The following is a 72,089-nucleotide window of genomic DNA, read 5'->3' as shown; positions in this document are numbered from 1 at the left end:
ATGGCACCCACGGAATTGAGGGAGTTGAAAACTCAGTTGCAAGAGTTACTTGATAAGGGGTTTATACGCCCCAGTGTGTCACCATGGGGAGCTCCAGTGCTGTTTGTAAAGAAAAAGGATGGGACTTTGAGGCTATGTATCGATTACCAGCAGTTGAATAAAGTGACTGTGAAGAACAAATATTCGTTGCCTAGAATTGATGATCTGTTTGATCAGTTGAAGGGAGGAGGAGTATTTTCTAAGATTGATCTCAGATCAGGGTATCATCAGTTGAGGGTGAAGGATGTAGATGTGCCAAAGACTACATTCAGGACCCGGTATGGGCATTATGAGTTTCTGGTGATGCCCTTTGGCCTAAAAAATGCACCAGCGGCATTTTGGACCTTATGAACCGTATCTTCCATCCATACCTAGATCGGTTCGTAATGGTCTTTATTGATGATATTCTGGTGTATTCTAAGACCAGGGAAGAACATGATGAGCATTTGAGGATTATTTTGCAAACCCTGAGAGAAAAGAAGCTGTATGCTAAGTTGTCCAAGTGTGACTTCTGATTGAATGAGATTGCATTCTTTGGACACATAGTGTCAGCTGATGGGATTAGGGTGGATCCCAAGAAAATAGAAGCAGTGATGGAATGGAAGCCTCCCAGAAATACAACTGAGGTCAGAAGCTTCTTAGGGCTAGCTGGGTATTAAAGGAGATTTGTGAAGGGATTTTCCTTAATAGCTGCTCCAATGACCAAGTTGTTACACAAGAATGTCAGATTTGACTGGAATGATAAGTGTCAGACCAGTTTTGAGAAGTTGAAGGCTATGTTGACAGAGGCACCGTGTGCACTGACCGGTGTCAGGAAAGGACTTTGTGGTCTACAGTGATGCCTCTCATAATGGGTTAGGGTGTGTATTGATGCAAGAGAGGAAGGTGGTCGCTTATGCTTCCAGGCAACTAAGGCCACATGAACAAAATTACCCTACCCATGATCTAGAGCTTGCAGCAATTATCTTTCGCACTGAAGATATGGAGGCATTACTTGTATGGTGAAAAGTGTTACATTTACACGGACCACAAAAGCCTAAAATACTTGCCAACCCAAAAGGAGCTCAACCTTAGACAGAGACGATGGATTGAGTTCCTGAAGGATTATGATTGTGTAATTGACTACCATCCTGGGAAGGCAAATGTAGTTGCTGATGCTTTGAGCAGAAAATCCATGACATCTTTGAGATCATTGAATGCCCGTCTATCTTCGGTTCGAGATGGAGCTATTTTGGCTGAGTTGCAAGTGAGGCCAAACCTGTTACAGCAGATTTTAGATGTGCAGAAAGTAGATGAGAAGCTAATGGCTATTATGAGCAAAATCTCTGAGGGAAAAGCAACTGACTATGAGGTGAAAGCAGATGGGTGTCTCTACTACAAAGGAAGAGTATGTGTACCAGATAATGGGGAATTGAAAGCCAGTATTCTGAAAGAGGCACATACCAGTGTTTATGCTATGCACCCAGGAAGTACAAAAAAGTATCATGATCTGAAACTTCAGTATTGGTGGCCTGGTATGAAGAAGGACATAGCTGACTATGTGACTAAATGCTTGACATGTCAGCAAGTCAAGGCAGAGCATCAAGTTCCATCGGGTTTGCTACAGCCTATACGCATACCTGAATGGAAATGGGATCGGGTCACCACGGATTTTGTAAGTAGCCTACCTCTCACCCAGAAGAAACATGATGCAGTGTGGGTGATAGTAGATAGATTGACGAAGTCAGCACACTTTCTGCTAGTTAGGACTGACTACTCACTAGAGAAGTTAGCAGAATTGTATATCAGTGAGATAGTTAGACTGCATGGAATTCCACTTTCCATCATATCTGATCGAGACCCAAGGTTTACATCGAGATTTTGGAAGAAGTTGCATGAGTCCTGGGGCACACAACTCCACTTCAGCACAGCTTTCCATCCTCAGACGGATGGGCAATCAGAAAGAGTAATCTAGGTAAACAATTGAAACCAATTAAACTAATACACATATTGAACTAAAATGATAATAATAACATGAGATATATGTCAGGTCCTTGAGGATATGCTGAGGAGTTGTGTCATTGAGTTTGAGGGAAGTTGGGATAAATACCTCCCACTGGCAGAATTTGCATACAACAATAGCTACCAAGCTAGCATCCAAATTGCCCCATATGAAGCACTGTATGGGAGAAAATGTAGAACTCCAGTGTGCTGGACTGAATTGGGCGAAGAAAAACTGGTAGGCCCAGACTTGGTGAAACAGACTGAAGAGAAAGTGAAACTAATCAAAGCCAATCTGAAGGTTGCCTCAGACAGACAGAAATCTTATGCCGACCTGTAGAGAAAAGAAATAGAATATGTGGTTGGCGACAAAGTGTTCCTCAAGGTGTCACCGTGGAAGAAGGTATTGAGATTTGGAAGAAAAGGTAAGTTGAGCCCTAGGTTCATTGGCCAATATGAAGTCATTGAACGTGTGGGTCCAGTGGCCTATAGGCTAGTTTTACCACCAGAGCTGGACAAGATCCACAATGTGTTCCATGTGTCTATGCTAAGAAGATACCACTCAGATCCTTCAGATGTTATCTCCATGGAAGAAATTGAAGTACAACCGAATTTGACATATGAAGAAGAACCCATACGGATTCTGGCTCGGGAAGTGAAAGAATTGAGGAATAAGCGGATTCCATTGGTGAAAGTGCTTTGGAGGCACCACAACACCGAGGAGGCAACTTGGGAAAGTGAAGAGACGATGAGGCAACAGTTCCCTCAACTGTTTGCATCAGGTAAATTTCGAGGACGAAATTTAAATTAGAGGGGAAGAGTTGTAACACCCTTCCAGTAGCAACTCTGTACATTCTACTGTTTCGGTGACCGGTGTCAGTCCGGACAGCTAGAACGTTCGAAAAAATATTTAAACTAAAGTGAGGAACCATAATTAACTCAAATATTAATAAGAAAAATTTAGTAAAAATTTTAGAAATAAAATACAACCAAGTTAAATGAGCTGGTGCCCAAGCGATGGGTAACCCAGAGGGAAGTTGCGGTTCTCGCAACTAGGAGCCCTAGACCCAAGGAAAAATTCATAAAATAATTTTTGAGACTCCAGAGAAGGGTCATAGAGGTTCCTATAGCATTAGAATTCCAAGAAAATATTTAGAAAAATTTTTCAATCGGTACAGACAATTTTGACCCGTTAAGCCAAACGGAGGGCATTTTGGTCATTTCGCCTTCAGAGACGATTTTTGGCCGACTTGTCTAGTTGAGTAAATAATTATTATGACATAAAATATGAATTAATGTTGATAAAAAATTAATTTAAAGTTAGTAGAAAAGAAAAGAAAAGAAAAATAAGGGAAATTAGGGATAATGACATCACATGATGTCATTTACTTACTCCCAACTAATCAAAATTTAACAAGCCTTCTTAAATCACTTAAAAGAGTCAAAATGGCCCAAAAAAATTCTTGTCTTCTTCTTCTTCTTCAGCCAGCCGAAAATCCCCTCCCTTTTCCTCCATAGCTCTTATTCTCTTATACCTTAAAACCTTTGATTTCTCACCCCAAAATCTATAAAGTCATTCACTAAAATTTGTCACTCAACCTTGCTAGAGTGTTTGGCAGCCTAGAAAAAGAAAGAAAGTGAAGTTCAAGCTTGGGAAAATTCTTCCCTACTAAGGTTAGTGCCTATTTGTACATATATCTCTCTTATTCCATGTTAGAGACTTAAAATGAGTAAGAATTTGTAAATTAAATGAATAAAATTTATGTGTATGTACACCATGCATTTCGGCAGCCCTAAGGAAGGGATGAGATTGATTGTTTTTGATGGACTTAGAGTGGACTACAGATCATGTTTAAAGTTTATATATGGGGATAATGAATTAGTGAGTTAACTAAGGTATCTTGTGAAAATTTGAAATGGGAATTAGGGTTTTGGGAGAGAAACTTGGACTTTGCTTATTTAATGGTAAATGAACATTTTAATGGTCAATTAGTGACCATTTGAGGGAAGTTGACCACAACTTGAAGTGAATTATGGCATTGCAAACTGATTTGGTATGCTGCCTAGTGTAACCAGCAGGGTGGCTGTGAGTCTAGCCTGCTTGGACAGCCATAACTTTGGCTGTGTAGGTTCAATTGATGTTTGGCCAATTGGACATGAAACTAGACACATAATGGCACAATTTTGGTGAAGAAACTATGCCCAAAAGACCAAAGCAAGTGGACGAAAACTGGCCCCAATCCGGATGTCCTGCAACCAGATTCTGCAGAATGACCAAATGAACAGTAATTGTTCATTTGGCCATAACTCATTGTAGAATGACCCAATTGACTTGAAATGTTTACAGCAACAAGTTAAGATATAGACAAACAACTTTCATGAAGAAAACTACCCCAAATTATGACCAGAACCTATCCAACAAGGCAATTGTAGTCACTGTTCACTGCACTGTAGATATGGTCAGTTCTGCAATTTTTCAATCCGGCCAGCTGTGGTTTTTGGACCATAACTGGAGCTACAAAACTCCAAATGAAGTGATTCAAAAAAAGAAATTCAACTAGACAAAATAAGGAACAACTTTCATGTTTATCACTTTCTCAAATTCTCATTGCAACAGTAACTAATGGAACAGTAAAATTAGGGTACAAAAACTCAAAATTCTGCCCCCTTAGTTTTAAGCTTAAGAATGGTATTGGTGATTAATTCCAACAAGTTTTGAATGCAAAATGTGGTACATTGGGAGTGTTAAAACCAATGTACCTATTTTCTATGCAAAAGTCAAAATTTTTGTTGACTAGTGAAGTGAATAGTGACACCAAAACTTGAAATTCAAAAATTGAAGAATTCAAAAGTATCAAATGCCCTAGTATACCTAACAAGATTGGTTTGGATAGTTTGGCATGCCAATAGGGTTCAGTTAGCAGTACTGCACATGGCATTATGCCATTCTGTGATTTCATGGCTTTTAGCCATTCTGACATTGTGTTGATATTTGGCCTTGTGCCTATTGTCATTACAGTTTATTAGCTGTTCTGTTGCACACCGGGAGATGCATATGTGACCGATGGTGTGACGGCCCGAGGTACTAGATACCCAGTGCCAGTTTACCCGTTTATCCAGTCCAGTATAGGTTACTTGGGCAACCAAAAATGAAAGTGGATAAATTTAATGAAATAATGAATATAACAAGTACAAAACATGTAAGACATCGATACATTCAATACATATTTATTTTATGTTATTTCCTTTTATTTTATTATTGCACCACTAAGCATTATTGCTTAGCGCGTTGCTTTTACCACGCGTAGGTTTTGGAGATACTGACCGAGAGCCCAGTAGACCGCAGACTGGGTGAGACCTCCTGCAGCTTTGCATAGTGTCCGTGTCACCTCACCATCTACAGTGCATTGGTAGGACACTAGGTTTCATTTTGGTATTTTATAACTAACTTTTATTTTCTCATATGTAATTGAATTTATGTAATGTATTTTGATGTTCATGTATATAATGAAAAATTGTGGTTATGAATGGAAAATTCGAGTATTTATTTATTGTTTATATATGAGTACCATGAGAAATGAATGTTTGAGTAATGGAAAGGTTGTTGAAAATCATATTGAGACTTTGTTGATGAAATGGAGTTGGAATTGTTTGGAAATGATTTTGGAAGTGTTTTTCACAGTTAGAAGAACTATTTTCTCCATTTTTAGTAGGTACTCTGGATTTTCTATAAAATTTTCGGAACCTCAAATAAATTATAATTTCAATAAATGACTTAAATGAATTATATTTCACAAGTTATATTCAAAACTATGATAAAAATTAATTAAGATAAAATAGAGTGTTCCGGTACACCGTGTGACATAACTTGCTCGGATATACTGTAGACGGGTAAGGGGTGTCACAAGCCTCCTGGCCCGAATGATGGTTCCACAACACTTTTACCAATTGTATCTACTTGTTCCATAGCTGCTTCACCTCATAAGCCAGAATCTTTATGGGTTCTTCTTCATATGTGAGGTCTGGATTCACTTCAATTTCTTTTAGTGGTAGTACATGAGATGGGTCTGATCGATACCTCCTCAACATCGACACATGGAAGACATTATGTATCTTCTCCAACTCTGGAGGTAGTGCCAACCGATATGCCAAGGGACCCACTCTTTCCAGAACCTCATATGGCCCAATGAAACAAGGACTCAGTTTCCCCTTTCTGCCGAATCTCATAATTCTCTTCCAAGGATAAACTTTGAGGAAAACTTTCTCACCCACTGCATACTCAATATCCCTTCTTTTTAAATCAATATAGGACTTCTGATGGTCTGATGCAGTCTTAAGTCGATCTCTAATTACCCTGATCTTCTCCTCAGTTTGCTGAACAATTTCGGGTCCAATCATCTTTCTTTCGCCCATGTCATCCCAACACAACGGGGTTCTACATTTTCTGCCATACAAAGCTTCATATGGAGGCATCCCAATGCTTGATTGGTAGCTGTTGTTGTAAGCAAACTAAATTAAAGGCAAGTGTGTATCCCAACAACCCTCAAACTCAATCACACAAGCCCGTAGCATGTCCTCCAAGATCTAAATTACCCTCTCAGACTGGCCATCTGTCTGTGGGTAGAATGTAGTACTGAAGTTCAATCTAGTTCCTAGGGCTCTCTGAAAACTACCCCAGAATCTAGAAGTGAACCTAGGATCTGCATCGTCACGATGAATCTTGGCACTCCATGAAGTCTCACCGTGATGCCCCTTGCAGTGTCTGATACCCAGAGTAAGCAATGTCACACGATTGTCTGCACACTCTAATATACCTTAATTAATTTTTATCATACTTTTGAATATAACTTGTGAAATATAATATATTTGAGCCATTTATCGAAATTATAATTTATTTGAGGTTCCGAAAATTTTGTAGAAAATCTGGCAGATTACCGGCTAAAAATGGAGAAAACAGTTCTTCGGAACCTGTGAAAAACACTTCCAATATTCATACTCAATCATTTCTCAAACTCCAATATCATCACGAACTCAATATTTTTCAACAACATTTCTCAAACAATCATTTCTCGGGGTACTCATGTATAAGCAATGAATAAATACTCAAATTTTTCCATACATAACTACAAATCTTCATTATTTACATGAAGCTCAAAATACATTACATAAGTTTCATTTACACAAAGGAAAAATAGAAATTGGTTACAAAATACCAAAATGAAGCCTAGTGTCCTACCAATGCACTGTGGAAGGTGAGGTGACACGGACACTTTGCAGAGCTGCAGAATAGACTCACCCAGTCTGCGGTCTACTGGGCTCTCGATCTGTATCTCCAGAACCTACGCGTGGCAAAAGCAACGCGCTAAGCAATGATGCTTAGTGGTGCAATAATAAAATGAAAGAAATAGCAAGAAAATAAATATGTAGTGAATGTATATGTTTTATTTGTTTTGAATTTATATATCATTAACTTTGTCCACTTTTATTCATTTGGTTGCCCCAAGTAACCTACACTAGACGACTGGACTGGATAAACGGGTAAACTGGCACTGGGTATCTAGTACCTCGGGCCGTCACACCATCGGTCACATATGCATCTCCCGGTGTGCAACAGAACAGCTAACTAGCTGTAAATACATCAGGCACAAGGCCAAATTTCAATACAAGGTCAGAATGGCATATTTCCATGTGCAGTACTGCTAACTGAACCCTATTGGCATGCCAAACTATCCAAACCAATCTTGTTAGGTATACTAGGGCATTTGAAACTTTTAAATTCTTCACTTTGTGAATTTCAAGTTTTGGTGTCACTATTCACCTCATTGGTCAACAAAAATGTTGACTTTTGGATAGAAAATAGGTACATTGGTTTTGACACTTCCAACATACCACATTTTCCATTTAAAACTTGTTGGAATTGATTACCATTACCATTTCTAGGCTTAAATCAAAAGGGCAAAATTTTCAGATTTTGAAGCCTGACTTTACTGTTTGATTGAGCACTGTTGCAGTGAGAATTTGAGGAAATGGTAAACATGAAAGTTGTTCCTTATTTTGTCTAGTTGAATTTCTTTTTTTGAATCACTCCATTTGGAGTTTTGTAGCTCCAGATATGGTCCAAAAACCACAGCTGGCCGGATTGCCAAAACTGCAGAATTACCAAATCTACAGTACCATGAACAGTGAATGTGACTGCCATTTGGGTTAGGTTCTGGTCATAATTTGGGGTAGGTTTCTTCATGAAAGTTGTTTGTATATGTCTTAACTTGTTGCTGTAAATATTTCAGGTCAATTGACCATTTGTACAGTGAGATATGGCCAAATGAACAGTTCTTATCGTTCATTTGGTCATTCTGCAGTCTTTATTGCAGGGTATCCGGATTGGGGCCAACTTTTGGTCCACTTGCTTTGGTCTTTTGGGCATGGTTTCTTCAGCAAAAATGTGCCATTATAAGTCTAGTTTCATGTCCAATTAGCCAAATACTAATTGGACCTACACAGCCAAAGTTATGGCTGTCTAAGTGGGCTGGAATCACAGCCTCATTGCTGCTGTCACTAGGCAGCCTACACATTTCACTTTACCATGCATTAGTTCACTTCAAATTATGATTAACTTGCCTCAAATGGTCACTAATTGACTATTAGAATGTCCATTAATCATTTCATAAGCCAAGTCAAATTTTTACTCTCCAAAACCCTAATTTCCATTTCAATTTACCCATACATCTTAATTAGCACACTAATTCATTATCCATGTAGTTATATACCTTAAACATCATTTCTAGTCCACTCTAAGTCCATCAAAACAATCAAAATTATTCCTTCCTTAGGGCTTCCAAAATTTATGTACACATACACATGAGTTTTTGTCCATTTAAATTACAATTTCTTACTAAATTCAAGTGCCTAATCATGAAATTAAAGAGTTTTAGGTATATAGATGCACTAACCTCTTGTAGGGCAGAATTTTCCAAGCTTCAACTTCACTTTCTTTTGTTTTCTTGGCTGCCAAACACTCTAGCAAGGTTGGGTGACAAATTTTAGTGAAGACAACTAGGGCTTTTGGTGGAAGAAAGCTAGGAAAAATCAAGCTTGAAAAAGCTTGCAAATAGGTAACAATGGTGGAGGTTCACGGCAAGAGGAAGAAAAAGAAAGAGAAGTCTGATTTTCTTTCCATTTTCCAGCCCATTTTGGCTTTTTAAACACATTTATGCCATGTGTCAACACTTGAGTGGGTAAAGGCACACTAATGACATCATGTGCTGTCATAAATTCCCATTTAATTCATTTTTCTTTTCTTTTCTTTTCTACTCATTTTCAATTCAATTTTTAGTAATATTTATTCATATTTTAGATCATAATAATTATTTACTTAACTGGACAAGTCGGCCAAAAATCATCTCTGAAGGCGAAATGACCAAAATGCCCTCCGTTTGGCTTAACGGGTCAAAATTGTCTATACCGATTGAAAAATTTTTCTAAATATTTTCTTGGCATTCTAATGCCATAAGAACCTCAATGACCCTTCTCTGGAGTCCCAAAAATTATTTTATAATTTTTCCCCCGGGTCTAGGGCTCCTAGTTGCGAGAACCGCAACTTCCCTCTGGGTTACCCATCGCCTGGGCACCGGCTCATTTAACTTGGTTGTATTTTATTTTTAAAATTTTTCCTAAATTTTTCTTATTAATATTTGAGTTAATTATGGTTCCTCACTTTAGTTTAAATATTTTTCTGAACGTTCTAGCTGTCCGGACCGACACCGGTCACTGGAACAGTAGAATGTACGGAGTTGCTACCGGGAGGGTGTTACAACTATTCTCCTCTAATTTAAATTTCGTCCTCGAAATTTACCTAATGCAAACAGTTGAGGAAACTGTTGCCTCATCGTCTCTTCACTTTCCCAAGTTGCCTCCTCGATGTTGTGGTGCCTCCAAAGCACTTTCACCAGTGGAATCTGCTTGTTCCTCAATTCTTTTACTTCCCGAGCCAGGATCCGTAGAGGTTCTTCTTCATATGTCAAATCCGGTTGTATTTCAATTTCTTCCCTGGAGATGACATGTGAAGGATCTGAGTATCTTACGAGCATGGACACGTGGAACACATTGTGGATCTTGTCCAGCTCTGGTGGTAAAGCTAGCCTATAGGCCACTGGACCCACACGTTCAATGACTTCATATGGGCCAATGAACCTAGGGCTCAACTTACCTTTTCTTCCAAACCTTAATACCTTCTTCCACGGTGACACCTTGAGGAACACTTTGTCGCCAACCACATATTCTATTTCTTTTCTGTTCAGGTCGGCATAAGATTTCTGTCTGTCTGAGGCAACCTTCAAGTTAGCTTTGATTAGTTTCACTTTCTCCTTAGTCTGTTTCACTAGGTTTGGCCCCACCAGTTTGTCTTCGCCCAATTCAGTCCAGCACACTGGAGTTCTACATTTCCTCCCATACAGTGCTTCATATGGGGCCATTTGGATACTAGCTTGGTAGCTATTGTTGTATGCAAATTCTGCCAGTGGGAGGTATCTATCCCAACTTCCCTCAAACTCAATGACACAACTCCTCAGCATATCCTCAAGGACCTGACATATATTTCATGTTATTGTTATCATTTTAATTCAATATTTGTATCAATTCCATTGGTTTCAATTGTTTACCTGGATTACTCTTTCGGATTGCCCATCCGTCTGAGGATGGAAAGCTGTGCTGAAGTGGAGTTGTGTACCCAAGGACTCATGCAACTTCTTCCAAAATCTCGATGTAAACCTTGGGTCTCGATCAGATATGATGGAAAGTGGAATTCCATGCAGTCTAACTATCTCACTGATATACAATTCTGCTAACTTTTCCAGTGAGTAGTCAGTCCTAATCGCGAGAAAGTGTCTCGACTTAGTCAATCTATCAACTATCACCCATACCGCATCATGTTTCTTAGGGTGAGAGGTAGACCACTTACAAAATCCATGGTGACCGATCCCATTTCCATTCGGTATGCGTATAGGTCAGTAGCAAACCCGATGGAACTTGATGTTCGCCTTGACTTGCGACATGTCAAGCATTTAGTCACGTAGTCGGCTATGTCTTTCTTCATACTGTGCCACCAATCAAGCTTGGATCATGATACATCTTTGTACTTCCTGGGTGCATAGCATATACACTGGTGTGTGCCTCTTTTAGAATACTGGCCTTCAATTCCCCATTATCTGGTACACACAGTCTTCCTTTGTAATACAGACACCCATCTGATTTCACCCCATAGTCAGTTGCTTTTCCTTCTGAGATTTTGCTCATAATAGCCATTAGCTTCTCATCTACTTTCTGCCCATCTAAAATCTGCTGTAGCAGGTTTGGCCTCACTTGCAACTCAGCCAAAATAGCTCCATCTCGAACAAAAGATAGACGGGTATTCAATGATCTCAAAGTTGTCATGGATTTTCTGCTCAAAGCATCAGCAACTACATTTGCCTTCCCAGGATGGTAGTCAATTACACAATCATAGTCCTTCAGGAACTCAATCCATCGTCTCTGTCTAAGGTTGAGCTCCTTCTGGGTTGGCAAGTATTTTAGGCTTTTGTGGTCCGTGTAAATGTAGCACTTTTCACCATATAAGTAATGCCTCCATATCTTCAGCGTGAAGATAATTGCTGCAAGCTCTAGATCATGGGTAGGATAGTTCTGTTCATGTGGCCTTAGCTGCCGGGAAGCATAAGCGACCACCTTCCCCTCTTGCATCAATACACACCCTAACCCATTATGAGAGGCATCACTGTAGACCACGAAGTCCTTTCCTGACACTGGCTGTGTTAATACTGGTGCCTCTGTCAACATAGCTTTCAACTTCTCAAAGCGGTCGACACTTGTCATTCCATCAAATCGACATTCTTGTGTAACAACTTGGTCATTGGAGCGGCTATTAAGGAAAATCCTTCACAAATCTCTGTAATACCCGGCTAGCCCCAAGAAGCTTCGACCTCGGTTGTATTCTGGGAGGCTTCCATTCCATCATCGCTTCTATTTTCTTGGGATCCACCTAATCCCATCGGTGACACTATGTGTCCAAGGAATGCAATCTCATTCAACCGTAAGTCACACTTGGACAACTTAACATACGACTTCTTTTCTCTCAAGGTTTGCGAACAATCCTCAAATGCTCATCATGTTCTTCCCCGGTCTTGGAATACACCAAAATATCATCAATAAAGACCACTACGAACCGATCTAAGTGTGGATGGAAGATACGGTTCATAAGGTCCATGAATCTTTCTTGGTGCATTTGTTAGGCCAAAGGGCATCACGAGAAACTCATCGCCCATATCGGGTTACGAATGCGGTCTTGGGCACATCTTCATCCTTCACCCTCAACTGATGGTACCCTGATCTGAGATCAATCTTAGAAAATACTCCTGCTCCCTTCAACTGATCAAACAGATCATCAATTCTAGGCAACGGATATTTGTTCTTCACAGTCACTTTATTCAACTGCCGGTAATCGATACATTGCCTCAAAGTCCCATCCTTTTTCTTTACAAACAGCACTGGAGCTCCCCATGGTGACACACTGGGGCGTATGAACCCCTTATCAAGCAACTCTTGCAACTGAATTTTCAACTCCCTCAATTCAGTGGGTGCCATCCTATAAGGAGCAATGGAAATGTGTCTTTGTACGCGATGTTTCAATAGCAAATTCAACTTCCCTTTCTGGTGGCAAACCAGGCAACTCTTCAGGAAATACCTCTGGGAAGTCTCTTACTATGGGTATATCACTCAGGTTTGGCTTAGCCTGCCTAGTATCCACCACATGTGCTAGGTAGGCTTCATAGCCTTTTCTCATCATTCTTCTTGCAACTGTGGCTGAGATGACATTGGACAAGAAATCTGTCCTTTCCCCCACAACAGTGATCTCATTACCTTCAGAAGTTTTCAGAGAAATTCTCTTCAATTTGCAATCAACTATTGCCTGATGACGTGACAACCAGTCCATTCCCAAAATCACGTCAAACTCGTGGAAAGGCAACTCAATCAGGTCTGCCAAAAATTCATACCCCGGAATCCTTAACGGGCAACCTTTGTATACTTTATTCACCACTACACTGTGGCCCAATGGATTAGTGACCAGAATGTCTTGGTCACTCTCCCCTACTAGTATCCCCCTTTCTACGGGTAGATTGATGCAGATGTATGAATGAGAGGATCCTGGATCCACCAATGCATGCACAGGTGTATTGTAGAGGGAGAACATACCCCTGATGACGTCCGAGGCATCTTACTCCTCCTGAGCTCTAATGGCATAAGCTCTTGCGGGTGGTCTGCTGTCAAGCCTCTCTGCTGGCTCAGACGCAGGCCTCTGTGATGGTCCCACAGCCTCAGATTTGCCAGATTTCTACCCCTCTATGGTGCAGGAGTAGGTTTGTCTGCTTGTGTTGGAGCAGCTGTAGTAGTTCTACGTGGGCAGTTCCTTAACTGATGCTCTGTCGACCCACATCTTAAGCAGGCACCAGTTACTCTCCAACATTCCTCCTTGTGCCATTTCAGGCAATGCGGACATGCAGAAGATGTTGGGGCTGGTCCCCTGAACCCCATCCCTGGAGAGCTGTCCACTGATGGTGTGGACTGAGCTCTCCTAGGGTGGCGTAACTGGGCCCGAGGTGACCCTGACCTTGTAGCTGACCCGAACTTTGTGCAGATGGACCTCTGAACTTCTTCCCAGGTGCAGGAGATGAGCTAGACTGACCCGGGCCCCTCTTCTGCTGTCTACCCCTTCTGGTCTGCTCACTGATTCTCACTTTTTCAACCCTTATTGCAGCTTCCACTAACTTACTAAATTCTGTGATTCCCAAGGCAGTGAGCTGGATCTTTATGTTGTAATTTAGTCCCTCTTCAAATCTCTTACATCTTTCAGCTTCATTAGGGACTATCTCCCTTCCATAGTGGCTTAATCGGACGAATTCCTTCTCATACTCAGCCACTGATAGCTGTCTCTGCCTCAGATTAATGAACTCTCTTCTTCTCTCTTCCAGGTATACAGTACCCACATATTTCTTCTTGAATTCTGAGAGAAAGAAGTCCCAAGTTATAGCTTTTGGCTGCACTTCACTTGACACAGTATCCCACCATTCGTAGGCATCATCTTGCAACAGGGATATGGCAGCTTCTAGGTTTTGCTCTGGGGTGCAGTGGAGTTGTTTTAGAACTCTGCCCATTCTGTTCAACCAATTCTCGGCTGCAACAGAGTCATCTTCTCTCTTACTAAAAAAGTCTACTGCTCCAAACTTTCTTAGCCTTTCCAGGTGTGATTTCTGCTGTGGAGCTGGTGGTGGTGGTGGTGGTGCTGGCATTACCCCAGCCATTTGTCTGAAAAATTCGGCCATTTGCTGAAACATGGCCTGTGGAGGCTGAGCAGGCTCTGCTTGAGCTGGCGGAGCAGGTTCTCCCATACCCCCAGTCTCAGCTGCTGCAGGTGGAGCATGACTCTCCACTTCCTCCTCAACTGCCCTCTGAGATGTAGGGTCCATATCCTATTCAAAATAAGAAAGACAAACAGATCTGCATTAGTGTCACCTCGACTCTTACAAATGCAATGCATGGTATGGACTCAATCTAGGCCCAGAAATGCCTAAACCGTGCTCTGATACCACTAAATGTGACGCCCCTTACCCGTGTACAGTATACCCGAGTAAGAAATGTCACACGGTGTACCGGCACACTCTAATATACCTTAATTAATTTTTATCATGCTTTTGAATATAACTTGTGAAATATAATATATTTGAGCCATTTATCCAAATTATAATTTATTTGAGGTTTCGAAAATTTTGTAGAAAATCCAGCAGAGTACTGGCTAAAAATGGAGAAAACAGTTCTTCGGAACCTGTGAAAAACACTTCCAATATTCATACTCAATCATTTCTCAAACTCCAATGTCATCACGAACTCAATATTTTTCAACAACATTTCTCAATCAATCATTTCTCGGGGTACTCATGTATAAGCAATGAATAAATACTCAAATTTTTCCATACATAACCACAAATCTTCATTATTTACATGAAGCTCAAAATACATTACATAAGTTTCATTTACACAAAGGAAAAATAAAAATTGGTTACAAAATACCAAAATGAAGCCTAGTGTCCTACCAATGCACTGTGGAAGGCGAGGTGACACGGACACTTTGCAGAGCTGCAGAATGGACTCACCCAGTCTTTGGTCTACTGGGCTCTCGATCTGTATCTCCAGAACCTACGCGTGGCAAAAGCAACGCGCTAAGCAATGATGCTTAGTGGTGCAACAATAAAATGAAATAAATAGCAAGAAAATAAATATGTAGTGAATGTATATGTTTTATTTGTTTTGAATTTATATATCATTAACTTTGTCTACTTTTATTCATTTGGTTGCCCCAAGTAACCTACACTAGACGACTGGACTGGATAAACGGGTAAACTAGCACTGGGTATCTAGTACCTCGGGCCGTCACACCATCGGTCACATATGCATCTCCCGGTGTGCAACAGAACAGCTAACTAGCTGTAAATACATCAGGCACAAGGCCAAATTTCAATACAAGGTCAGAATGGCTAAAAGCCATAAATCACAGAATAGCATATTGCCATGTGCAGTACTGCTAACTGAACCCTATTGGCATGCCAAACTATCCAAACCAATCTTGTTAGGTATACTAGGGCATTTGAAACTTTTAAATTCTTCACTTTGTGAATTTCAAGTTTTGGTGTCACTATTCACCTCATTGGTCAACAAAAATGTTGACTTTTGGATAGAAAATAGGTACATTGGTTTTGACACTTCCAACATACCACATTTTCCATTTAAAACTTGTTGGAATTGATTACCATTACCATTTCTAGGCTTAAATCAAAAAGGCAGAATTTTCAGATTTTGAAGCCTGATTTTACTGTTTCATTGAGCACTGTTTTAGTGAGAATTTGAGGAAATGGTAAACATGAAAGTTGTTCCTTATTTTGTCTAGTTGAATTTCTTTTTTTGAATCACTCCATTTGGAGTTTTTTAGCTCCAGATATGGTCCAAAAACCACAGCTGGCTGGATTGCCAAAACTGCAGAATTACCAAATCTACAGTACCATGAACAGTGATTGTGACTGCCATTTGGGTTAGGTTCTGGTCATAATTTGGGATAGGTTTCTTCATGAAAGTTGTTTTTCTATGTCTTAACTTGTTTCTGTAAAAATTTCAGGTCAATTGACCATTTGTACAGTGAGATATGGCCAAATGAACAGTTACTGTTCATTTGGTCATTTCTGCAGGTGCTGTTGCAGGGTATCCGGATTGGGGCCAACTTTTGGTCCACTTGCTTTGGTCTTTTGGGCATAGTTTCTGCAGCAAAAATGTGCCATTATAAGTCTAGTTTCATGTCCAATTGGCCAAACACTAATTGGACCTACACAGCCAAAGTTATGGCTGTCTAAGTGGGCTGGAATCACAGCCTCATTACTACTGTCACTAGGCAGCCTACACATTTCACTTTGCCATGCATTAGTTCACTTCAAATTATGATTAACTTGCCTCAAATGGTCACTAATTGACCATTAGAATGTCCATTAATCATTTCATAAGCCAAGTCAAATTTTTACTCCCCAAAACCCTAATTTCCATTTCAATTTACCCATACATCTTAATTAGCATACTAATTCATTATCCATGTAGTTATATACCTTAAACATCATTTCTAGTCCACTCTAAGTCCATCAAAACAATCAAAATTATTCCTTCCTTAGGGCTGCCAAAATTCATGTACACATACACATGAGTTTTTGTCCATTTAAATTACAATTTCTTACTAAATTCAAGTCCCTAATCATGAAATTAAAGAGTTTTAGGTATATAGATGCACTAACCTCTTGTAGGGCAGAATTTTCCAAGCTTCAACTTCACTTTCTTTTGTTTTCTTGGCTGCCAAACACTCTAGCAAGGTTGGGTGACAAATTTTAGTGAAGACAACTAGGGCTTTTGGTGGAAGAAAGCTAGGGAAATCAAGCTTGAAAAAGCTTGCAAATAGGTAACAATGGTGGAGGTTCACGGCAAGAGGAAGAAAAAGAAAGAGAAGTCTGATTTTCTTTCCATTTTCCAGCCCATTTTGGCTTTTTAAACACATTTATGCCATGTGTCAACACTTGAGTGGGTAAAGGCACACTAATGACATCATGTGATGTCATAAATTCCCATTTAATTCATTTTTTTTTCTTTTCTTTTCTACTCATTTTCAATTCAATTTTTAGTAATATTTATTCATATTTTAGATCATAATAATTATTTACTTAACTGGACAAGTCGGCCAAAAATCGTCTCTGAAGGCGAAATGACCAAAATGCCCTCCGTTTGGCTTAATGGATCAAAATTGTCTGTACCGATTGAAAAATTTTTCTAAATATTTTCTTGGAATTCTAATGCCATAGGAACCTCAATGACCCTTCTCTGGAGTCCCAAAAATTATTTTATAATTTTTCCCCAGGGTCTAGGGCTCCTAGTTGTGAGAACCGCAACTTCCTTCTGGGTTACCCATCGCCTGGGCACCGGCTCGTTTAACTTGGTTGTATTTTATTTTTAAAATTTTTCCTAAATTTTTCTTATTAATATTTGAGTTAATTATGGTTCCTCACTTTAGTTTAAATATTTTTCAGAACGTTCTAGCTGTCCGGACCGACACCGGTCACCGGAATAGTAGAATGTACGGAGTTGCTACCGGGAGGGTGTTACACTCATAATCTCATCAATGTACAACCTGGCCAATCTGTCTAAATTGTAGTCCATTCGGACTAGCAAAAAATGAGCAGACTTAGTCGGTCTGTCAATAATGACCCATACTGCATCATGACTATTCTGTGTCCTTAGAAGTCCCATTACAAAATCTATCGTTATTCTTTCCCATTTCCATTCTGGCACTGGTAGTGGATGTAACAACCCAGTGGGTACTTGATGCTCTGCCTTTACTTGCTGACAAGTTAGGCATTTGGAAACAAACTCTGCCACATCTCTTTTCATACCCATCCACCAGTAATGCTCTTTTAGCCCTCCATACATTTTTGTACCACTAGGGTGCATGGCAAAAGGAGACTCATATGCTTCCTTCAAAATAATCTGTCTCAAATCAACATCATTAGGAACACATATTCTGCCCTGATATAGCAACAGACCTTCATCTCTAATTGAGAATTCTGGTTTCTTGCCCTGCTGGACTTCTTCCAACAGCTTCTGATACCTTTTATCATTCTGAGCAGCCATTCTAATCTGATCAATCAACACTGGCTGTACATGCCATGCAACTGCTGTCTGCCCATCGTCATTAATCTCTAAGCTGGCATGCAGTGATCTTAACTCATGCACCAAAGACAAAGGAGTAACCCGTAGACTTGCCATAGTCTTGCGACTTAAGGCGTCAGCCACAACATTAGCTTTCCCTGGCTGATAGTCTATTAGACAGTCATAGTCTTTTATTAACTCTAACCATCTCCTCTGTCTCAAATTCAACTCTTTTTGGATGCCCAAATACTTCAAACTCTTATGATCTGTGTAGATGTAGCACTTCTCCCCATACAAATAATGTCTCCAGATCTTAAGAGCAAACACAATAGCTGCAAGCTCCAAATCATGTGTTGGATAATTCCTCTCATGTTGTTTTAGCTGGCGTGATGCATAGGCAATGACATTTCGATCTTGCATCAATACACAGCCTAACCCATTGTGAGAAGCATCACTATAAACTATATATTCTTTACCCGGTGTAGGTAAAGTCAGGACTGGAGCCTCAGTCAAACATCTTTTCAATTCATCAAAACTCTATTGGCATTTGTCTGTCCACTGAAATTTCACATCTTTCTAAATAGCTTGGTCAATGGAGATGCCAACATGGAGAATCCCTTCACAAATCGACGGTACTATCCAGCTAAACCCAGAAAACTGTGAATCTCTGTGACATTTCTGGGTGGCTTCCAATTAAGGACAGCTTCTATCTTGCTAGGATCTACCTTAATACCCTCTGCTGATACTATGTGCCCCAAAAATGATATCTCCTTCAGCCAAAATTCACACTTCGATAGTTTGGCATATAACTGTTTCTCCCTCAAAGTTTGTAGTACAATCCGTAGATGTCTATCATGCTCTTCTGAATTCCTAGAATAGACCAATATATCATCGATAAATACCACAACAAACTGGTCGAGGTATGGTCTGAAGATAGTGTTCATCAGATCCATAAAAGCAGCCGGAGCATTAGTTAACCCGAATGGCATGACCAAGAACTCATAATGGCCATAGTGGGTTCTGAAGGCAGTTTTAGGAATACTCTGCTCTTGTACTCTCAACTGATAATAACCTGATCTCATGTCAATTTTGGAGAACACAGTTGCACCTCTCAACTGATCAAATAAGTCCTCAATACGGCAATGGATATCTGTTCTTTATTGTCACCTTATTTAACTGACGATAGTCAATGCATAACCGGAGAGTGCCATCCTTCTTCTTAACAAACAATACTGGCGCTCCCCAAGGTGGCACACTAGGGTGGATAAAGCCCTTATCAAGTAGCTCTTGCAACTGCACTTTCAATTCTTTTAGTTCTGCAGGTGCCATTCTATACGGCGTTATGGAGATTGGGTCCACACCAGGCATAACATCAATTTCAAACTGCACTTCTCTTTCTGGAGGTAATCCTGGCAATTCATCAGGAAACACATCCGGAAAGTCACATACAGTAGGAATGTCCTCGATCTTTGGACTCCCCACTTGGGTGTCTATCACATGTGCCAAGTACGCCTTACACCCTTTCCTAATCATTTTTCTGGCCAGTGCAGCTGAAATGATGTTTGAAGGCAATAACTGCCTCTTCCCGTGTATTACTACATCACCATACTGAGGAAGACCAAAAGTGACTGTCTTCAGTCTACTGTCAATCATGGCGTGATGCCTGGCTAACCAATCCATGCCCAAGATAATGTCATAATCTCTGAAGGGCATTTAAATTAAATCAGACAAAAAAGTGTGTCCTTGGATCCCCAAAGGACAATCCCTATATAATTTATTTACCCTGACCTCCTGGCCTAATGGACTAGTTACTAGCATGTCATAATCCATTGGTACACACTGAATAGCAGTAGAACACATCACACCAGCACTAACATACGAATGTGTGGAGCCAGGATCAAATAACACATGTACATCTTGGTCAAGGATGGAAAAATTACCAGCTACAACGTCTGATGTTTCAGCTTCCTCCCTCTGACGCAGGGTATACACCCTGACTGGTGAGCCACTGGGTACTGGCTGGTTAACAGTGATTTGACTTCCAGGAGTGGTACCAGGACCCCTACCTCTGCCTCTACCTCTAGCAGCTGACTATGACCCTCTAGGTGCAGAGACTTGGGCTGATCCTTCAGATGTAGTAGAAGGTCTAGATCGGCGCAGACTAGTGCAATCCTTAGCGAAATGTTCGCTCCCTCCATAGTTAAAACATGCACTGGTGGCCTTAAAACAAACCCCACTGTGAGTTTTGCCACAAGTTTCACACTGTCATAGTGATAGAGCTCCTCGGGGTGCCTGCTGGGTCTGCTGAAAAGACCGGGGTGGTCTTTGGCCAGAAAATCTGCCTCTGCCCGATCTATGGGAGTTGGATCCCCCAAACTGTTTCCTCTTTCCAGAACCACTCTCAGATGTTTGTCCCGTAGTCTTTTCAGTCTTCTCTTTCTCTTGTGTACCCTTCTTTACTGCCCCTTCAGATTCTATCCTTTCCAGTTCCAGGGCCTGTGAGATCAACTCAGTGAAATTCTGATGTCGAAAACCCACAACTTCCATTCTCAGATTTGGCCTTAACCCAGACTCAAACCTCTTGCATCTATCTCTAGGGGTGGAGACTAAGCTTCCAGCATAGTGGCTTAGCCTTGAGAAGTCTCTCTCATATTCTGCTATGGTTCTGTCCCCTTGTTTCAAACTCAGGAATTCTTGTAACTTCATATCCACATATGCATCAGGAACCCATTTCTGCCTGAATTCCCTCAGGAAGTCTGTCCATGTCAGCACAGGTGGCTCAACCAGGCTGTGGGGGATGGTCTTCCACCATTCATACGCATCCCCTTGCAACAAGGAAACATAATACTCGAACTTCAGCTCTTCCGTACACTGCAGCTTTCTAAAAACTCATTCCATTCTTTCTAACCACTGTTCTGCCTCCAGTGGATCCACAGTGCCTTTAAACTTGGTGGCCCCAAATTTCATCAGTTTTTCATATTGCTGAGCTGAGGGCTGTGGTTGTGCTACAGGTGCTTGCATTTGAGCTTGGGGTGGCACATTACCCGCCATTTGCTGGAAAAACGCAGCCATCTGCTATACAAACTGAGTAGGGAACTGCGTTGCTGGAGTAGGAGCTGGAGTAGCTGACCCACTCACGTTCTAGAGTGCTGGGGCTTCCCCTTGAACCTCAGCCTCAACAGATTGTTCTTCGGAATGATCTCCTCCATCCATTTCATTTTTCCCCAAATTTCTACTTCCTGAGATCAAACACAAGGAGGTTGACCTCCGTTAGTGCATATTCATGATGTAAATACGTCATATGTATCAATTAAAGACACTTGAGCAGTTGTACTTATCAATAAAATATTCATACACATCGTCAAAATTTATTGAAAAATCATGCTCCGATACCACTAAAACATGTCACACCTCACCCCTCTGTAAGGCATGACATGATCTCGTAGAATACCAAATGAACTACTGAACTTCACCTACTGATAATTCATTAAGTACACTACGAGGGATTTTAAAACAATTTTCTTATATTTTGGAAGTGTTGAGCATTTTGGGAGGAATTAAAAACCATTTATTTAAAGTTTAGATACTAGTAAAAATTTTTGTCTATTTTAATTTTGCCGCAAATTTTATAAAAATTTTGACAGAATTCCGTTTGTATTTGGAGAAAATAGTTCTTCAAATACCTAAAAAAAACACTTCCAATAATTTTCTCAACTCCCAACCTCCAATAAATCTCAAATCAATTCAATTCAATTCACTTCAAAATAATTCCACAATCCAAATCAAAATTTATCGTCTCAAAATATTTAATAACTTCATTCACAAGGCATAAAGTATGAAATTCACAAGTACAAATATTAATTTACAGAAGGAAATCCAAAAATAATATTATTACAATTTATTTTACAACTGTTCAACTTTACATTGATACATACAACATTTCTATATTTACATCAAAATTAACTATGAGGGTATAAAATAATACCCATACAAAAAGACCGGTGTAGTCCTCAATTCAATAGCAGCTCACTCTGCTGCTTTCTCCTTACTCTTATCTGCGATAGCAAAATAAGCTGTCGCTGAGTATGAAAATACTCAGTGGTATACAATAAAAATTTAAAATACGATACATAAATCATTCATTACCAAAACACAATTTAAATATTTCTCAATCACATTTCACAATTATCAAAACTCAGAATAACACAATTTAGTCAAATAATTTAATAAACATAGTGTTGCCAAAATCATACACAACTTAAGCCATGACACAAAATTTCCGATCAATGCCGTGTTGTACACCACGACAAAGCAATCTACAACCCCATTAATCGAAATCAATGAGGGAGGTGGCTAGCTAGCTAATGAGTACTCATCCGATCTCAACCTCAACTGGCAAGCCAGAGAGGGAGGAAAATAAACGATCTCAATCCCATAGATGGAGAAGGAATAATGTGATACTGTCATGCTAAGTGTGAACACAAAATCAATTCAAAACAATTTATTTAAATAATTTATGAGAAATCTAATCAATTTCCAAAGTCATATTTGCGATTATAAAATGACAACACAGTACATAATTAATCACAGAAGTCAAATTTTTGAGAACAAAATATTTAAACAAGAATTATTGTGCACAGACCTGACGTGAGTCGCCTCTAGGCCTTGACTCAGTCTCTCCGAGTTTCCAAGTCTTTTTCAGCTGAAACACACAGTTTCATAGTGTTTCAATACCATAACTTAGCATAAATCCAAAAATAAATTTAAATTCACTTTTACCTAGCTCTAACGTGCTAAATTCGACATTCTCGAAGTTTTTGTGTTTCGGGTTACTATTCACTACACTATTCAAGTCAAATTGTTGACCTTCTAAGGCTTAATAGGTATGGAAACTCCAACTTCACCCACATACCACATTTTGGTCATTAAATTTGTTGGTTTTGGTCATTTTCTCAAAGCTTAAGTCCTTTAGGCAAAATTGTCAAATTTTCAGTTTTGGTGTCCCTAGTTGCACTGTTCCATTGGTAATTTTACTGTTAGAATTTGGAAAAACTTCCTTCATAGAAAATGTTTCTTATTGTCTTAAGTTTATTTTCATTTTTGAATCACCCAAATTGGAGTTTGTTAGCTCAAGTTATGGCCATTTGAACCATGGCTGCCGGATTAGAAACAACCCAGATTTTCTGGGCAATTTTTGTGCTGGCAGTTTTGGGTCACCAACTTGGGGTGGCTAAATGACTTGGTTGCTGGCAGAATTTGGGTTTGTGTTCTCCATGAAAGTTTTAGGTCTATATCTCACCTAACCACTGGTAAAATTTCAGGTCATTTGGATTTGCCTAGCTCGAGTTATGACCAAATGAACAAACACTATTTATTTGGTCAGTTTGTACAGGGCAGCCTGCACTTTTCCAACTTTGGTCAATTTGTTCACTAGGTTTTGGTCACTTTTTGGGCATGGTTCCTAAATGAAAATTGTGTCATTTTATATCTATATTCATCCCCAATTGGTCCCATATCAATTGGACTTATAAAATTTCATTTTTGGTCCTTCAAAGCTGACTTGGTCATGCTGCCAGCAGCATGACCACACTCCCTCCGAATTTAGCTTTAATTCCAACCATTCCAACACAACTCATTTGGTCACAAATGACCATTTTTCACTTCACAATAGGTCAAAGGCACCATTTACTCATTTCTCATATTTTCGGTTCATAAACCCTAAGTCCCAAAACCCTAACTTACTAAATTGTTGTATTTAACCACATTTAATGCTTTTAACTATAATCACTAAGCTAATTGGGGTTTATATACTCATTCAAATCCATCAAACCATGCAAATCATACTCCCCTTCAAGCTGGCAAAAATTTCAGTTTGGTCCTCCCCACATATATTTTTTTTTTTATTTTAAGTTTATTTACAAGTTATTGATCCATACATACACTAATTAAACTAAAAATTTGAAGTTTACATTACTAACCTTAAATGAAGTCTTTGATCTTCACTTCCTCTCAATTTTCTTCAATTCTTCACCTTCTAATCTTCCTTCCAAGATTTGTTTATAATTTTTCTTCAAGAAAATCAAAGGATTTATGGTGGAATTAATATTTAGGAAGCTTAAAAATAAGCTTTCATGGAGGAAAAGTTTGAGAGAGAGCTTGGGAGAGAGAGGCGGCAACTAGGGAAGAAGATAATGAAATTTATTTTTTTTTCTTTTCCTTTCTTTATTTATTTTGTCTTATGGAAGACCCCAAAATCCCATTTAATTTAATTTATTAATTATTACTTTTATGACATCATGCATGATGTCATGCATGATGTCATCTTCCTACACTTTTTCTTTTTCTTTTTTTTTTTTATTTTTTTCTATTAGTTCTTTAGTTTAATTCCCGACTATGAAATTTTCTTTTCTCCGATTTTATATGACAGTTTGGTCAGAAGTAAGCTCTCGGGGTCAATTGACTAAATTGCCCCTCGCCGGTTCATCCTGGTTTGCAAATAATTCAATATTTCTCCCGGCTCCCTGACCTAATTATTTGACTGACTTAACAGTCATTTTTCGTGATTTTCTCTTTTCCACTGTGTTCGTAAAGGTCCTAAAGACCGTAGCGTCACATTTTACGGTTCGAAATTTGAGTTTAAAATGACTTCGCAGTCGTTCTCGAGAAGGTCACCCATCACTGTGACTCTCGGCTCGTTTAACCTCTTATGTTCTATTTTTCTTATTTATACTTAACTAATTGAACATTACTAATTATTTGTGTTTATGGCTTCTCTAATTGACTTAAGTGTGGTTCTAATCCCCTTGATTGTCTGGACCGACTCCGGTCACCGGAACAGTGAAATATATTAGGCTATACCAATAGGGGTGTTACATTGGTCCTAAGCCTCACAGTTTTGTCCCATAGGTGGAATGGAGAACTTCTCAGGAGGTCACCCATCCTAGGATTTCTATCAAGTGATCACGCTTAACCCTGGAGTTCTTCCAACTCTTCAGGCCATTCCACCAAAAGGCTCCTCTAGTGATTAGTTCCCTCATTTTATATATCATTACTTTTTGAACCCAGGACCATCTCCATGCTTTGTCGATGTGGGATTTGCCTAAGGGACCTTTCTCCCCCCCTTTCGGGACTCAGTGTCCTCGCTGAGGTTTGCCCCACCATCACCCAAGAGGACACGCGAGCAGCTTTGATACCACTAAACATGTCACACCCTACTCCTCGTAAGATGTAACATGTTCCCGTAGTACACCTAATGAATTACCGTACTTCACCTACCGGTAACCCATTAAATATACTACAAGGGATTTTAAAACAATTTTCATTCATTTTGGAATTGGTGGGTAAATTTTTTTTTTCAAATTTTAAAAACCTTCATTTAGAGTCCAAACATAAATCAAATTTTTGGATATTTAAAATCTCCGCAATTTTTACAAAAATTTCGGCAGAGTGCTGTCCGTATTTTAAGAAAACAGTTCTTCAAAACCTGAAAATAAAAACACTCCCAATATATTTCTCAATCACAACTCCATTTGTAACCACCAAACTTCAAATCAACAACAATAGCAACACTTCAATTCAAAATCCAAATTTCAAATCAAGAATTAATATCTCAAAACATTTCATAACTCATGCATATTGCATTTTAAATCATTAATTTACAATCATAAGTTAATTTACAGATGTAAAATCTCAAAAATAATATTATTATAATTTTATCTGTACAATTGCTCAAATTACAGAGATACATATGCGTACTATCATATTTACATCAAACTAAACTACCATAGTATAGACAAATACCCGTACAAAAATTCTTCAATTATGCTCTTCTCTAACTGTAGCAGCTCGCTCTGCTGCTATGTCCTTTTCCCTATTTGCGACAACAAGTTAAAGCTATCGCTGAGTATATAAATACTCAGTGGTGCACAATAAAGCATAAAATGCAAAATATAAAACATTTATGAACAAATCATCATTCAAAAATCTCATAATCGCATTTCACAAATTTTGTCTCAAATCACATTTATAACAAATCATAATTTTCAAAGCTTAATATAGAGCTCAACTTGATCAAACAATTTGATAAACATAGTGTTGCCAAACAATAACACAACTTAGGCCATGACACAAAATTTTTGAACATGCCGTGTGTACATCACGACAAGGCAAACACCCTCACTAATCAAAATCAATAAGGGAGGTGGCTAGCTAGCTAGCTAATGAGTACTCATCCACACTCACCCCTCAGACTGGGAAGCCAGAGAGGGAGGAAACTGATCAAATAACATATGCACCCCACAAGTGGAGGAAGAACATATTAATATTGCCATGCCAAGTGTGAATAAAAACAATTTAAATCAAGTTATTCAAACATTTCATACAATTCACAAATCATATCTCATTCCAAACTTTTCATTTGCAAAGTAGGCAACACACTATTTTTCAAATAAGATTTTCAAAGCCATAACTAAATTCAAAACCATATTGTTCAAATATTTCATACAAATCAATAATTAATTTTCATTCCAAATTTCCATTGTAAAATAGGAGACACAATATTCTCGAAATTCATAATGAACAAAAACATTCACAATGTATAACAAATCAATTTCCATTATGAAAACTATAATTTAAAATTTTTGTGCACAAACACAATCAATTTTCAAAATCAAGTTTCCATTAACAAGTGGCAACACCATAGTTCTCAAAACCCATAATTAATACAATGCATACAAATCAAGTTTTCAGTGGGAAAACAATAATTTAAAGTTATTGTGCATAAACCTGGACTTAATCGCCTCTAGGCCTTCCGAGTCTTTTTCAGCTGTAACACAAAATTTATAGTGTTTCAGTACCTTATTTCACAGTAAATTCAATAATTAATTCACAAATACTTAATTCTAGCCCAAATATGCTTAAACTAACATTCTTGGAAATTTTCATTTTGGAGTTACTATTCATGGTACTATTTAAGTCAATTTGTTGACTTTCTAAGGCTTAATAGGTATGGGAATTCCAACTTCACCCACATACCACATTTTGGTCACTAAATTTGTTGGTTTTGGTTGTTTACTCAAATTCTAAGTCTTTTAGGCAAATTTGCAAATTTTCAGTTTTGGTGTCTTAAGTTGCACTGTTCCATTGGTCATTTTACTGTTAGAATTTGAAAAAACTTTCTTCATAGAAAATGTTCCCTATTGTCTTAAGTTTATTCTCCTTTTTGAATCACTCCAATTAGAGTTTTGTAGCTCAAGTTATAGGCATTTGAACCATGGCTGCCGGATTGGACACAACCCAGAATTTTGGGCAATTTTCGGTTCTGGCAGTTTTGGGTCACCAAATTTGGGTGGCCAAACGACTTGGTTAATGACATAATTTGAGTTTGTGTTTTTCATGAAAGTTTTAGGTCTATATCTCATCTAACCACTGGTAAAATTTCAGGTCATTTTGACCTGCCTAGCTCAAGTTATAACCAAATGAACAAATACTGTTCATTTCGTTAGTTTGTACAGGGTAGACTGAGATTTTCCGGATTTGGTCAATTTGTTCACTAGGTTTTGGTCACTTTTTGGGCATGCTTCCTAAATGAAAATTGTGTCATTTTGTGTCTATTTTCATTCCCAATTGGTCTCATACCAATTGGACTTGTAAAATTTCATTTTTGGTCCTTCAAAGTTGACTTGGTCATGCTACTACTCAATCCGAATTTGGCCTTAACTCCAACCATTCCTACACACTTCATTTGGTCACAAATGACCATTTCTCACTTCAAATTAGGTCCAAAACATCATTTACAAGTTTTTCACATTTTTGGTCTCTAAACCCTAAGTCCAAACCCTAACCACACTAAATTGTTGCATTTAACTAATTTCAAAGCTTTTAACTATAATCATTCAACTAATGGAGGTCCATAAACTCATTTAAATCCATCAAACCATACAAATATACTCCCATACACCTACTGGCCGAAATTCAGTTTGGTCTTCCACACATGTTTTTATTTTATTTTATGTTAATTTCTAAGTTCTTGATGCTATACATACACTAATTAAACTAAAAATTTGAAGTTTGCATTACTAACCTTAGGTGAAGCCTTTGATCTTCAATTTCTTTCAATTTTCTTCAATTCTTCTCCTTCTAATCTTCCTTCCAAGATTTGCTTATAATTTTTCTTCAAGAAAATTAAAGGATTTATGGTGGAATTAATGTTTAGAAAGCATAAAAATAAGATTTCATGGAGGAAAATTTGAGAGAGAACTTGGGAGAGAGAGAGGCAGCACTTTGAGGAAGATGAAGACTTTTGGTTTATTTTTTTTTCTTTTCTTTTTCTTCTTTTATGTCTTATGAAAGACCAAAAATTCAATTTAATTAATTTATTAATAATAGGATTTATGGCATCATGCATGATGTCATCTCCCTACACCTTTTTCATTTCTTTTTTTTTCTATTTATTTTTTTATTAGTTCTTTAATTTAATTCTCGATTCTGAAATTTTCTTTTCTTTGATTTTATTTGAAAGTTAGGTCAGGAGTCAGCTCTCAGGATCAATTGACCAAATTGCCCCTCGCTGGTACAACCCGGTTTGTAATTAATTTAATATTTCTTTCGGCTCCCTGACCTAATTATTTGACTGGCTTAACAATTCTTTTTCGTGATTTTCTCTTATCCACTGTGTTCGTAATGGTCCTAAGGACCGCAGCGTCACATTTTATGGTTCGAAATTTGAGTTTAAATCGACTTCGCAATCGTTCTCGAGAAGGTCACCCATCGCTGTGACTCTCGGCTCATTTAACCTCTTATGTTCTGTTTTTCTTATTTATACTTAACTAATTGACAATTACTAATTATTCGTGTTCAGGGCTTCTTTAGGTATCTTAGATGTGGTTCTAATTCCCTTAATTGTCCGGACCGACACCGGTCACCGGAACAGTGAAATATATGAGGCTATACAAATGGGGGTGTTACAATTCTCCCCCTCTTAAATAAATTTCGTCTTGAAATTTTACCTGGTATTAATCTCTGAACAGTTGTGGGAGCTGTCTCCTCATATCCTATTTAAGCTCCTAAGTAGTTTCCTGGCCTGAATGATGGTTCTTTAGCACTTTAACCAATATTATTTACTCATCGATTGCTTACCTTGTGTGACAAGTTTCTTATGGGCTTCTGTCATAAGTTAGATTCAAATTCATTTCAATTTTAGAGGTAAGCAAATCAGTATGCTAGTGGATCCGTTTTTCTAGGACCTCGTGTGATCCTATAGGTGAGAACTTAGTTTTTCTCTTTTCTTATTAAATCTCTTAATCATTTGATGTAACCTTCAATTTAGTTTAGAATATTTTATCTTTTCTTGCTGTTGTTTTAGCAATTATTTTCCTTTGTAGTCTTTTCTTTCTTGGCCATAGGTCCATAACCATTATCTTACTATCTCCATTTATGACCAAAGCCTATGTGCCATTTTGCACTATCTTGTTTGCTTTGATTTAACTTATTTCTTTGTTGATAAAATAGTTCGGAATATTGTTACGCATCTTAAGTAAATTGCTTGCCTTGGTGGTAATTCCTCATCTAGTATTTTTCTCATTTCTTACTGTTCTATTTATTTTTATCTATCGATACTCTATTTATTATTTTGCACTGATGTGTAGTCATTATTTTCTTTTGTACTAAACTATAACCTTTTAATATTCTAACTTTAGAGTTTTAAATCCCAGGTTAGGATTTTCAAACTCCTTTCCAATAAGAAAACTTTATCTTATTATAACTATACCAAAACAGATACCATTTGCAACTATTCTTATTCTTGTGTACTATTGGGTAGTACGTAGCTCTACATAATAAATCCCAAGTCAGTACTGTAATCTGCAGCTTACAGGACAAATATAAAGAATATTGCATAGTTACTACGATACATCCCAATAGATCAAACTTCTCTATATCTTATTTCTTTCAAATCCACTAATATCTTAAACTTATTTTGATTATGGTACCCACTAACATCTATCAGCAGTAATAACCTTACCCACATCTAAGGTAGCTATATTAAAAAGGTCTCTTAGGCAAATCCCATATTGGCAAAGTACGGAGATGGTCTTGGGTTCAAAAAATAATGATATATAAAATGAGGGAACTAATCACTAAAGGCGCCTTTTGGTGGAATGGCCTGGAGAGTTGGAAGAACTCTAGGGTTAAGCGTGCTCGCTTGATAGAAATCCTAGGATGGGTGACCTCCTAGGAAGTTCTCCATTCCACCTATGGGACAAAACCATGAGGCTTACGACCAAAGCAGATAATTCCTCTAGTGGTTGGAGCTCGATCGTTACAGATACTATTGCGGAGTGGGAAAGAAGTTGATAATCAGACTCCACATGAGCCAATAAAAAAGAAGAAGCAAGGAGAAAAAGAGTCTGAAGTTCCTGAAATTGAGGTAAATACTGAACCTAAACTGAATAAGGTTAATAATTCTATTCTTCCCCCATTTCCCTACAGGTTGGCCAAGACGAAGAAAGAAGAACAAGAGAAAGAAATTTTGGAGACTTGCAGAAAGGTGGAGGTGAATATACATTTACTTGATGCGATCAAACAAATTCCCAAGTATGCTAAATTCCTTAAGGAACTATACACTACAAGGTGCAAGTTGAGCACTAATGAGAAGATCAGTGTGGGGGAAAATGTGTCGGCATTATTTCAGCGAAAATTACCCCCTAAGTGTAAGGATCTAGGTTCGTTTTCTATTCCTTGCAGAATAGATGATTCTAAATTTGAACGTGCAATGGCAGATTTAGGAGCATCTATTAATGTTATGTCAAATTCAGTTTTTCAAAATTTAAATTTGGGTCCTTTGATAGAAACCAGTGTCATTATTTAGTTAGCTGATCATTCTAATGCTTACCCATTGGGAGTAGTTGAGGATGTGTTGGTGCAGGTTGGAGAGTTGATTTTTCCTACAGATTTTTATATTCTAGATATGGAGGATGATAATGCTTGCTCATCAAAGTCAGCTTTGATTTTGTTTGAAAGACCTTTCTTAAAAACTGCCAAGACAAAAATTGATGTGGATGAGGGAACCTTAACTATGGAGTTTGATGGAGAGACTATCAAATTTAATACCTTTGATTCCATAAAGTATCCTGCTGATAATCATTCTATTTTTTCTATTGATGTTGTTGATACATTTGTGCATGATGATTTTGAGTTAAGCATGGAGGATGAGTTAGAAGGAAAATCACATTTGCATGAATTAGAGAAAATTTGCCTTAAGGCTTATGAAAATTCTAGGATCTATAAAGAAAAGACAAAGGCATTCCATGACAAACTAAGGAAGCAGTTTGTGATTGGACAAAAAAGTTTTATTGTATAATTCCAGATTGAAGTTGATGCCTGGTAAGTTGTGTTCTCGTTGGATTGGACCCTTTGTTGTTACTAATGTGTTTCCTTATGGTGCAGTTGAAATTCAAAGTTTAGGAACTTATAAGGTGTTCAAGGTCAACAGTCATAGACTCAAGCCATTTTATGAAGCGTTTTAGGAGCAGACAGTGGAGGAACTCAAATTGAGTAACCCAATTTATGTGGATTAAGGAGCTTGGCCATGTCGAGCTAACGACGTTAAACAAAGGCGCTACTTGGGAGGCAACCCATGGGTGGCTTCTTAGCCACAATCAGATTTGTTTTCTTTCCCTTATTTTATTTTATTTTCTAGCAATTTTTTTTTCTTTTCTTATGTATTTGGGCTTTACATTGGGGACAATGTAAGTTTTAAGTGTGGGAGAGGAGAAATTTGTTGCTGCAATCTTTTTAATTGTAATAAATAAATAAAAATAAAAAAATAAAATTTGTTCTTATAAGCTTGATTCATGATTCTATATTATCTCTCGGAGAGAAGTGCTTTGTCCTTGAAATGACTTTTCTATTTTAGATTGAATTTTTGAAAATTTAGGTAAGGTAATCGTAACTTTAAAGATGGATTTTCACTCTTCCCCATACTATAGAGCAATTTTTTTTTTCCTGCATAAATCAATTAGGCTTGATTTAATGGTGAAATGAATAGTTATGTGTGCTTTAAACTAGTGTTATACATATTTCATAACTTTGTTTAATCTATCAGGGCACTTTATAATATGTAGATGCATAAATTGGGAGAAATAAAATGTTGAACTTGAAAATTGCTCCGCTATTTTAGCTAAGCAAACTTACCAAGGGTCTTCATGAACCTCATGTCGATTCTCAGGCCAAAAGCTAGCTAGGATATGAGCAAGGTACTTTTTTGAAGGTGACAGTTAAAGAAAAAAAAAATAACTGTGACAAGAGAGAAGTAGCAATTTCAAATATATATATATATAAAAAGGGGCATTTCTACCTCCCCTAAGATTTGCAAAGAGCTATAATTGTTGTGCCTTGATAAATTAGCCTTGTGTTTTGGTATGTATTGATTTAAAATTTTATAGAACTTTAATTGTGTGAGCTTAATTGATTTCAAGCCTTTTGTTTTGTATTAGAAAATTGTTGATATATTGGTCTGGTGTTGATGGAATTTATTGTGATGGTTATTACCTTACTTGCCTCTTCTTTCAAACTTTTAATCTTTTGCTAGAGAATGTTGTGATAGGGTGAAGTTAAGGAACTTCTAAGTAGAGTTGATTGAGAGTTTAAGTCATGCTTGAGGACAAGCATGGAATAAGTGTGGGGGAATTTGATATGTAACATCCTCACTTTAGCTAGTCCGTACAGTCTACTGTTCCAGTGACCAATGCCGGTTCGGACAGGTAGAACGTCTGAAAAAATATTTAAACTAAAGTGAAGAACCAAAATTAACTCAAATATTAATAAGAAAAATTTAGGAAAAATTTTAAAAATAAAATACAACCAAGTTAAATGAGCCGGTGCCCTAGCGATGGGTAACCTAGTGAGAAGTTGCGGCTCTCGCAACTAGGAGCCCTAGACCCAAGGGAAAAATTATAAAATAATTTTAAAGACTCCAGAGAAGGGTTATTGAGGTTCTTATGGAATTAGAATGCCAGGGAAATGCTTAGAAAATTTTTTTTCAATCGGTACAAACAATTTTGGCTCGTTAAGCCAAACGGAGGGCATTTTGGTTATTTCGTCTTCAGAGATGATTTTTGGCCAACTTGTCCAGTTAAATAATTAATTTATATAACATAAAATATGACTAAATGTTGTTAAAAATTTAATTAAAATTAATTAGACAAGAAATGGAAAGAAAATAAAAGAAAATGGAATAATGACATCATCATGATGTCATTAAAGTTTTCCCAACCAACCCAATGTTGACACATGGCATAAACTTACTTAAAAGAGACAAAATGGGCTGGAAATTGAAAAAAAATCAGAACCCTTCTTCCTCATCTCTTCCTTGCCGTGACCTATCCACCATTGCCAACCTTAGTAAGCTTTTTCAAAGCTTGATTTCCTTAGCTCTCACCCCACTAAACCCTACACTCCCAACACAAAAAAGTGTTCTTGCATCGTGGTGATTCTTTTGAGAGTAAAAAAAAAGAAGGAAAAGAGCAACTCTAGCAAGTGGGAAATCTCACTCCATAGAGGTTAGTGACCTAACCTTGGTTTTTACTTTAAATTCATGTTTAAGGAATTAAGTGAGTGTAAATTACAAAGAAAATTTGATGAAATACCATTGGTATGCTAACCCTAAATTTTGACAGCCTTGGTAGGGTATGATTGTGATGAGTTTTATGGAGTTAACATGCTTGTATGGCTGCCCACAATATGTATCTACTAAATGGATTGATGAAATGAAATGAAAATGGATGGGTTGTAATGTTTGAGTTAGGGTTTAGGGTAGAAAAATGGGACTTTGACCATATGATGATGAAAATAGGTTTTAATGGTTAATTAGTGACCATTTGATTCTGTTTAAATAAAAAAAGAAGTGTGTTGAGTAGTGGGATTTGGGTTTGGTGTGGTTGCCCTTAGTGACCTACAGAATTGGACATGAGTCTAGCAGGTTTGGGCAGCAATAACTTGAATTATAGAGGTCCAATTGGTGCAAGGCCTATTGGACATGAAACTAGACACATAATGGCACAACTTTGGTGAAGAAACCATGCCTAGAAAACCAAACTAAGTGGACCAAAAGGTTGCCCTAATCCGGGTGACCTGCAGTCTGCCTGGGCAAAATGACCAAATGAACAGTGTTTGGTCATTTGGCCATAACTCAGTGTAGAAAGGTCCAATTGACCTGAAATTTTACCAGCAACAAGCTGAGATATAGACCAACAACTTTCATGAAGAAACATTATCACACCCTACTCTTCGTAAGATGTAACGTGCTCCCGTAATATACCTAATAAATTACTGTACTTTGCCTACCGGTAACCCATTAAATATACTACAAGGGATTTTAAAACAATTTTCTTACTTTTATAAGTGGTGAGCATTTTCTAATAGCTATTGAAATCATTTATTTGAAGTTTTAAAACTAATAAAAAAATTTTTTCCATTTTATTTTTTCACAAATTTTATAGAAATTTTGGTAGAATGCTGTCTGTATTTAGAGAAAATAGTTCTTCAAAACCTGTAAATAAAGACACTCCCAATATATTTTTCTCAACAACTTCAAATTTCACAATCAATCTCAACCAATTTCTGAAGTCTAAAAATTCAAACCATCCTCATTTCATAAATCAACACAAGTAATTTAATACACAGTTTAAATTAAATCATATATTGAAATATCTCATTAAGATAACAAAATGAATATTTACATTCATGGGAGTATTAAAAATTTAGTAGTGCAAACTTTATGAATAAATAAAATCTCAAGATAACTTTATAATAATTTGTATTTCATTACAATCCAAAAATATGTTACAAAAGAGTTGGTACAACTGCTCAAAGGAAATTTCATACATATAATTACAGAATTACATCAAAAGTTAATGTACAAGGGTATACCTATGATATACCCGAGGATAATCTCACCGTGTCCTTCAGTAACCTCGCTTAGCTGCTCTATATATTTTCTTTCACCTGTGACAGCATACAATGCTATCGCTGAGTGGTGAACTCAGTGGTGCACAAACTAATAATTTAAAACTTAATACAAATTATTCTTAACAATTCATAATGAATAAAAATTTAAAATTTCTAAATTCTTCAAAATCTATGACATTCAAAAATCATTATTTTCGTTCATGCAAATTATTCATTTGAATAACATTTTGATCAATTAATAACTATTTATTTACATTTCTTTTAAATTCCGAAACAATACAAAAATATTTTGAATCACTAACAAATTATTTATTTCAATCACAATTTATCAAATTATGCATAATTTAAAGGGCGTTGCCAACAATTCACACAGTTGAACCCATGACCCAAAATTCAAATAGATGCCGTGTTGTACACCATGACATTTCACACTCTCCCAATAACCGAGGCTAAAAGGGAGAAACAAAGACTAGCTAGTATATATGAGCACTCATTCAAATTCTTCCCCAACTGGCAAGCCAGAGAGGAAGGAACTCGCCCCATCTAGTGGAGGAGATATCTCACTAGACAAGCTAATGAGAATTCACAACAAATTTTGCCATGTCAACTGTGGTTTCAAATCATATTCAAAACAATTTCTATTTAAAAAGTATTTACAAATCATCAATATATTGAATCATCATAAATTCATGCTCAAGGTTGGCAACACATCAAACTTAAAATTTACAATTCTCAAAACCATGCAATAAATCCTTAAATGCATAAGAAAATTTACATTTCATTTATTCAATTTCATTCAACAAACTATAATTCTCAACAAATCAAAATTTATAAATCATAAAATAACTTGTTCAAATCGATTTAGAAATAAAAATATAACAAAAGAGTTAGTTGTGCACAAACCTTAAGCGAGTCGCCTCTTGGCCTTGACTCAATTCCTCGGGTTTCTTCCTGGTATTCTTTTCCACTGAAACACACAGTTTCACAGTGTTTCAGTATCATAACTTAACATAAATCCAAAAATAAATTTAAATTCACTTTTACCTAGTTTTAATGTGCTAAACTTGACGTTCTTTAAATTTTGTGTTTCGGGGTTACTATTCACTATACTATTCAAGTCAATTTGTTGATTTTCTAAGGCTTAATAGGTATGGAAATTCCAACTTCACCCACATACCATATTTTGGTCACTAAATTTGTTGGTTTTGGTTGTTTATTCAAATTCTAAGTCTTTTAGGCAAAATTGCAAATTTTCAGTTTTGGTGTCTTAAGTTGTACTGCTCCATTGGTCATTTTACTGTTAGAATTTGGCAAAACTTCCTTCATAGAAAATGTTCCCTATTGTCTTAAGTTTATTCTCATTTTTGAATCACTCCAACTGGAGTTTTGTAGCTCAAGTTATAGCCATTTGAACCATAGTTTCCGGATTGGACTTAACCCAGAATTCTGGGCAAATTTTGGTTCTGGCAGTTTTAGGTCACCAAATTTGGGTGGCCAAATGACTTGGTTAATGCCATAATTTGGATTTGTGTTCTTCATGAAAGTTTTAGGTCTATATATCATCTATCCATTGGTAAAATTTTAGGTCATTTAGACCTGCCTAGCTCAAGTTATGGCCAAATGAACAAACACTGTTCATTTGGTCATTTTGTACAGGGTAGACTGAGATTTTTCGGATTTAGTCAATTTGTTCACTAGGTTTTGGTCACTTTTTGGGCATAGTTCCTAAATGAAAATTGTGTCATTTAGTGTCTATTTTAATTCCCAATTGGTCTCATACGAATTGGACTTGTAAATTTTCATTTTTGGTCCCTCAAAGGGACCTTGGTCATGCTGCAACATTGAATCCGAATTTGGTTTTGGTTCAAACACTTCTAACACATTCCATTTGGTCACAATTGACCATTTCTCCCTTCAAACTAGGTCCAAGACATCATTTCACCATTTCTCTACATTTTTTCTCCTAAACCCTAAGTGTCCAAAACCCTAGTTCATCAATTAATTGCATTTAACCAATTCAATACATTTAATCACAATCATTCAACACAATTAAGCTCACATACACTTTTAAATCCATCAAACTCATGCATATACACATCAAAACTCTATGTAACACCCTCTCGGTAGCAACTCCGTATATTCTACTGTTCTGGTGACCGGTGTCGGTCCAGACAGCTAGAACGATCGGAAAAATATTTAAACTAAAGTCAGGAACCATAATTAACTCAAATATTAACAAGAAAAATTTAGTAAAAATTTTCAAAATAAAATACAACCAAGTTAAACGAGCCGGTGCCCAAGCGATGGGTAACCAGAGGGAAGTTGCGGTTCTCGCAACGAGGAGCCCTAGACCCGGGAAAAAATTCATAAAATAATTTTTGGGACTCCAGAGAAGGGTCATTGAGGTTCCTATGGCATTAGAATTCCAAGAAATTATTTAGAAAAATTTTTCAATCGGTACAGACAATTTTAACCCGTTAAGCCAAACGGAGGGCATTTTGGTCATTTCGCCTTCAGAGACGATTTTTGGCCGACTTGTCCAGTTAAGTAAATAATTATTATGACATAAAATGTGAATAAATATTGCTAAAAATTGAATTGAAAATGAGTAGCAAAGAAAAGAAAAAAAAATGAATTAAAATTACAATTTTGACCACATGCTTATGTCACTAAGCACTCTCACCCAATCACATTATGACACATGTCCATCAACCACTTAAAATGAGTCAAATGGGCAGAAAATTGAAATGAAAAACTGAATTCTCCTTCCTCATTTCACGTCCACCATAGCCAAAAAAAGCTTTCTCTCCATTTTTTTTTTTAAGGTTGATTTTCCTAAGCTTCCTCACCTCAAAACCTTATTCTTCCTTCACTAAAAATTATACCCACACCAAGGAGAAGTGTTTGGCAGCCAAGAAAACAAAATAAAGTGAAGAATTAACAAGAGAAAATTCTGCCACTAAGGTTAGTGCTATATCTCTCCATTTTTCTCTTTAAATTTGAAGTTAGGTATATGGATTTAGTTAGAAATTCATGAAATCAAAAAAACATATCCATGTATGGACCACTTAAAAATTGTTGGCAGCCTTAGTGATGGAAGTGTTGATGAGTGTTGAATGAATTTAAGTTGTATATGGGTGGTCTTGAACATGAGTATGAGGCATAAACATCATTAAGTATGTTGAATTGATGTATGTGCATTAATGGTTATTTGAGAATTAGGGTTTTAGAGAGAAATTTAGACTTTGTGTATGTGATGTTGAAAGAACATTTTAATGGTCAATTAGTGACCATTTGAGGTAAGTTGACCATAATTTGAAGTGCATTAGAGGGTTACAAAGAGTTTTGGTAGGCTGCCTAAAGACAGCAGAAATGAGGCTGTGAGTCCAGCCTGTTTGGACTGCCATATCTTTGGCTGTGTAGGTCCAATTAGTGTTTGGCCAATTTTACATGAAACTAGACTTATAATGGCACATTTTTACTGAAGAAACCATGCCCAAAAGACCAAAGCAAGAGGACCAAAAGTTGGCCCCAATCCGGATACCCTGCAAGCTAATTCTGCAGAATGACCAAATGAACAGTAACCATAACTCACTGTAGATATGGTCAATTGACCTGAAATTTTTACAGCAACAAGATAAGACATAGAAAAACAACTTTCATGAAGAAACCTACCCCAAATTATGGCCAGAACCCATTCAACAAGGCAGTGGCAGTCACTGTTCATGGTACTGTAGATTTGGTAAATTCTGCAGAATTGAAATCCGGCCAGCTGTGGTTTTTGGACCATATCTGGAGCTACAAAACTCCAAATGGAGTGATTCAAAAAAATAAATTCAACTAGACAAAATAAGGAACAACTTTCATGTTTACCATTTCCTCAAATTCCCACTGCAACAGGACCCAATGGAACAGTAAAGTTGGGTCACAAAAACTGAAAATTTTGCTCTCTTGGTTTTAGGTTTGGAAATGGATTTGGTGGTTAATTTCAACAAGTTTTAAATGTAAAATGTGGTACATTGGGGGTGCTAAAACCAATGTATCTATTTTCTATCCAAAAGTCAACATTTTTGTTGACCAATGAGGTGAATAGTGACACCAAAACTTGAAATTCAAAATTTGAAATTAGAAATGCATCTAGGGGACTTTAAATTGCAATTGGCAATTAATACTAGCAAATGTAAAACTCAAAATGTGGTATCTTGGAGAACTTAGGTTCAATAAATTTATTATGTATTAAAAAGTCAACATTTTGGTTGACTAGTAAGGTGAATAGTAATCAAAATAATTAGCAAACTAATATGAAGACCTAGAACCAATTCTAAGCTTAAATGCTTAGAATTGTATGACAAATGTGGACTATGCATCCTAGTCAAAATTGTTAAAAAGAAATTAAGGCCATAAATTTGAAATTCATGAATTACTTGAAACATGAAAAATAAGTCACCTAATTGATGTGAATAGATAGCTAGGGCTTATATGCCCATCACAAATGGAATTCATAAAATATTAGTAACTCAACTTGAAATATAAAATTTGTAATTACATAAGTAGATTCTTGAATGTATAAATGAGAAAGGAAAAATGTTTAGAATACAATGGTACATGTGAACCATTGTTTAGAATTGTGATCAATATGAATAACATAATGAATAAATAAATAAACCATATTAATGTATAAATGAGACATTAGTTCTCATTATTGTAGAGAGGAGGAGTGTTTTGAGTAAAATGGTATAAAAGGATAATTGATGTGAATTGTGATCATATAAATGATCAAATGAATGTATGAATTATAATTGAAATTTATCATGAAATAATAAAGTCATAAAACACAATTTATTAATATTTAATGATATTATGTGCCCTTGTATTACCTAGACATGTGTGTCAAATTGGATAGTTTGGCATGCCAATAGGGTATTGTTTTAGCAGTACTGCGAAAGACTTTATGCCTGTATTCATGGCTTTATGCCTATATTCATGGCTTTTTGCCCGTATTCATGGCCTTATGCCTGGACTCATGGCTTAATGCCCGATTAGGTAATATCATGGCTTCTTAGCCATACTGACTGCATACGTGGTTGACGTTCTGCGTCCCATGGTATGACGGCCCGAGACACCGCGGTGTCCAGTGCCAATGACCCGTTATCCAGTTTAGTCAGCCTGTCATAGGTTACTTGGGCATTGAAATTTATTGAAATAAGTTAAGAATATTAGTAATTATAAATATTAGAAATTAAGTAAATGAGTAGGATGACCTAAAATAAATTGGAATAATTATTTATTAGAAATAAATCGAAATGAACTGGACCGATATCAAAATTTACTTATTATGAAATAATCTGAGACAACCTAGAAAGTATTGAGAAAATGCTAAAAATTATAACACACATAAATATTGCAAATGTGACTTACACGATAAAATAAACATATATTTATTATTTTTAGATCATTTTTTCTTTGTACATTATTACTGTACATTGGCGAAATAAACACTTCCAAAGAAGACTAAATTAGGATAAAACATATTAAATTTTAGAAACCGCATGTGAAGTATAAATAAATCTTAATTATCCGAATTTTGTTTCTATCTTTATTTATATATTATTTCCTTGTTATATTATTGCACCACTAAGTAGCAATGCTTAGCGCGATGGAATTGTTTCCTCGCGCAGGTACTTAAGTTAAAGCCCAGCGAATACTAAACAGAGATTTTGGAGTTTTGATCTGCAGAGCGTTCAAGGTTGTCACCTCCTCAGCAATGCATGTAGATAGGGCTCACCTTAAGCATATCATGTATTTTGTGTATGTTATTTATTTCTTATATTGTAATATAAATTAGCAAATTGTAATTAATTTGTATATCATATAAATTATGAAATTTTGTAATTACTTTGTAAATTATGTAAATTAAGGAAATTTGAAAATTTTGCTCATGAAATTTGAGAATGTTTACATATGAATTGAGTATGAATGGAAATGTATGGAAATGATTATGAAATTGAAATGTATGGATGAGATTTGAAATATGAGATAATTATGATTAGCATGGATAAGATTTTATTTTGGAAATATTATTGAATTTCAAACAGGTGAATATTGAAATATGTCAAATGATAATAAAATAGGAGAAACTCCGCTAGTTTCTCCATCGAAAAAAATAATTGATGTCAAATTTAACGAATTCAAAATTATTAAAAAAATAAAGTAAGATAAATTAGGGTGCTTCTGCACCGATTGTAGCACGCCTTGCTCGGCTACACTGTAGACGGGTGAGGGGTGTTACACTCTAATTGGCCAAAATTCAACTTTGTCCCCTAACACTTGTCTTCATTTCATTTTAAGCTTATTTCCAAGTTCAATCAATCATAAACACATGTATTAAACTCAAAATTCCAAAGTAAATAGCTTACCTCAACTTTGATATTCAATCTTTAATTTTTCTCCTCTTTTCTTCTTTCTTTCTTGCTAAATCACTTTCTCAAAGGAAGAAAATAAGGTTTTATGAAGTGATTGGGGAAGAAATTAGGGTTTAATGGGGGATTTAAAGCTTGGAGCAAGCTTTCATGGAGGTGTGGTAATGGTGGTGTTAAGGGAGAGGTGGGGCGGCAACTTAGGGAAGATGAAGAAGACTTTTATTTTTTTTTCTTTCCTTTTCTTTTCTTTTTTTTTTTTTAAGTCTTAGGAAGACCATAAATCAAATTAAACAAAATTTTAATTATGATATTTATGGCATCATGCATGATGTTATCTCCCTTCACTTTTTCATTTTCTTTTTTTTTTCTATTTATTTTTCATTAGTTCTTTAATTTTATTTGACGGTTAGGTCAAGAGTCAGCTCTCAGGGTCAATTGACCAAATTGCTCCTCACCGATTCAACCCGGTTTGCAAATAATTCAATATTTCTTCTGGCTCTCTGACTTAATTATTTGACTGACTTAATAATTCTTTTTCATGATTTTCTCTTCTCCACTGTGTTCGTAATAGTCCTAAGGATCGTAGTGTCACATTTTATGGCTCGAAATTTGAGTTTAAATTGACTTCGCAGTCGTTCCCGAGAAGGTCACCCATCGCTGTGACTCTCGGCTCGTTTAACTTCTTATGTTCTGTTTTTCTTATTTATACTTAACTAATTGGCAATTACTAATTATTTGTGTTTATGGTTTATCTAGTTGTCTTAGATGTGGTTCTAATCTCTTTAATTATCCGGACCGACACCGGTCACCGGAATAGTAAAATCTATCAGGCTATTCAAATAGGGGTGTTACAATTCTCCCCCCCTTAAAATAAATTTCGTCTCGAAATTTTACCTGGTATCAATCTCTGTGGGTGTTGTCTCCTCATGTTTTCCTCTTGTTCTCAAGTAGCCTCCTGGCCCGAATGATGGTTCCACAACACTTTCACCAATACTATTTACTCATCGATTGCTCACCTCGTGTGCCAAGTTTCTTATGAGCCTCTGTCATAAGTTAGATTCAAATTCATTTCAATTTTAGAGGTAAGCAAATCTGTGTGCTAGTGGATCCACTCTTTCTAGAACCTTGTATGATCCTAAAGGTGAGAACTTAATTTTACTCTTTTCTTATCAAATCTCTTGATCATTTGATGCAATCTTCAATTTAATTTAGAATATTTTAGTCTTTTCTTGCTGTTATTTTAGCAATTATTTTCCTTTGTAGTCCTTTTTTTTTTAAATGACCTTATTGGTCATATATGAACTGTTTATCTCTTTCTTGGCTGTAGGTCCGTAACCATTATCTTACCATCTCTATTTATGACCAAGGCCTATGTGCCATTTTGCACTATCTTGTTTGCTTTTGTTTAACTTATTTCCTTCTTGATAAAATAGTTCGGGATATCATTACGCATCTTAAGTAAGTTGTTTGCCTTGGTGGCAATTCCTCATCTAGGGTTTTTCTCATTTTTTAATGTTCTATTTGTTTCCTTCTTTCATTCCACAACTTAACTTTAATTATTTTATTTCTTAATCTAATCTTCTTCCTTAACTTGACTGTCGAGTCGTAATTTAGCACCACTTATCGTCCCTAATAAATCTACTATACTTCAATATTACTTTGATTTGGTCCTCTGACCATTCTAGTCAACACTTTAACTAATATTCATAACGTTTCTTTATTACATATGCATTAACTATTTTAAATTTTTACTTTCACAACTCTTTTATCTATCAATATTCTATAGCTTATTTTTTTGCTGGTTTGCGATCATTACCCTTTTTTTTTTCAACCATAAATAATTCTTTAATCTTAAGAAGGGAGTCTATCGTACTCTCCTGTTTCCCATGCTATTCAAAAGTTTTGCTTGAATTCTAATCTAATCCTTATGATCTGCACAATAAAATTGTGCTCTCCCTAAGAATATTTGGCCAATTAGTTCCTATCGAATTACTGTTATCAGTAGAATATCATTTCTTAACTATTTTATAAGTTATAATTGTCATCCATAGCATCCTGTCTCTTCTAGGGGAACAAAATATATTTTGTGTCTTACTGCACACAAATAGAATACTGTTCTTTACTAAACTTTGAGCAAAAGATCCATTGCAATATCAAAACAACTATAAACCCCATACTCGGGCAATGATAATAAACCCTACAAAATTTTAAATCGAATAATACTGCAAATAATATCAAAAATTAAGTCTGCCTAAAAATGTAAACATACATTCTGCCTACTTATCTTTATTTTATTTTATTTTATTTTATATTGTCACCACTAAGCAGAATTGCTTAGCGCGTTGCTTTTGCCACGCGCAAGTACTGGAGACCTAGCTGGAGAGCCCAGCAGACATCAGAAAGGGTGAGCATTCAGAGCTGCATCCAGAGTCTAGAGTCACCTCACCTCTGCAGTGCATATGGTAGGACATTAGGATTTTGGGTAGCATTTTTGTATTTTGTATTTTGTATTAGTTTTGGGATTGTAACTATAAACTCTTGAAATTTTTTGATGATGTAAATATATGAAATTTCATATTATTAAAATTTTCTGTATATTATGTTGAGAAATATTTATGAATGTGTTTCAAGTAATGAAGTGAAAAGAAAAAAATTCTGAAAATAATGTTGTGATTTGAGATTGAGATTTTGAGATTGATTTGAAATGTGTATAATGGAGTTTGAATTTGGAAATTATATTGGAAGTGTTTTTAAACAGGTTCAGAAGAACTATTTTTCCAATTTACAGTAGGCACTCTGTCGGATTTTCTATAAAAATTTTGAAAAAATTCAGATTTATTGAAAATTGTAAATAAGTAAATTAAAAGGGATAAATTGTAATTAAAATATGAATTGGTACTCCGGCACACTGAGTGGCATAACTTGCTCGGCTACACTATAGACGGGTTAGGGGTGTCACATTTGGTGGTATCAGAGCCTAGTTTAGGCATTTCTGGGCGTAGATAGAGTGCATACCATTGCATTGCATTTGTAAATGTTGAGGTGACACTGATGCATATCTGTTTGTTTTCTTATTTTGAATAGGATATGGATCCTGCTTCGCAAAGAGCAGTTGATGAAGAGGTGGAGAGTCGTGCTCCTAGCAAGAAGAGTAAAAGGAAAACAGCAGAATAAATGAACAAAATAAAAGAAAAAGACAGCAGAAGAGGGGTCCAGGTCAGTCCAGTACATTTTCTGCTCCTAGCAAGAAGAGTAAGGGTCCTCTTGCTCAGAGTTCCGGACCACCACAGGGTCAGGGTCAGTCTCAGGGGCCTAGACCACAGTTCACACCTAGGAGAGGCCAGTCCACACCATCAGTGGGTAGCTCTCCAGGGACCGTGTTCAGGGGACTAGCCCCAGCATAAGGGGGATTGTTGGCAAGTGACCGGTGCATGCTTACAGTGTGGATCTACAGAACACCAGATCAAGATTTGTTTGAAGAGGACTACTATAGTTGCTCCAACACAAGCTGACAGACCTGCTCCTGCACCACAAAGGGGTAGGAAACCCGGTAAATCTGAGGCAGTTGGTCCATCACTAAGGCCTGCATCCAAGTCAGCTGAGAGGCCAGACACTAGAGTACCTACCAGGGCCTATGCCATTAGAGCTCAGGAGGATCAAGATGCCCCCAGATGTCATCAGGGGTACGTTTTCCCTCTACAACATTACTGTGCATGCATTGGTGGATCCAGGATCTACTCATTCATACATTTGCATCAAACTACCCATAGAAAGGGGAGTTCCAGTAGAGGAGAGCGATCAAGGTATTCTGGCCACAAATCCACTAGGCCACAGTGTGGTAGTGAATAAGGTGTATAAAGGTTGCCCATTGAGGATTCAGGGGTATGAATTCTTGGCAGACCTAATCGAATTGGCCTTCCACGAGTTAGGCAATAGTTGATTACAAATTGAAGAGGATTTCTCTGAAAACTTCTGAGGGTAATGAAATCACTGTTGTGGGTGAAAGGATAGATTTCCTGTCTAATGTTATCTCAGCCACAGTTGCAAGAAGATTGATGAGAAAAGGCTGTGAAGCTTACCTAGCACATATGGTTGATACTAGGCAGGCTAAGCCAAACCTGTATGATATACCCACAGTGAGAAACTTTCCAGATGTATTTCCTGAAGAGTTACCTGGTTTACCACCAGAAAGGGAAGTCGAGTTTGCTATTGAGGTAATGCCGGGTACAACACCAATTTCTATTGCTCCTTATAGGATGGCACCCACTAAATTGAAGGAGTTGAAAACTCAGTTGCAGGAGTTACTCGATAAGGGGTTCATACGCCCCAGTTTGTCACCATGGGGAGCTCCGATGCTATTTGTGAAGAAGAAGGATGGAACTTTGAGATTGTGTATTGATTACCGGCAGTTGAACAAAGTAACTGTAAAGAATAAATATCCGTTGCCCAGAATTGATGATCTGTTTGATCAGTTGAAGGGAGCCGGTGTATTTTCAAAAATTGATCTCAGATCAGGGTATTATCAATTGAGGGTAAAGGAAAACTGCATTCAGAACCCAGTATGGGCACTATGAATTTTTAGTAATGTCGTTTGGGTTAACAAATGCACCAGCAGCATTTATGGACCTTATGAACCGTATCTTCCATCCATATTTAGATCGGTTTGTAGTGGTCTTTATTGATGATATTCTGGTGTATTCCAAGACCAGGGAAGAACATGATGAACATTTGAGGATTGTTCTGCAAACCCTGCGAGATGCTAAGCTGTCCAAATGTGACTTCTGGATTAGTGAAATCTCTTTCCTTGGACACATAGTATCAGTAGAGGAGATTAAAGTGGATCCCAAAAAGATAGAAGCAGTGATGGAATGGAAGCCTCCCAGAAATACAACTGAGGTCAGAAGTTTCTTGGGGCTAGCTGGGTATTACAGAAGATTTGTGAAAGGGTTCTCTCTTATAGCTGCTTCAATGACCAAGTTGTTGCGCAAGAATGTGAAATTTAGCTGGAACGATAAGTTCCAAGCCAATTTTGAGAGGCTAAAGGCTATGTTGACAGAAGCACCAGTGTTAACACAGCCAGTGTCAGGAAAAGACTTTGTGGTCTACAGTGATGCCTCGCATAATGGGCCAGGGTGTGTATTGATGCAAGAGGGGAAAGTGGTCGCCTATGCTTCCAGGTAGTTAAGGCCACATGAACAGAACTACCCTACTCATGACCTGGAGTTAGTAGCAATTATCTTCGCACTGAAGATATGGATGCATTACTTATATGGTGAAAAATGTTACATCTATACAGACCACAAGAGTTTAAAATATTTGCCAACCCAGAAGGAGCTCAATCTTAAACAGAGGCGATGGATTGAGTTCCTAAAGGACTATGATTGTGTGATAGATTATCACCCTGGGAAGGCAAATGTAGTTGCTGATACCTTGAGCAAGAAGTCCATCACAGCCTTAAGATCACTAAATGCCTGTCTGTCCTTAGCTCAAGATGGAGCTATTTTGGCTGAGTTGCAAGTGAGGCCAAACCTGCTACAGCAGATATAAGATGGGCAGAGGGCAGATGAAAAATTAATAGCCATTGTGGGTAAAATTCCAGGGGGAAAGGAAACTGATTATGAGGTGAAAGCAGATGGGTGTCTGTACTACAGAGGGAGAGTGTGTATGCCAGATGATGGGAAATTAAAGGCTAGTATTGTCACACCCTACTCCCCTGTAAGATGTAACATGATCTCGTAGTACACCTAATGAATTACCATACTTCGCCTACCGATAATCCATTAAATATATATAAGGGATTTTAAAACAATTTTCATGAAATTTAAATCATCGATTAAAATCTGGTGTTATAAAATTTTTTCAAAATTTCGGCAAAGTGCCGGTTGTATTTTGAGAAAACAGTTCTTTAAAACCTGCAAAGAACACACTCCTAATATGTTTTCTCAAATACAACTTCAATAACTTCATTTGAACCCATAATTCAAATCTCAATAATCAAATCAATCTCCTCATAAAAGAAACATTTCATTGATTACAAGACTCAAAATTAATATTACAAAACTATTCAGATAAATGAAATCCCAAATTTACATTTACAATAATTTACATTTAATTACATACCAAAATATTTTACGAGAGTTTTTATACAACTACTTAAATAATTTACATACATATTATTACATGCATACATCAAAACTTATGTACATGGGTATATCTATGATATACCTGGAGCTGATCTGAATGTGTCTTCAAAGAAACTTACTCACTGCTCTATGCTCTTCTTACCTGCGACAGCATACAAAACTATCACTGAGTGGTGAACTCATTGGTGCACAACTATAATTTAAAACATAGTACAATATACATTGACAAAATTTACAGTAAATAATTTGGAAATTTGAATACTCATCAAATTCCAAAACTCAAAATATTCATTGCCAATAATGTAAATCATTTGTATGAAATGACTTTGATTACGAAATTCAATTTATCAAATCATGACTAACCATTTAAGGTAGTTCCAAAAAAATCAATTATACATAAATCATAACTAAAATCACAATTCTTTACTATTCAAAAACATTCTATGTCTCAAAAAACATGTTGTATCTCAAAAACCATGTTGTATCTCAAAAACCATGTTGTATCTCAAAAATCACGCTGTATATCAAAAATCATTCTTTATCTCAAAAATTATTTTTTTATCTCACTAACTATGCAAGACTAATCCGAAAGGGCCATATTCGAAGTGATTCTAACTCCCTATGGTCAGGGAGGTCGAATCATATTCTAACTCCCTATGGTCAGGGAGGTCGAATCATCGTGTACAGTACACATCACAATAATGAATCTTCTGCAAGGGCCATAATGATAAAAAAAAAACTTAGATCTAACCTCAAATCAGAGGAAAATCTAAGCCTGTGCACGTACCATGGTAATCAAAACACAACTAACTCCATTATCTTCTCAACAAATAAGAGAGACGGGTAATAACCTAGTCAAGCATCTATAGTGAAATATAAAATAATATCACAATCCTTTTAGTGAGCATAAATCACAATATAATTCGATTCAAATTCAATTCCAATATCCAATAATTTTTATGCTCATCACAATTCAAATCATAAATTTGCATTTTTCCATGAAAATTACCATCACAATTCAAAATATGTTCTATCATAATTTTCCAAAACATAATTTATTCAATCCATAACAATGCTTAATACTTATGGAAATACCATTTCACAAAGCTAAAGTCATACATACTATAACAATTTCAATAATCATTGAATTAAATCCAATGCTTGTTAAACATAATACATAAGAAAAATATGTCATTTAATCATATGAAATATTCAAAACAAAATCAGTTAAAAACTAGTTGTGCACAAACCTCTGATAACTGTCACTTGGCTCTGACTAAGTGTTTCCTTCCCCTTCCCTGAGTCTTTGCTAACTGAGAAACACAATTTTGAAGTGTTTTAGTACTCATTTAAACTGTCTTTAAGAATAAGGTTCAATAATTAATTTATCGAATTCTATCATTTCCTTAGTCAACCTAAGATGTCAACCCTCGATATAGTCTAAGTGAATTAGGTTTTAATGTTACCAATATGTCACATTTATAGCCTTTTAGTATTGGTACATGTTACCAAATTCATTTCCATGTATATTGCGTTTTATTGCAATTTGTCGGATCCCTGTATACTAATTTGACCTAGTCGGATGACCTAGTTCCCTCGGCTTTTGGGTTTTGGTCAAAACTACAAACTTGTAGATCTATGTCTTATTGCACGCGGAGAAAAATTTCAGGTCATTCTGAGTTTACTAGACCAAGTTATGGTCATTTTACTATTGCTGGTCAGAATGTACCAAAATTGGTCACTTTAGGTCATTTTAGGTTCGGCCAGTTTTTGGACCCAAACTTGTGCAAGCTGTTTGACTTGCTTATGGTCATTTCTGGGCTTTGGTGTCTTCATAAGACCTGTAGATATATGTCTTAACTATTCATGGTCAAAATTTCAGGTCAATTGGACCTGTTTTGAGTGAGTTATGACCAAAATACTAACTGCTGCCCAAATGGTCAATTTTCAGGCCTTAAATGCACTAATCCGGATTTGGTCACTTTTCAAGTTACCTTACAAGCAGAATTTTGGTAAGCTTCCTTCATGAAAGTTGGCACATTTTGTGCCTAGTTTCACCTCCAATTGGTCTCATACCAATTGGAGCCACACACTTAAGGTTCTAGGCCCAAAACATAAACTGCCCTATTGTATTTGTTCATTACTCATCAAAGGATACTTTCAACACTTACCAAACTATACATTCATGCTAATTCTGGTTTGTACCCTAACCTAAATACATTTCACAACATATTGTTGGTCATTTTGGCAGCTTATAATCACACTCAACATGCACCATATAGTACAGAATTTTTCAAGCTCAATTACAATAATTCAATCACCTAACCTAGCTCATTTACATGTCCAACCTCACACCATCATACATATACCCAAGCTGCCATAACAACTATCACAATTCAACATTAATATTCCATAAACCAAACATGAAATAACATCTTTATGGTTCACCAAACCAGGCTGCCGATTCATACATTACAATCCATTAATTTCCAAGCTTCTAAATTCAAGTACACATTCACATATACTAAGTATACATCACCCAAATTAATTCCTACACATATAAACATTTAATCAACCCTTTAATCTACCATTTAAAAGAAAGAATAAACTGTCCTCAAGGAGTTTCCATGGCTGCCAAAAATACACCTCTCCCTTTAAACATCAAACCTCAAAAATCTCTCCATAATTCAAGTACCCATAACATTCTTACTAACTTTAATGAAGCCATAACCCAAAAACACAAACTTACCACTTTGGAAACTCTTCAAAATCTCTCCAAAACTTGGTCTTCTTGTTGCCTATCTACTGCCCAGGGTGTATGGACAATCTTTAATGAAGGAAAGTGCCAAGAAAGAAGCTTGAATCTCACATGCATGGAGCTTCAAACCATGCGTCAATGGAGTTTTTTTTTTTTGGGGGCAAATTTCTACTGGTTCTAAGGTTGAAGATGAAGACATGTATTCTGCCCAAGATGATGAGTTAGTGATCCACTTTAATGGGTGAGTGGAGCACCAAGCTTAAATTAAATATTAGTTTAATATAACATTTCATTTTCCCACATTAAGTTTTCCATTTTTGCTATTTACATTAGGTGCCACTAATTTAATTTTTCATGACATTTTCCAAGTGTAATATCATTTATTTTCAATGGAAATTTAGGTCAAAAGACAACTCAGGGTGTCAAATGACCACAATGCCCCTGTTCGGGTTGCATTCCCGATTTTTCGGTAACACCGGGTTTTGTCCATTTTTCGATTTCTCACTTTTCGTTGTACTAATTAATTAATTTTTCTTTGATATTTATAATGGTATTTATACTTCAATAGGTGTCTATCTAAGTCCTAAAAATATTTTCCAGGGTTCCTCGCAGTCTAGGGCTAGTCAACGGTTCACGCCGCGACTTTCCGGTGCGGTCACCCATCGCTAGGGTTCTCGGCTCGTTTAACTTGGTTACATTTATTTGCTATTATTTTTCCTTTGTTTTTCTTGTATTTTCTTTTCTTGTATTTCATTATTTTATGTCTCCTCACTCATATCTAAGTGTAGTTCTAGGCATCCTAGCTGTCCGGACAACACTGGTCACTGGAACAGTAGAACGCTCTACCGAACTTAAGGGTGTTACAAGTATTATGAAAGAAGCACACACTAGTATTTATGCTATGCACCTGGGAAGCACAAAAATGTATAATGATTTGAAGCCTCATTATTGGTGGCCTGGTATGAAGAGGGATATAGCTGACTATGTGACTAAGTGTTTGACATGTCAGCAAGTTAAAGCAGAACATCAAGTTCCATCAGGATTGCTACAGCCTATAAGCATACCTAAATGGAAATGGGACCGGGTCACTATGGATTTTGTTAGTGGTCTACCTCTCACCCAGAAGAAGCATGATGCAGTATGGGTGATAGTGGATAGATTGATGAAGTCAACATATTTTCTGCCAGTTAGGACTGACTACTCACTGGAGAAGCTAACAGAATTGTATATCAGTGAGATAGTTAGACTGTATGGAATCCTACTTTCCATCATATTTGACCGAGACCCAAGGTTTACATCGAGATTCTGGAAAAAGTTGCAATAAGCCTTGGGCACACAACTCCGTTTTAGCACAGCTTTTCATCCTCAGACGGATGGACAGTAAGAACGAGTAATCCAGGTAAACCTAAGAACTAATTAAATTTTTCGCAATTAATAAATTGAAATGATAGTAACAATGTGAATTATGTGATAGATCCTGGAGGATATGCTAAGGAGTTGTGTCATTGAGTTTGAGGCTAGTTGGGATAGATACCTCCCACTGGCAGAATTCACATATAACAATAGCTACCAAGCTAGCATTCAAATGGCTCCGTATGAAGCACTATATGGGAGGAAATGTAGAACCCCAGTGTGTTGGACTGAATTGGGCGAAGATAAGCTGGTAGGACCAGACCTGGTGAAACAGATTGAGGAGAAAGTGAAGATAATCAAAGCTAACTTGAAGGTTGCCTCAAATAGATAAAAATCATATGCTGACTTGAAGAGAAAAGAAATAGAGTATGCAGTCGGCGATAAAGTGTTTCTTAAAGTCTTACTGTGGAAGAAAGTACTGAGGTTTGGGAGAAAGGGTAAGTTAAGCCCTAGGTTCATTGGCCCATATGAAGTCATTGAACGTGTGAGACCAGTGGCTTATCGGCTAGCTTTACCACCAAAACTGGATGAAATTCATAATGTATTCCATGTTTCTATGCTGAGGAGATATCGCTCAGACCCTTCACATGTCATTTCCATGGAAGAGATTGAAATCCAACCAGACTTGACATATCTGAGAAGAACCTATCTGAGATCCTAGCTCGGGAAGTGAAGGAACTGAGAAATAAACAAATTCCACTGGTGAAAGTGCTTTGGAGGCACCACAACACTGAAGAGGCAACTTGGGAAAGTGAAGAGATGATGAGGCAACAGTTCCCTCAACTGTTTGCATCAGGTAAATTTCGAGGACGAAATTTTTATTAGAGAGGAAGAGTTGTAACATCCTCACTTTAGCTAGTCCGTACAGTCTACTGTTTTGGTGACCAATGCCGGTCCGGATAGCTAGAACGTCTGGAAAAATATTAAAACTAAAGTGAAGAACCAAAATTAACTCAAATATTAATAAAAAAATTTAGGAAAAATTTTAGAAATAAAATACAACCAAGTTAAATGAGCCGGTGCTCTAGCGATGGGTAACCTAGTGAGAAGTTGCAGTTCGCACAACTAGAGCCCTAGACTCGGGGGAAAAATTATAAAATAATTTTAAGGACTCCAGAGAAGGGTTATTGAGGTTCTTATGGCATTAGAATGCTAGGGAAATGCTTAAAATTTTTTTTTTTCAATCAGTACAGACAATTTTGGCTCGTTAAGCCAAACGGAGGGCATTTTGGTCATTTCGTCTTCAGAGATGATTTTTGGCCAACTTGTCCAGTTAAATAATTAATTTATGTAACATAAAATATGACTAAATGTTGTTAAAAATTTAATTGAAATTAATTAGACAAGAAATAGAGAGAAAATGAAAGAAAATGGAATAATGACATCATCATGATGTCATTAAAGTTTTTCCAACCAACCCAATGTTGACACATGGCATAAACTTACTTAAAAGAGACAAAATGGGCTGGAAATTGAAAAAAAAATTAGAACCCTTCTTCCTCATCTCTTCCTTGCCGTGACCTATCCACCATTGCCAACCTTAGCAAGCTTTTTCAAAGCTTGATTTCCTTAGCTCTCACCACACTAAACCCAATACTCCCAATACAAAAAAGTGTTCTTGCATCTTGGTGATTCTTTTGGGAGTAAAAAGAAAAGGAAAAGAGCAACTCTAGCAAGTGGGAAATCTCACTCCATAGAGGTTAGTGACCTAACCTTGGTTTTTACTTTGAATTCATGTTTAAGGACCTTAAGTGAGTGTAAATTACAAAGAAAATTTGATGAAATACCATTGGTATGCTAACCCTAAATTTTGGCAGCCTTGATAGGGTATGATTGTGATGAGTTTTATGGAGTTAACATGCTTGTATGGCTGCCCACAATATGTATCTACTAAGTGGATTGATGAAATGAAATAAAAATGCATGGGTTGTAATGTTTGAGTTAGGGTTTAGGCTGGAAAAATGGGACTTTGACCATGTGATGATGAAAATAGGTTTTAATGGTCAATTAGTGACCATTTGATTCTGTTTAAATAAAAAATAAAGTGTGTTGAGTAGTGGGATTTGGGTTTGGTGTGGCTGCCCTTGGTGACCTACAGAATTGGACATGAGTCCAGCAGATTTGGGCAGCAATAACTTGAATTATAGAGGTCCAATTGGTGCAAGGACAATTGGATATGAAACTAGACACATAATGGCACAACTTTGGTGAAGAAACCATGCCCAGAAAACCAAACCAAGTGGACCAAAAGATTGCCCTAATCCGGGTGACCTGCAGTCTGCCTGGGCAAAATGATCAAATGAACAGTATTTGGTCATTTGGTCATAACTCAGTATAGAAAGGTCCAATTGACCTGAAATTTTACCAGCAATAAGCTGAGATATAGTACAACAACTTTCATGAAGAAACCTAACCCAAATTATGACCAGAACATAATCAAAAAGTGAGTTGCAGTCACTGTTCCTAACACTGTAGATTTGGTTAGTCCATAAATTCTGGAAAAACTTTCAATCTAGCTAGTTGTGGTTTTTAGGCCATAAATTGAGCTACAAAACTCCAAATGGAGTGATTCAAAAAAGCAAATGCAACTAGAAAAAATAAGGAACAACTTTCATGTTGATCAATTTGCCAAATTCCCACTGCAAAAATGATCAATGGAACAGTAAACACAAAGCATGAAAACTGAAAATTCTGCCCAATTAACATTAAGCTTAGAAATGGTATTGGCAACCAATACCAACAAATCTTGAATGCAAAATGTGGTATGTTGGGAGTATTAAAACCAATGTACCTATTGTCTATGCAAAAGTCAACATTTTAGTTGACTAATGAAATGAATAGTAACATTCAAACTTGAAATTCAAAAATTGTGAAATTTAAAAGTGTAATATGCCCTAGTATACCTAACAAGATTGGTTTGGACAGCTTGGCATGCCAATAGGGTTCTGTTAGCAGTACTGCACATGGCATTATGCCATTCTGTGATTTCATGGCTTTCAGCTTTTAGCCATTCTGACATTGTATTGAGACTTGGCCTTATACGTAATGTTATTACAGCTTATTAGCTGTTATGTTGCACACTAGGAGACACAATGTGACCGATGGTGTGATGGCTGAGGTACTTAGTACCTAGTGCCGGTTTACCCGTTTATCCAGTCCAGTCAACTAGTACGGTTTACTCGGTCAATGATAATAAACCTTACAAAATTTTAAATCGAATAATACTGCAAATAATATCAGAAATTAAGTCTGCCCAAAAATGTAAACATACATTCTGCCTACTTATCTTTATTTTATTTTATTTTATATTGTCACCACTAAGCAGAATTGCTTAGCGCGTCACTTTTGCCACGTGAAGGTACTGGAGACCTAGCTGGGGAGCCCAGCAGACATCAGACAGGGTGAGCATTCAGAGCTGCATCCGGAGTCCAGAATCACCTCACCTCTGCAGTGCATATGGTAGGACATTAGGATTTTGGGTAGCATTTTTTTATTTTGTATTTTGTATTAGTTTTGGGATTGTAACTATAAACTCTTGAAATTATTTGATTATGTAAATATATGAAATTTCATATTATTTAAATTTTCTGTATATTATGTTGAGAAATATTTATGAATGTGTTTCCAGTAATGAAGTGAAAAGAAAAAAATTCTGAAAATAATGTTGTGATTTGAGATTGAGAATTTGAGATTGATTTGAAATGTGTATAATGGAGTTTGGATTTAGAAATTATATTGGAAGTGTTTTTAAACAGGTTCAAAAGAACTATTTTTCCAATTTACAGTCGGCACTCTGTCGGATTTTCTATAAAAATTTTGAAAAAATTCAGATTTATCGAAAATTGTAAATAAGTAAATTAAAAGGGATAAATTGTAATTAAAATATGAATTGGTGCTCTGGCACACTGACTGGCATAACTTGCTCGGCTACATTGTAGACGGGTAAGGGGTGTCACATGATAAGTGTATAATTTATTAATTTTACTCCCATCACATTTAGTGTTTCTAGTATATTTTTATGTTTAATTCAGTTGGTTAAGTATATTTATCATCTAGGCATATGTTTAGAGAGTTATTGAAATAATTGTGTTAAATGGAGAAATTGTTAGAATTAGCATTAATTTGGCTCTTGCTGTATTTTTCAGGGTTTTGGTGAAGTCCCAGAACATAGAAGTGAGGAAGGAAGCTTGGAAAGGTTGAAGGATTGAGAAGCGTTAAAGAAACAAAGTACATGGATCGAGCAAACACAACCACAGACCCGTGTAACATTATGCCAAAAGAAATCCAGAGAACTGAGGAAGAGACAAAGTACACGGCCCTTGTAACTTAACCCGTGTAAATCTTGGAGACCCGTGTAACTTTCTGTGCCAGTACGAAACCTAATCACTCAGCTCCAATAAGTTACACAGCCCTAGGCCATTTAGTGATACACGGGCCGTGTTTCCGTCGACAATCAATTTCCTGATTTTGCTCTAGTTGCAATTTTTGACAGAGACTCTAAAAACCTAACCCTAGACCATTTATTATAAATAGAAGAGGCGACAGACCTTCACCCTCCAATACCATTCAGCAACCTCTACATTTGTCTTTGAGAATTCTTCTTTTTCTTCTTTAATTTTCTGTAAGCCATAAACATGAGTGGCTAAGTTTTTAATTCAGTTCAAGGAATTCAAGTTCTTTTACTTGATTTGTGAGATCAGGTTCTTAATTTAATTTATGTCTTTTGAATATCTATTATTTTTTGATTTCTTTATATTTGATCTATTGAATGATTTGCTAAAAAGGCCTATTAGTTAATTGTTTGATGAGATCAATTGCTAGTTCATCTTCATAATCTGTAATTGTTGTGTAAGATTGAATATGAGTAGCAATTAGGTTTTATTGATTATGATCTCAATTTTCGATAATAACCTAAGGAAACAATAGGGTGGATTAAATGATTTATACTTCATAAATTGTTGTTCAGCTTAACTACTTCCTTTTCTTAAAGCAGTTATTAATTTGATGAGTATTACTTAATACCAACTCAGTTAGTAATTAGAGTCAATAAGAGTGCTAGGCTCGAATTGATGAGTATAGGGAAGTCAAGGGTTTACCTCGCTGTTTGGTAAATCTACATTAAGTATTCAATAAGATATGATTGTATTTCTTTTGTCTATGATCAAATCAATGCATTGGAATGTGAATTACCTTGGACTGAAGTTTGTTTAAATTGAGATTTTCATATTTAGTTCTTGAATTTATGAGTTCTTCTAATTTTGTGTTACAAACCCCCCCCTACCCACCATCTTTATTTCTTTCATTTTCCATTACACAAGTGCATGAAATTTAATAATTTAGTCTCTAGGATTCGACCTGGATTTACCACTTGCTACAGAAAATATTTCATAATTGGTAATTTTAGTTAATTTAATTTCTGGTGGATTCGACACCCATCAATTGTGTAAGTCCATGTTGTTATGGATCATTTACCACGTCAGAAGGATCAGCCCAAGTTTCTACCCCAAAGAGTTCACCAGCAGTTAGTAGAGGCAGAGGCAGAGGTAGGGGCAGTACACCTGGAAGTCAGAACTGTGAATCAGCCAGGACAAGGTGATGCTCCAGCTAGAGTATACGCTATGCGACAAAGGGACGAGGATGAGACTTCTGACATTGTTGCTGGTATTTTCTCAATTCTTAATTAAGATATGTATATGTATAAAAATAAATTTTGATGTGTTAGTGATTAGTCTTTTAGGATAAGAATTACGATAATAAGCGTGATTGGAATTAATTTTGGAAAAGTTTCTAGTGAGAGACATCTCCTAGACTATGATAAATTATAAAGTTAATTAGTAAGCCTAATTAGATAAGGCAAGAGGACCTAAAAGTAAGTTATGATAATATAGCTACCTTAGATGCGGGTAAGGGTATTATTGCTGATAGATGTCAGTGGGTACCATAATCAAACTAAGTTTTAGATATTAGAGAATTTGAAAAAAATATGATATAGGGAAGTTTGATCTATTGGGATGTATCGTAGTAACTATGCAATATTCTTGATGTTTGTACTGTAAGCTGCAGATTACAGTACTGACTTGGGATTTATTGTGTAGAGCTACGTACTACCCGATAGTGTACCAAGATAAGAATAGTTGCAAACGGCATCTGTTTTAATAAAATTCTGTAGGGACAGAATTTTATTATTGGAAAGGAGTTTGAAAATCCTAACCCAGGATTTAAAACTCTAAAGTTAGAATATCGAAAGGTTATAGTACAGTACAAAAGGAAGTAATGACTACACATCAGTGTAAAATAAGCTATAGAATATCAATAGATAAAAGAGTTGTGGAAGTAAAAATTAAAATAGTTGGTGCAAATGTAATAAAGAAATGTTATAAATATTAGTTAAAGTGTTGACTAGAATGGTTAGAGGACCAAATCAAAGTAATATTGAAGTATAGCGGAATTATTAGGGATGATAAGAGGTGTTAAATCATGACTCGACAGTCAAGTTAAGGAAGAAGATAAGATTGAGGAATAAAATAATTAAAGTTAAGTTGTGGAATGAAAGAAAGAAAAAAAAAAGGAAAATAATTGCTAAAGCAACAGTAAGAAAAGATTATGATTCTACAAACAAATTAAAGGTTACATGAAATTGTAAGAAGTCTTACACAGACTCAAATGAATGAAGATTATAAGATTATGTAAAAAGGAGAAAGACTAAGTTCTCATTACCTAGGATCACCCGAGGTCCTAGAAAGAGTGGATCCGTTAGCACATAGATTTGCTTACCTCTAGAATTGAAATGAATTTAAAATTAACTTATGACAGAAGCTCATAAGGAACTTGGCACACGAGGTGAGCAATCGATATGTAAATATTATTAGTTAAAGTGCTACGGACCATCATTCCGACAATGAGGCTACATGGAAATATGAGAAAAACATGAGAAAATAACACATATGACTAATTAAGGACAGATAGTGGGCAGAATTTCGAGGACGAAATTTCTTTTTAGGGGGGGGGGGGAGGAGAATTGTAACACCCCTATTGGCATAGCCTGGTACATTTTACTATTCTGGTGATTGGCATTGGTCCGGACAATTAAGGGGATTAGAATCACGTCTAAGACACCTAGTTAAGCCTTGAATACAAATAATTAGTAATTGCCAAATAGTTAAGTATAAAGAAGAAAAACAAAGCATAAAAAGTTAAATGAGCTGGGAGTCACAGCGATGGGTGACCTTTTCGGGAATGACTGCGAGGTCAGTCTAAACTCAAATTTCGAACCGTAAAATGTGACACCGCGGTCCTTAGGACCATTGTGAATACAGTGAAAAAGAGAAAATCATAAAAAGAATTGTTAAGCAGATCAAATAATTAGGTCAAGGATCCAGAAGAAATATCGAATAACTTGCAAACCGAATTGAACCGGCGAGGAGTGATTTGGTCAATTCACCCCTAGAGCTGACTCCTAATCTAACTGTGCAATAAAATCGGAGAAACGAATCTTTGGGAATCGAGAATTAAATTAAAGAACTAATGGAAAAATAAATGCAAAAGAAAAAGAAAATTGAAAAAGTTTATTACATCAAGCTTACACACTTGGATGACATCATGGGTGATGTCAAAAATCCAATTTAATTTTTCCTACAAATATTGACCAAGTCAATTAAGTTAATTATCTATAAAATAACAAAAAGGAAGGGAAAAAAAAATCAAATTACTCTTCTTCTTCCCAAGTGGCCGCCCTTCCTCTCTCTCACACCACCATTATAGAACCACCATTAAAGCTTGAGTCCAAGCTTGATTCTAACCACTAAAACCTACTTTGATCCCAAAATTCCCCACTAAAACTTGCTAGACCAACTTGAGAAGGTGGTTGAAGAAGAAAAGAAAAGAGAAAAAAGGAAGAAATTGAAAAATTGAAATTCAAGTGGAGGTAAGTAATTGAATTTGAAAACCTTAGTTTATATGTTATGTTTGTAGCTCAATTAAACTAGAAATCAACTTAAAATCAAACAAAAATAATTATTGAGGGACTAAACATGAATTTCATCCAACTAGGGTTAGGGTTTGATATGAATGAGTTTAATGGTTTTGAATGGTTATTTGATGTGAATTAGGTGTATAGATCATGAATATACACTTTGAATGCATTAGGTTGAACTTTATGTGTAGCTAGGGTTCTGAGCATGTGAAAAATTGAAGAAAAAAGTTGAAAATTGGTCAATTGATGTAGTTGACCTTATTTGAGTTGTGAAATGGTCAATTGTGACCATTTGTGGTGTGTATGAATTGTTGGAAACAAGTTCCAATTCGGATAGGTGAGGGTCAATCTGCAGGTAGCTTGACCTAGGTCCCTTTCAGGGACCAAAACTGAAAATTTACCAACCCCATTGGTGTGAGGCTAATTGGGAATGAAACTAGACACAAAATGGCACATTTTTCATATAGGAATCATGCCCAGAAAGTGACGATAACTTAGTGAACAATTAGGCCAAATCCAAAATTGGGCACACTGCCCTGTACAAAAATGACCAAATGAATAGTAGTTACGTAAATGACCGTAACTTGGTCTAGGAAGGTCCAAATGACCTGAATTTTATACCGATAGAAATCTAAGACATAGCTCTACAACTTTCATGATGAAAACAAACCCAAATTTTGACCATAACCTATTTGAAAAACTACCTGCAGTCAACTCACAAAAATTGCCAATAACTAGGAATTTGCCCAGAATTCTGGGTAACACCAAGTCTGGCCAGCCATGTTCAAATGGCCATAACTAGGGCTACAAAGCTCCAAATGGAGTGATTCAAAAAGGAAAATAAAGTTAAGACAAAAAGAAATAACTTCTATGAAGAAAATTTAGCCCAATTACCACATCAACTTGACCAATGGAATAGTGTAAAATAGGACACCAAATTTGAAATTTTGGAATTTCACCTAAGAGACTTAAGATTTGAGGAAAACAACCCAAACCAATAAGTTAGGTAACCAAAATGTGGTATGTGGGTGAAATTAAAATTCCCGTACCTATTAAGTATTAGAAAGTCAACAAATTGACTTGAATAGTATTGTGAATAGTAACTCCGAAATGAAAATTTCCAAAAACGTTAGTTTAAGTATATTGGGGCTAGAATTAAGTATATATGAATCAATTATTGGATTTATTGTGAAATAAGATATTGAAACACTATAAATTGCGTGTTTCAGCTGAAAAAGACTTGGAAAAGGATAGGGCAAACTGAGTCAAGACCTAGAGGCTACTCACATCAGGTTTGTGCACAATAAACTTTAATTTATCATTTTCTAATTGAAAACTTATTTAGCTATGCATTGTGAATTAGTTGTACTAATTATGGGTTTCGAGAAATGCTGTATTGCCATTTTATGAATGGAAATTTGAATTAGAAATTGATTTGTGTTTTACGTGAAATGTTTGAATAACTTGATTTAAATTATTTTTGATTCACACTTGGCATGGCAATATCACTATGTTCCTCCTCCATTTATGGGGTGAGTTTGACTATATTCCTCCCTCTCTGGCTTGCCAGTCTGAGGTGAGTTTGGATGAGTACTTATTAGCTAGTTAGCCACCTCCCTCATTGATTTCGATTAGTGGGGTGAATTTGCCTTGTCGTGATGTACACACGGCATGTTTAGAAATTTTGTGTCATGGCCTAAGTTGTGTTATTGATTGGCAACACTATGATTATTAAATTGTTTAATCAAATTGTATTATATTAGGCTTTGAAAATTGTGAAATATTTAAATTATGATTTGTTATAAATGTGATTTGAAAAATTATGAAATGTGATTGTGAAATATTTGAACTGTGAATTAATGACAAATATTTTATATTTTGCATTCCATATTTTATTGTGCACCACTAAGTATTTTTATACTCAGTGATAGCTTTCTTTGCTGTCGCAGATAAAGACAAGGAAAAAGCGGCAGAGTGAGCTACTGATTGTTAGGACTACATGGAGGCTTTTGTACGGGTATTTAGTTATACTCTTGTAGTTTATTTTGATATAAATAGTTTAGTGTCTTATGTGTTAATGTAAAATTGAGCAGTTGTACATTAAGTTGTAATAATATAATTTTGGTTTTGCTAACGTAAAGTTTGGTTGATGAATGTAAATTATTTTTACTCTAATGAAAAATGAATGGAATTATTGATTGTTGTTTTTTATGACAATTGAATTGAGAAATGATGTTGAATTGTGTTGAGGTAGTAATGTGTTTGATGAAATGAGATATTGGAAGTATTTTTATAGGTTTTTGAAGAACTATTTTCTTAAAATACAGACGGCACTCTGCCAAAAATTTTCTAAAATTTGCGTAAAAATAAAATGGATAAAAATTTGAACTAGTTTTGTAACATCCTCCATGTACGTATTTTGTACGTTCTGTTGCTCCAGTGGCCAAATATCAGTCCAGGCAAGTCAGGATATCTGAAACTACACTTTGGTGATAGTGAACAGAAATATAATGATGAAATAAATAAAAAAAAAATCAAAGAAAAATGAAAGAGAGAAAATGAAGCTAAGTTAAACGAGCCGGCACCGCAGCAATGGGTGACCGCACCGGGAAGGCCGTTGCTGACCCCAGGACCGCGGGAAACCCTCGGAATTAAATTTCGAGACATAAATAAAGGTTTATTGAAATATAATTGACACTAGAAATATCAAAGAAAAATTAATAAATTAGAACAAAGAAAAACAAAAAATCGAGAAACAGACAAAAATAGGTGTTACTGAAAAATCGGGAATATAACCCGAAGTGGGGCCTTTTGGTCATTTGACACCTAGAGTTGCCTTTTGACCTCAATGTCCATTAAAAATAAATGATATTACACTTAGAAATGTCATGAAAAATTAAAATGAGATACATTATGTAAATAGTGAAAGAATTGAGATAAATGAGCAAATAAGGAAACTTTAACTAATTAAACATTAAAATGAACTTAGTGCTCCACTAACTTGAATATTGGGACACCAAAACAAGCTTTGGGACAGCAGGTTCCACTCATTGTCATCATCTTCAACCTCAAGCAAAAACCAGCCGAATTATCCTCCATGAAAGCTCCCATGGCCGAAATTGTCCAAGCTCCATGCAACCCCATTCCAAGCCTCCTTTCCACTTGGTTCCTTCATTAAAGCTTGCCTACTCACCTTGGGGAAGATATTGGCAACAAGAAAAACAAGATTTGGTGAAGTTTTAACAAGCTCCAAAAGTGGTAAGTGTCCAAATCTTTTCCCTTGCTTTAGTAGACCTTGTGTTTAGGTTGAGGTGAGTATTTTGGTGAAGAGAAATGAAGAAAACATTGAGAAATGAACTTGTCCATTTTCGATAGCCATGAAGATTTATTGTATTTGAGTTTTTCTTAACCCTAATGGATGGGAATTAAGGTTGATTAACTCAAATGGAAGATGTAGTAAGTTAATATCCAAGTATATGCATGTTAGTGCTTGAATGAAGGGTTTGAAATGGGATCTTGATGCTTTGGAAAACTGCCATGTTTGGCAGCCTATAATATCATGAATTTGTGTGTGTGAATATGAAGTTTATTAATGAAATATGATAGTGTTAAATTATGGGCAGCATGTATAATTGATATTGAGGTATGAGTATATGGAAGTGTATGTGTAATATTGATATTGAGATATGTTGAATTTTGATGGAAGTGAATGTTGAACTTGAATGGTGAATTGTGTGCATTGAGCACTTGAATATTTCACCCAAAAATTGCTTGCTGGAATTGTGTTTAATATTTGTAGAAGTGCTATGCATGAATAATGAAGTAATGAGGAGGAGAAGGAATGGCAAATTGGAAGTGTAATTATCTTGTGCAAGTTGTGTGTTGTTGGCAGTACCTAAATTAGGTCATAAGTACCAAACTGTGAACCCAATCGGTATGAGGCCAATGGGGGGGGGGGGTGAAACTAGACACCAAATAGGCCAACTTTCATGTAGAAATGTTGCCAAAATTCTGCCTAGAAACTGACCTTAAAAATGACCAAATCCAGAATATGAACAATAATAATTAGGATGACCATAACTCACTCAAAACAGGTCCAATTGACCTAAAATTTTTATCATGGATAGCTTAGATATAGAGCTATGATTCTTATGAAGACACCAAAGCTCAGAAATGTCCAGAACCAAGTCAAATAGCTTGCACAAGTTCGGGTACCAAAACTGCCAGAACTAAAAGTGACCTAAAATTGACCAAATTTAGCACTAAAGGTGCAATCTGTCCAACTTTAGTAAATTGACCATATCTTGGTCTATACAATTCAGAATGACCTGAAATTTTGCTCTGAGTGCAATAAGACATAAAGCTACAATTTTGCTTCTTTGACCAGAAGCTAAAAACCAAGAAAAATAGGATTTTAAGCTAGACAAATCTAGCACACAAAAATTGAGAATTTGACATTTACATACAATGATACTTGAAGCAATTTGGCAATGATTGTCAACTTGTAAAAATGATAAATTACACTATATTGGCAGCATATTGAATTACAATTTGTGATATGTTGATGCCAGAAACAACTTATGCATAGTACCTAAAAAGGTCAACATATGCATTGACTTATGAATTACACAATAGCTAGTAAACTCTAAAACTTGAAGAATTAAACAATTAATTTATAATGTGCCCTAGTTTGCCTAGTTAACTAGTTTGGATAGGTTGGCATGCCAATAGGATTCTAACAGCTGTTCTGTAAATGGCTTTATGCCATACTGTGTTTTAATGACATATTATGCCGCACTGTGACTTTAATAGCCTACGGCTATACATATTGTGTATTTATACATGGCTTATCGCCAGATTGACTATATGGCTTTTTAGCCACACTGTTGTACACCGGGAGACACTTTGCGATCGATGGTGTGACGGCTCGAGATACTAGGTACCCAGTGCCAGTATATCTATTTATCCAATCTGGTTAGTATAGATGCTACACGAGCAGTAATTCAAGTACTATTAAATTCAAATAGCTAAATCTACTCTTCTGACATACAACACTACCAAAATTAGCAAATATTGAAATGTTAGCAAATAAAGGTAGAATCAACAATTGTAAAGAATATCGATGTCATAAATTCGTTTACTTTATTTTAGTGTATATTTCTTTATATTTGGCACCACAAAGCAAAATTGATTAGCGTGTTGCTTTTGTAACGCGTAGGTATTGGAGACACAGCTGGGGAGCCTAGCAGACCTACGACCGGGTGAGACATCAGATTTGAACAGGAGTCCAGAGTCATCTGCACTGTATTGCATACATGGTAGGACTTAGGATATCTTGTATTTTATACTTCTGTTGTATTTTGTAATTCGGCCCTGTATTTTGTAATATTATGAAAGCTCTAAAGCTTGTAATATTTTGTACATATTAAATAACATAGAGATTTTCTGGATATATTTAAATTATTATGGACTGTATTATGGAACTGTTTAATGACTGTAAAAGTCTATTTACTTTACTAAGAAATCGAGACTGTGAAATAGTTGAGATTTTGATATTATTATATTGAACTATTTTTAACAGGTTTGAAAGTACAGTTTATCCTAAATACAGACGGCACCTTGCCAAATTTTTATTACCATTTTTGAAACACTGATTTTATTAAAGTATGAAAATAGTATCAGCATGTTATGAATATCACATAAAGACTTCTTAAATCAAATTGAGTTCAAGAAATGAGATAATCACAGACTAGGTGTTCCGGTACGCCATGTAGCACGCCTTGCTCGGCTATACTATAGAAGAGTGAGGGGTGTTACATTTAGTGGTATCAGAGCATGGTTTAGGCGTTTCTGGACTTAGATAGATTGCATATCATGCATTGCATTGTAAGTGTTAAGATAACTCTAATGTAGATCTTTTAATTTGATTTGTTATTTTGATTAGAATATGGACTCCACATCGCAGAGAGTGGTCGATAAGGACGAGGAGAGTCATACTCCATCTATGACTGAACCAGGAGACAGGAGGGAACCTACTCTAGCAGTACCAAATGCACCAGCCACATTTCAGCAAATGGCTGAGTTCTTTAGATAGATGGTAGGAGTTATGCCACCACCACCACCTCCACATCAAAAATCTCATATGGAGAGACTCAGGAAGTTCGGAGTAGTGGATTTTCTAGGCAAAAGGGAAGATGATTCTGTCACAGCTGAAAACTAGTTGGACAGAACTGGAATAGTCTTGAAACAACTTCATTGTACTCCAGAGCAGAATTTGGAATCTACTGTATCACTACTGCAAGATGATGCATACCAATTGTTTGATACAGTGACTAGTGAGGTGCCACCAGAACAAATAACTTGGAATTTCTTTCTCACTGAGTTCAGAAAGAAGTATGTGGGCAGTGTATATCTAGAAGAGAAGAGAAGAGAGTTTATTACCCTATGCCAGAGATAGCTAACAGTGGCTAAATATGAAAGAGAATTTGTCAGACTGAGCCGCTATGGGCAGGAAATAGTCCCTAATGAGGTAAAAAGATGCAAGAGATTTGAGGAAGGACTCAATGATAACATTAAAGTAATGATTACAGCCTTGGGGATTACAGAGTTTGCCAAGTTAGTGGAAGCTGCACTGAAGGTTGAAAAAGTTAGAATGAATGAGCATAATAGAAGGGATAGATAGCAGAAAAGAGGTCAGGGTCAGACTGGTACATCTTCTGCCCCTAGTAAGAAATTCAGAGGTTCGCCTACTCAGAGTTTCAGTAGAGCACCAAGTCAGGGTTAGTCACAGAGGCCCAAATCTCAGTTGCACCAAGGAGAGGCCAATCCACACCTTCAGTGGCTAGCTCTCCAGGGATAGGGTTCAGGGGGCCAGCCCTAACAGTATCTGTTGCTTGCCCACATTGCCAAAAATGGCATAAGGGTGAATGTTGGAGGTTGATAGGTGCTTGTTTACAGTGTGGATCTACAGACCACCTAGTCTGAGATTGTCCTCACAGAATCGCTACATCCACTACGGTATCAACTGTTAGGCCTGCCCCTTTAGCTCCAAGGCGTAAAGTCGTAAGGCCGAGGCACCGATACTTCACGTAAAACTCAGACGTAGTCCAGAGAGAGCAGAATGCAGAAAACCAGCCAGAGCCTATGCTATAAGGGCACAAGAGGAACAGGATGCTCCAGATGTCATCAAGGGTATGTTCCTCCTCTGTAATACTTCTGTGCATGCATTAGTGGATCCTGGATCTACTCATTCATATATTTGTATCAAGCTGCCCATAGAAAAGGGAATACCAGTAGAGGAAAGTGACCAAGACATCCTGGTCACAAATCTGCTAGGCCACAGTGTGGCAGTAAACATGGTATATAAGGGCTGTCCATTGAAGATTCAAAGGAAAGAGTTCTTAGCAGACTTAATCGAACTGCCTTTTCATGAGTTTGACGTGATTTTGGGAATGGACTGGTTATCCCATCATCATGCAATGGTAGATTGTAAATTGAAGAGAATCTCTCTGAAAACTGTTGAGAATGAAGAAATAACAGTTGTGGGTGAAAGGACAGATTTCTTGTCCAATGTCATCTCATCTACAGTTGCAAGGAGATGATTGAGAAAAGGGTGTGAAGCCTATCTGGCACACGTGGTTGACACTAGGCAGGGTAAATTTAACTTGTCTGACATACCCACAGTAAGGGATTTCTCTGAGGTATTTCCTGAGGAATTGCCTAGTTTGCCACTAGAAAGGGAAGTTGAATTTGCTATTGAGATTATGCTGGGTATAGCTCCAATTTCAATTGCTCCATATAGGATGGCACCTGCTGAATTGAAAGAGTTAAAAATCCAACTGCAAGAATTACTAGACAAGGGGTTCATATGCCCCAGTGTGTCACCATGGGGAGCTCCGGTACTGTTTGTTAAGAAGAAAGATGGGACACTGAGGTTATGTGTTGACTACCGGCAGTTAAACAGAGTAACAGTGAAGAACAAGTATCCGTTGCCTGGAATTGATGACCTGTTTGATCAGTTGAAGGGAGCTGGTGTGTTTTCTAAGATTGATCTCAGATTGGGGTATCATCAGCTAAGGGTTAAGGATGCAAATGTGCCTAAGACTGCATTTAGAACCCAGTATGGGCATTATGAATTCCTGGTGATGCCATTTGGGTTAACAAACGCTCCTGCAGCATTCATTGTAACATCCTCATTTTCATAGTTCGTACATCCTACTGTTCCGAAGGCTAATGTCTGCCCCAGAAAGTTGGAGTGTCTGGAACTACACTTAATTGACAGTGAGGAAGCATAAAATAATGAAATATGTGATGAAAAAAATTAAGGAAAAATAAAAGAGATAAAATGTGACTAAGTTAAATGTGCCGAACCCGTAGTGATGGATGACTGCACCGGGAAGTTACAACGAGGACCATTGACTAGACCTGGACCACAGGAAACTTGGAGAAGTATTTTTTGGACATAATTAAAGGTCTACTGAGGGATAATTGACATTGCAAATGTCAAAGAAAAATTAGTAAGTCAGTACAAATAAAAACGAAAATTTAAGAAAATCGACGGAACAAGGATTAAATCGGTAGTACCGAAAAATCTGAAATACAACCTAAAAAGGGGCATTTTGGTCATTTAACACCTCGAGTTGACTTTTGACCTAAATGTCCATTAAAAATATGTAGTATTAAATTTTGAAAATTTCATGAAAAATGAAATTATACATGAAATGCAATTAAGGAAAGATGAGTGGTATAATTTGGAATAATTAAAAGTGGATTATTAAACTAATTAACCTAAGGTTAGTGGAGCATAATATATATTAATTAACCTAAGGATAATGGGGTGTAAAAGGGCTAAAGTAGATAGATTTCTCCACTAACTCATTTCATTTCCTTCAATTCTTCATCCATGGCCGAAAATGCTCTCCCATAAAACTCCATGGCCATTCATGCATAAAGCTCCAATCCTCCATGATCAAGCCCTAGTTTCTTCAAGAGTTCTTCATTAAAGTTAGTCTACACATCATGGGCAACACATAGGCAGCAAAAAAAAAGAAGTTTTGGTGAGGTTTAGCAAGCTCCAAATAAAGGTTAGTGCTTAATCTTTCCATTTTCCTTCACTAATCCTTGTGTTGAGCTTTGGGTAAGTTGAATTGCTAAGAAAAATTGAGGAAATGAATGAGTATTTAATGGTGATTGAATTTGCCAGCCATGGAACTTAAAGAGGTTTGAATTATCTTTACTTTTATTTGATGGGAAATGATATTGATTAAGGTAATTAGAGGTCCTAGCAAATTAACTTTATGTGTATGTTGAGATTGAGTAATTGAATTAGGAGTTTGAAAGAATTGTTGAAGACCTTGGATAATTGTTGAATTGGGGCAGCCTTGAGAAGCATGAAAATGGTTAATTTATGCATATAATTGTTGATTAATGATTCTCAATTTATGTGATTATAAGTAGTAGAATTTAATTGTAAGAGTAAATGTAAGGTTGACAATGTGCATTTGGGTTTTGAACAAATTTTGAAGACTTGGACAATTGAGCTTGAAATTGGCAGCCTATAATACTATGAAATTGTATGTGAGTTTCTGTGAATTATTGATGAAATGTGATGGTATTAAATAGTGGGCAGCATGTGTAGTTTTCATGGATGTGTATGTGAAATATTGGTGTTGAAGTATGTTGTACTTCGGTGAAATTGAATGTTGGACTTTAATGGTGAATTGTGTGCATTAAGCACTTGAGTGTTCTGCCCAATATGCTTGCTGGAATTGTGTTTAGTATTTGTAAAAGTGCTATGAATGAATAATGAAGTCATGAGGAGGAGAAGGAATGTCAAATTGGAAGTGTAATTGTCTTGTGTAGGTTGTGTGTTGTTGGCAGTACCTAAATTAGGTTATAAGTGCAAAACTGTAAACCCAATTGGTATGAGGCCAATGGAGGGTGAAACTAGACACCAAATAGGCCAACTTTCATGTAGAAATATTGTCAAAATTCTGCCTAGAAACTGACCTTAAAAATGACCAAATTCGGAATGGCAACCTTGCAAACCCAGATTTTTGACCATATGAATAGTAGTCATTTGGATGACCATAACTCACTCAAAATAGGTCCAATTGACCTGAAATTTTTACCATGGATAGCTTAGAGATATAGCTACAATTCTTATGAAGACACCAAAGCCTAGAAATGGCCAGAACCAAGTCAAATAGCTTGCACAAGTTCGGGTACCAAAACTGCCAGAACTAAAAGTAACCTAAAATTGACTAAATTTTGCACTAAAGGTGCAATCTGTCCAGCTTTAGTAAATTGACCATATCTTGGTCTATACAATTCAGAATGACCTGAAATTTTTCTCCAAGTGCAATAAGATATAGAGCTACAATTTTGCTTCTTTGACCAGAAGCTAAAAACCAAGAGAAATAGGACTTTAAGCCAGACCAATCTAGCACACAAAAATTGAGAACTTGACATTTACATACAATGATGCTTGTAATAATTTGGCAATGAATGCCAACTTGCAAAAATGGTAAATTGCACTATATTGGTAGCATAATGAAATGCAAAATGTGACATATTAGTAACATTAAACCTAATTTACCTAGAGTGCATCAAGGGTCAACATTATAGTTGACTAAGGAAAACAATAGAATTAAATAAATTAATTATTGAACCTTATTATTAGAAACAATTTAAATGAGTACTGAAACACTTTAAATTGTATGTTTCAATTAGAAAAGACACTGGGAAGGGAAAAGACCTACTGAGTCAAGGCCAAGAGGCAACTCACTAGAGGTTTATGCACAACTAGTTTTTAATTGATTTTATTCTGAAAATTTCATATGACTAAATGAAGTATTTTCCTTATGTATTATGTTTATCAAGTATTGAATTTAATTCAATGATTATTGAAATTGTCATAGTATGTATGAATTTAGCTTTGTGAAATGGTATTTCAACAAGTATTAATCATTGTTGTGGATTGAATAAATTATGTTTTGGAAAATTTTGATAGAATATGTTTTGAATTGTGATAGGCAATTTGCATGAAAAAATATAAATTTATGCTCTGAATTGTGATGAGCATAAAAATTATTGGATATTGGAATTGACTTTGAATCGAATTGTGTTGTGATTTATGCTCACAAAAAGGACAAAGAGATTGATGATATTGTTTTGTATCTCACTATAAATGCTTGACTAGGTTATTACCCGTCTCTCTCATTTGTTGAGGAGACAATGAAGTTAGCTTTGTTTTGATTACCATGGTACGTGTATAGGCTTAGATTCTCCTCTTATTAGAGGTTAGATCTAAGTTTATATGTTATGGCCATTTCAGAAGTTTCATTATTGTGATGTGTACTGTGCACGATGATTCGACCTCCCCGACCATAGGGAGTCAGAATCCGATTCGACCTCCCCGACCATAAGGAGTTAGAATCACTCTGAAGATGGCCCTTGCGGATTAGTCTTGCATAGTTAGTGAGATAAAGAATGTTTTTTTTTAATAGTAAAGAATTGTGATTTCAATTATGATTTATGTATAATTGATTTTGTTGGAATTAATCTTTATTTCCATGATTGCTGGAATTTCTTTAAAAGTCCAGTTGTGAATTGATAAATTGAATTTCTTGCTCAATGACATTTTAACTAATGATTTATATTATTGGCAAAGAAGATTTTGACTTTTGGAATTTTGTTAAATTTTGAGACTTTCAAATTAATTGTTATAATTTTGTCAATGTATATTGTACTATGTTTTAAATTATAGTTGTGCACCACTGAGTTCACCATTCAGCGATAGTTTTGTATGTTGTCGCAGGTGAAAAGAGCATAGAGCACTTGAGTAAGCTTCTTTGAAGATACATTCAAATAAGCTCCAGGTATATCATAGGTATACCCATATACATAGGTTTTGATGTATACATGTAATAATATGTATGTAAATTATTTGAGTAGTTGTATAAAAACTCTTGTAAAATATTTTGGTATGTAATTAAATGTAAATTATTGTAATGTAAATTTGAGATTTCATTTACCTGTATAGTTTTGTAATATTAATTTTGAGTCTTGTAATCAATGAAATGTTTCTTTTATCATGAGGTTGGTTTGAAAATGAAATGATTTGA

This window comes from Hevea brasiliensis, chromosome 7 (assembly GCF_030052815.1).
Source record: "Hevea brasiliensis isolate MT/VB/25A 57/8 chromosome 7, ASM3005281v1, whole genome shotgun sequence".
Lineage (NCBI taxonomy): Eukaryota > Viridiplantae > Streptophyta > Magnoliopsida > Malpighiales > Euphorbiaceae > Hevea > Hevea brasiliensis.
The sequence above is the reverse complement of the archived record's forward strand: the minus strand, read 5'-3'. Positions refer to the sequence as shown.